The sequence below is a fragment of the Balaenoptera ricei genome, chromosome 12 (assembly GCF_028023285.1).
Source record: "Balaenoptera ricei isolate mBalRic1 chromosome 12, mBalRic1.hap2, whole genome shotgun sequence".
Classification (NCBI taxonomy): domain Eukaryota; kingdom Metazoa; phylum Chordata; class Mammalia; order Artiodactyla; family Balaenopteridae; genus Balaenoptera; species Balaenoptera ricei.
In genome coordinates, this window is record NC_082650.1 from 13,950,277 (window position 1) to 14,022,365 (window position 72,089).

At 36.1% G+C, this 72,089-nt stretch overlaps 2 protein-coding genes and 1 pseudogene across 3 annotated transcripts in view; all 3 read right to left on the reverse strand.

Annotated features, from left to right (window-relative positions):
• Positions 1–3,610, reverse strand: part of VIP (vasoactive intestinal peptide) — a 4,912-nt gene extending 1,302 nt beyond the window's left edge. The window contains exons 1-3 of the mRNA XM_059941882.1: positions 3,484–3,610; positions 1,529–1,651; positions 465–569 (exon numbers count right to left, since the gene is read on the reverse strand). Of these exons, the coding sequence (XP_059797865.1) occupies positions 465–569; positions 1,529–1,651; positions 3,484–3,590 (335 nt within the window). The 5' untranslated portion in view covers positions 3,591–3,610. The remainder of the gene's footprint in view (positions 1–464; positions 570–1,528; positions 1,652–3,483) is intronic.
• A 22,405-nt stretch (positions 3,611–26,015) lies between these two features.
• LOC132376415 (mitotic checkpoint protein BUB3-like) lies at positions 26,016–31,195 on the reverse strand (annotated as a pseudogene).
• A 5,310-nt stretch (positions 31,196–36,505) lies between these two features.
• Positions 36,506–53,572, reverse strand: MYCT1 (MYC target 1). Of its 2 annotated transcripts, none has more exons than XM_059941883.1 (2): positions 53,389–53,572; positions 36,506–39,024 (listed from the first exon to the last, which is right to left on the reverse strand). In XM_059941883.1, the coding sequence occupies exons 1-2, from the start codon at positions 53,570–53,572 to the stop codon at positions 38,513–38,515; spliced, it is 696 nt and encodes a 231-aa protein (XP_059797866.1). In that variant the 3' UTR covers positions 36,506–38,512. The 2 variants fall into 2 exon arrangements, with proteins under 2 accessions (XP_059797866.1, XP_059797867.1); XM_059941884.1 differs by having other exon boundaries at positions 36,506–38,933; positions 53,389–53,473.
• Positions 53,573–72,089: the final 18,517 nt, after the last annotated feature.

A 72,089-nucleotide genomic window follows, 5' to 3' on the forward strand; every position in this document is an offset into this window, starting at 1 on the left:
CTTTAAAAAAATAAATGCTTCTTTATGAAACTATGCCACTCTGAGTAGTACCTTCTACATATTCAGTTATTGGCCATTTAAAGACAGAATCTTCCAATGTTTGCTTTGAGCAGGAAGTAAAACACAAACACTAAGGTTAACCTTAAAATTTGCTTCAGTTTGTACTATGTCTTATTTATTTTTTACTGTGTCTAGTTCAGTTTGTTTGCAGATTTATAAATGATTATTATTTAAGAAAAACAAGTGTGTCTGGAGCCAATGAGTATGATATTACCAGGAAAACTTCTTTTCTTAATCCATGGGCCTGGTATATTTTATTGAAGATATAAATTATTTGATAACTAAATTAAACATTATCAAGAGTTATCGATTTCAAGTAAAGTAAATAAGTTGTTTACAGTGAAAATATAATTGTCAAATTTAATATCATAACATGTTTTTAAAAAATAATAAATTCTCTTTACCTAATTCGTTTTCCAATCAGGGACTCAAGGTACTTTTTGGCAGAAAGTTGACTTAAGAGTCTACTATAGTCACTGGTGAAAACTCCATCAGCATGTCTGACATTTCTGAAACAAGGAAGAAAGGATAGTCATTATTTTGTAAATAGTTTGCTAAAACATTATTTTGGCTCATTAGATATAAAAGAAACATCAACTTATTTGAAAGCTCCTCATGTAAACTTAAATCCAAAAGGAGGTTTTCTAACAACCCAATAAACAATATAATCTATCGACTTATTCTAATGACTTATATCTATATTTCCAGCCCAACAGTTTGAAAAATTAAAGAAATTAGCTTTTTTAGAAGCATATCTCAATATTAAAATAATATTCTCTGGTAGAACCTATAAAACTAATTCTCTTCTAAGAAATACTGGTGGGAAAATATATTTCGTTTCTATTTATTTATGGTGCTTTATTTCTTCTATTCTGAATAAAGATATATGCAAAAGGAAATTATCCTGATTTTAGCAAAAAATCCTCTTATGCCTTTTGCTATTTCTTCTGCCAAAATATTTGGAAACAAAATCTCTTAAGATAGAAAGGATCATAGAGCCTATCAAGCAAATTTTCCATCCAAATGAGAAATAGTTTTTGCTTTGTCTTATAGTTTTTGCTTTGTCTTTTGTATAGAGTTACCCTGTCTACACGGGAATGCTGCTCTGGACAAATGGTTCCGTGAAATGCATAGCTTTTATTATTAGACACCTTTTCTTTACATAGAGGTGAAACTCTTGAATGCTATAAATGCTATAGTTTTACAAGAATCGGCACATCTTCTGCTGTTAAAAATTTATGCAACAGAATATAAGTGGATGAGTTGCTCAGCCTGGCCTGTTACAACCTCTCTACATGAAAATCATGTACAGCCCCAAGAGCTTCAATAAATCAGGCTGAATGAAGCCATGACACATGGAAACTTGTAGTGCTATGCTATGAGAGTAGCTTCATGGTGACACAAAAACAAAATGTTTAGATTTCAAAAAAGCATTTTCTAAAATAAAACACAATAAAAATGAACTCACCTGGATACATCATAATAAGGTGTGTCATTTTCAGCTAATGCATTTTGTAAAACGTCAGTGTCTGCTTTTAATGAAATTTGATCAGGTTCATTTGCTCCTTCAAAAGGTATTCTGTCACCCACCCTGTTAGGAAAAAATACTGTAAAGTATAATACATTCCTTTCTCAGAAGCTAGTGCTTATGGTTTTACAAACATTTGAAATAAGTTATTCAAAATCTTAGGCTATATCACCCATTCACAATATATGGATAGCATAATTGATTTAATGGCTTCTATGGTTTACGAGAGTATAAATAGTGGAAGTTTTGTTTATCCCATAAAATACATGCCATACAACTTTTACAGGCTTTATGTACCAGAAGAGCTACTTAGTTCAGTCTTTCAGAGCATGAAGCAAAGTACACTTCCTTGGCAATAGCTTCACTTTGCAAAGTTCACAGGTAGAAAGATTTTATACAAAATAGAAACTTTGGAAAATTTTTTATATTCAATATGAAAATTGGGAGTAATTCATGTATTTGTTGATGGTCAGTATTACTTGTCTCAACATCTCTCAAGAGCTGAGTATTAACTATTTTTCTTTCTCTATGTCCCTAAACTTTGCTTCAAAGATTCACCTTGGTGTGATGTATTTCTATGTATTGACCAAGTCCGAAGACTTTCTCCATCTCTGAATAGCTACTCAAATTCAATGAATTTTGTCGAGCTTTTTTGTTTCAAATCTTATGTAGTAACACAATTTTAATAAGGGATATACAATGCTTTACTGGAAGACTAAGCATAGACATGCCTATACATGGAATATGACCATACTTGTGAATGCATGCACAATTTGAACACCAGCACACTGTTAAAATTGTGTGTGTGCATATTTTCACCGTTGGGGTAAACTTCTAAGGAGTGTGTCGCCTGCCGGGCACTTGTGTATATTTTGGTGAGGCAGTAGCTGGTAGACAGTAGCAAGCAGCCCTCTTTGAGTATGAAGCCTAGCAATCAATGCAAACTTCGGCATTCTTGAGATTATTCATCTCTTGTGATATAACCATTCAGATAGACTCATTCTATTTAATTATCAAAGCAACATATGATCTGGATTTAAACAGATTTCACAGAGAACCACTAACAGCTAAGAGATTATTTACTCTATCGAGCATAAGCCTACCTTGAACAAAGAATTAGGAATAAGAAAATAAGCAAAGAAGTGATTATTTGTCCTTAGATATAGTAGTCCCTGTAAACTGGAAGGAAACTAATGTAGTTTCCATTTACTGTTTCCTTCCTTAGCATAAACTTATTTCAGATAAAGCTTTAATGATGAGTTGTATTATACTGTATGAACTTGAAATATGAAACACAACATAGAGAGCAGTAAAACTAAGGAATTGTGATAAAAACCAAGTCCCTTAAAATTCATTCATTGGGGGAGCGTGTCTCAGTAGGTCAATTATCCCACAATTTTTAATATTGACAAATTGATTCTGCCTAGTCTGTCCAACATGATTTTATGCATATTCCACTAATCAACTACTCATCTTATGATTATTTGCTGACTGATCTTGAAAATGAACTAAAATGAGGTAGGCAACTAGACACCTGTTTTTCCAACAGAAACTGAACTGAACTGAGATGACAATGGAGAATAGCTCATTACTCATCTAAAACTAGTTTTGAATGAAAGGAAAGTCAAACCCTCCTTCTGCCTTGCTCGGAAGTGTGATCCACCCTACCCATAAAACTAGTCATTGACACTGTCTCTCTGGCCCTGAGAGTGAATTCCAAGACTCAGAATAATCATGTTGACCTGAAGTTGAAAAAACTTGCTTAACATGTCAACCAATAGATTTAAATAACTAATACATAATTTTTTAAATTGAGCTGTCCAAAATAACACATAGGAAATTCCCATTTACATGGAGAAGGAATGTTCAACTGTCTGAATTGAAAGAGAACCTACCTTAGAGCAGATGGTGCTCCAAAAAGAGGCCATGCCAAGGTCTGCGAGAAAAGCACGCTGAAAAGTGTCAGGAACACGAGGAGCTGGGGCTTGCTTCTCGTTTCCATCTCTGTACCTCAAAAGGGAGAGAATCACATCAGCTTTTCCAACCACAGATGTTCCAGCAAGGTAATTCTGAGTGTCTAGCAGTAATATCTTAAGGTTCTTGCAGAGTTTAGAAAAAGTAATTTTCATCAGAAAGAGTTAAACTGCAATATGATTACTTTTTAAATCAAAAAGGTTTTTGTGTGTGTGAATGGTGTTTGAATAAAAATTAGGATCTTTTTCAACTGCTGCCTCTCACTAGGCACAAGCATATATTGAATGCAATACTTTTATAGTACTGGAAGTAACTATAGGGACAATTTTCTTATAACAGAGTTGTAACATCCATGTTTAGTATTTTTTCTAACTAAGGAAACAACTTCAAGAAACTAAAGTTTCTTCTTTCACTCTAAGTTTTTAGTATCTGATTAATATAAAACTGGAGCGTCATCTATTTAATAATGTATGTATATATGTATATACATATCCTTACAAAATTATTTTGTATATACATTTTTTCCTCTTTCAATTGTAGATGTTACAATTAACATGGAGCTTAATCTCCTTAAAGAGTTTGGTTTTGAACAAACTAACTCAATTAGTAGTGAAAACTAATACCAAAAAAATCATTGAACCACATATTACCACTGAAATAATTTTTGCCATAAAAGGAAAAATATATTAAATACAAAGCCTGTATATTTTTACATCTAATACACTTACACATTTCATTTCTAAATGGTTTCTAAATAGAAATTTAGGAGTTTGATGTCTGTTTCTTGTGCTGTCTGTAAAACTCACAGCATTTAAATTTAAAGAGGAAAATAAATGCTTTTTAAGTTCACATAACTAACATATGAAATAGAAAGAACAGCACTAAAAAACAAGTTGAAACTTCCAAAACAAATGTACCCACTCAACCTTCAGTCAAAAATTTATATACAAGCCAAAAAAAAAAACAAAACAAAACCCTACTTTAACACATTATTTTTAAAGGGGCATTGAGTAAAAGAAAAAGCAGGGTAAAGCATTTTCCGACTAAAGAATTCAGAAAACCCATTCATATGTGGGAAGTTGAGGCATTTCTATACTTACCAGGTGACTTAGAAACCTGTATTTTTGTTGTTGTAAAGGAGGAACACTGTAAAATTCTTTTTCAAGAGAAAGAAAAACTCAGTATATCCTGAGAAAAGTTCCAGAGGCAGGGGGAGAAAAAAAAGAAGAAAGGTAAAGTTTTCACTTACCTTGTTGAGTAGTGTTCCTTGGGAGCTTTCTGTTCCAAGGAGAATATTAGAGCTGTCTCAGGTGCTGAAGTCCCGTGAGGCCGACAAAGTCTCCACCGGTGCTCTTGCCCTTAGAGCTGAACCAGAACTTGGTACTGGCTGAGGGTTGGCTACTGTTGCCAGCAACTGCTTTTCACTCTACCCTGACCAGCATTTCAAAGCCCATCATTTTATAGGGCTTAGGCGTAGGGCTGAGCAATCACAAAGCTCTCTGAAAGACGTCACAGTAGTACTCTCATGGGATGAATAGGACTTGAAGTTCTTATTAAATTGTCATTATGCCTGATTTTTATAAATTTATAGTGAGTAACTTCAAGATGTAAGCTATAAAGAGGAAATTTACTTTTCTTTAAACAAAAAAAGGTACCAAACTTAATGTGAAATATTTTAATCTCTAATGAGTAGCAATGAAATAAAAGACTGATTAGTGTTATGGCCAAGGCCACTGGAATTCCTTCAGAAAATAAGAATTTTATGTGCAGGAACAGATGCAGAAAGCAACAAATACTTAGGCTCATATGCTTACAGACATACTATAATTCTCCTTTATTATAAGGCATCAATTGCCCTAAAGCCTTTTTATTTTTATACTATTCATGTATTTCCTGACTTAATCTTTCTTGAGATCTATCCTAATTTTAAAAGCATCCAGAAATAATTTTCCATATTCTTTCTATTACTACTTTTTCTTTATATTGAAACAAGTCCCTGGATAAATTTTCAAAAAGCCTCTAAGATACTGTAATATACACACTGTTGCTTAGAATAGTAGCAGTACTGCTGTTTCACATTAGCATAAAAATGTCATAATTCCTAATGCATTTTCACATACATGACCTCAAATGATCCAAAAAAAAAAAATTATCGTACTGGATAGTCCCAAAGGTTCATTTTCTTCTTTATTTTTGAACATTAAATTCATCAGTTTTTTAAAGTCTTGCACTGTGTGAAATTATATATATCCCTGAACACACACCACACATATACCAGCTTTTAACATTTCCAGCTCAGTCACCTGACAGGTGATTACAAAGAACTAGTTGGCAAGCATTTATGGAGTACTTTGATAAACACTTAATTTCTATTTGTGGGTTTTTAATTCAAAGTAGCCTAGCATCAGAGTTTAAGGTAAAAATGCAGCTACCTGAACAACTTCATGGACAACAAAGTAAAATGTTACCCTCCCTTTTGTTTAAAAAAAAAAATGGCCAGGGTGTGTATTCTTTTATATTTTTCTTTGTAAGTCCCTCAAGGGGTAACAGCTCTAAAGCCCCCTTTCTTTCTTCTGCTTTAAGATTTCAGTATCTATTTCCTTCATTCAAAGTCAGACTGATCCAGCAAAAGAATATCCTGCTTTGCTTAATCATATTTTCTAATCCAGTTACAAGAAAAATTCAATGAACTAAATTTCAAAACGTCTGGAAATTTGTTTCCCAGTTGACAGCTCTGACTTAAGCCAGAGTTCCTGTGGCTTAATTCCAGGAAATCTTTTTTTACCTGATAATTACAAACTAGAGGTTGAAATCATTCTCATATGGAATTTTTTTTTATCCTTAGTTCTTCATCACCTAATTCCCAGTGAAGCAATTTTATCTGAGAACAGCAACAGCAAAATAAGTTGATTGAGAGTCACAGGGAACCCAGTGCTGAAGGTAAGCAGAAAAATCTAAAAGAAAAAAGACATGAAGTTGATTATTATTTGGTCTAAGCAAGTACTTAGCAGTCACACAGAGTAACTACAGTAGGTTTTCCAATGGTGAAGACAGTTTCTCCCATTATAATAATAAAACACAAAAATAAAGAGAAATAATTCAAACTTATTACCTCTGAATAAAAATAAACTAAATCAAAGAACTGCGTTTTTTCCTATGAATTTAAATTAGAAATCAAAACTGAATTTCAAAATGGGATCATAGCACCATCTTCAGGTTGAAAAGCCTTAATTCAGAAATTTTTTAAAAAATGTGTTTCTTCTCTTTTCTATCAAGGAAATGGATGTAAACCAGAGGCTCTTTATCCAGATAAATTATGGAATCTTCCAGAGAAAGAAACATGTTAAAAACTACTATAGCTGAGTTTATTCTGAATACTTTGTTACTATAAAACTCAGTAAATACAAAAATACAAATGTGAATTTACTGTTTAAATCTGCTTTTTCCCCTACTTTGGCATATCTTTCCATAATGTTCCCACATCTCTAGCAGAACTTATTTCCTACCTTAAGCCTTCTCATTAAAATGATATTTATAAAAAGAAGAACCAGTTGTTCATACAACTAGAGCAGATCTCCAAGACCCTTCTTTTACAAGTAAGTAAACTGATGTCCAGAGAGTTTAAGTAATTTTCAGGTGGTAGTTACAAATAGGGGATGAAACCTAGGTCTTCTGATCTTGATTAAGCTTTCTTTCCATGAAGGACCGGTGGTTTTCTGTAACTGTTGTTACCACTATTACTGATGCTAACAGGTCAGATAAGGAAAAAAAAAACAAAAAACCTCATAAAAACATTGGCATCTTTTTCTCCTTTTTTCACCAACTGGACCAAAGGCAGAGAAAGAAAATTCACATTCTAAACTAAAACATACTGAATGTAGGAAAATCAGATGGAAGGGGCTTTCAGGCTCAGAAAATAGGCAGAAAGCCAGAGTCACCCTTTTTTCCTTAGTGAAAAGAGCTAATAGAGGGTCCTTATTAAAGATGATAAGCTAAAGCTGTGCTCTTCTGCTTCTTGATGTGACAGCTTTGCCTGCCTAACTCAGTCAAACTCACACTCAGCCCTGAGACCTGTCCACTATTTGCCAGGGTCATCCTGAGGGTCTACATGAGAGTTTTGCAACCCACTGGCTGTGAGCCGCATCTGGCTCAACTTTCTGGGTTTTGTCACTCAAGCTAGGAATGATGTTTACATTTTTAAAAGGTTGAAAAATGTTAATAGAAGGAGAATACTTTGTTTGCAAGTTATATGAAATGTAAAGTTTCAGGGCTCATAAATGAAGTTTTATTGGACCATGAAAATGCTTACTACATATGTATTGTCTATGGCTGCTTTTGTGCTACAATGGCCAAGCTGAGTAGTTGTGACAGAGACCGTAGAGCCTGCAAAACCTAAAATGTTTATTATTTGGTCCTTCACAGAAAGGAAGGGCCACAGAAAAGCTGTAGACATCTGGTCTAGAGCTTCCCATTTAGGAAGATATTTAAGAAGTCATGTTTATCTTAATATTCTTAAGTCTTTAGTTTTCAACAACTTGTATTAAGAAATATATATGTGTGTATATATATTTATGTGTATATATATATATACACATATACTTTTAGTATATACTATGTATAATATCCATGTATGTATATACATATGTGTAATATACATAATGTATACATATATCTAAAACACCCCTTCATTGTAACATTGTTCATAATAGCCAAGATATGGAAACAACCTAAGTGTCCATAGATGGATGAATGAATAAAGAAGATGTAAGGGCTTCCCTGGTGGCGCAGTGGTTGAGAATCTGCCTGCCAATGCAGGGGACACGGGTTCGAGCCCTGGTCTGGGAAGATCCCACATGCCACGGAGCAACTGGGCCCGTGAGCCACAATTACTGAGCCTGCGCGTCTGGAGCCTGTGCTCCGCAGCAAGAGAGGCCGCGATAGTGAGAGGCCCGCGCACCGTGATGAAGAGTGGCCCCCGCTTGCCACAACTAGAGAAAGCCCTCGCACAGAAACGAAGACACAACACAGCCATAAATAAATTAAAAAAAACAAAACAAAACTTGACCTTTAAAAAAAAAAAAAAAAAAAGAAGATGTAGTACATACATACACAGTGGAATACTATTCACCCATACAAAAGAATGAAATCCTTTTTTGAAATGAAATTCATTTGTGACAACATGGATGAAACTTGAAGATATCATGTGAACTGAAATAAGTCAGATGGAGAAAGACAAACACTGTATGATTTCACTCATATGTGGAATTGTAAAAAAATGAAACTAATAAACAAAATAACACAAAAACAGACTCATAGATCCAGAGATCAGGTTAGTAGTTGCCAGAGGGTAAGGGGGTTGGGAGGGTAGGTGAAACGGGTGAAGGGGGTCAACTGTATGGTAATAGATGGTAACTAGACCTGTGCTGGTGATCACTTTGTAGTGTACCCAGTAGTTGAATTATAATGCTGTACACCTGTAACTTATATCATAAAATACATAAACGTATTAAAGATTTGAGAACAAATTTCATCTACTTCACAATGTCATGATCATACATATGCCCCTCCCTCTACCATACACACATTCCATGTAACCAGCCTTTAACTCAGTGACCCCCCCCCCCCACCTTGACTTAGAGATCAGACTATATGAGTCCACAAAGAGAGGAGGTGTTACCAGTGGAGGGAATGGGAAACAATGATGTCTAACCCCTGGCTCTTGACTTTAAGAACTCTGAAGTCTATATGTTAGAATGAAAGATTTGGCAAGAATATTTACTGAGTGAGTTCGCACAGTCTCTGCACCACAATACCCATTCTCCCCAGACCAGGAAAGAGCCTCTGAGATGGGGAAGAGAAGAAATGATTAGAGATGGAGAGGCAACCTTCCGCCCCTTGTTGGTAGTAGTAGGTTTATGGTAGGAGTGAAGGGATGCATGACAGAGCCCTGCCCTATTAAGCTTGGGGACTAAGTAGTAGAGGCCAACTTGGCTTCATTTCTCATCTGATTGCCACCGCAAACAACGGAGAAACACTCCGCAATGGTAGAGGAAGCAGATAGACCTGTAAGACAAAGAAAGTCCCCCACTTCCTGCTTGGGAAGACCCTAAGTGCCTTCCAGGTGGTAAAAAGTGGAAAGGGCCTACCAATCTTTAACCAAGGGCCAGACCATACCCAGAGACCAGAGGGGACCGCACATCTCAGTGGACAACAGCGAGGCACAGAGCATCCCCCAAGGACCCAGAGGCAGCCTCCTGGAATCTCATGTTGTTATGTACACACGCTCACAAACTTAGATGCTACTGTGAGGAAAAAGAGAGAGAGAGCAAATCCTGAATTGACAGAATGTTAAATCTTAAAATTACTGTGTTTACCCAGAAATGACTAAGAATACATTTTCTGTGGACTGGAGAAATAGAATAGAAGTTGAGTTAGAGAAAACATTTTAGAGCTAAAGTTTTTGCACATGATGCTGTGTGGCCTGTGAATATTGGTAGTTGCTATTACTCTAAGAATGATTTTGAGTTTGTATGATCACGCTTTGACTAGGAGAAGACTGCACGGGGCCCTTTATCCTACTTAGTATCAACATTAACTTTAAAAAGACTATGATTGCCTTGGCTAGGACTTCCAAAACTATGTTGAATAATAGTGGCGAAAGTGGACATCTTTGTCTTGTTCCTGATCTTCAAGGAAATGCTTTCAGTTTTTCACCATTAAGAATGGTGTTTGCTGTGGGTTTGTCATATATGGCCTTTATTATGTTGAGGTAGGTTCCCTCTACACCCACTTTCTGGAGGGTTTTTATCATAAATGGGTGTTGAATTTTGTCAAAAGCTTTTTCTGCATCTCTTGAGATGATCATATGGTTTTTATTCTCCAACTTGTTAATATGGTGTATCACATTGATTGAAGATGTGATACATATATACAATGAAATATTACTCAGCCATAAAAAGGAATGAAATTGGGTCATATGTAGAGACATGGATGGACCTAGAGACTGTCAAACAGAGTGAAGTAAGCCAGAAAGAGAAAAACAAATATTGTATATTAATGCATATATGTGGAATCTAGAAAAATGGTACAGATGGGGGTGGGATGAATTGGGAGATTGGGATTGACATATATACACCACTAGGTATAAAATAGATAACTAATGAGGACCTGCTGTATAGCACGGGGAACTCTACTCGGTGCTCTGTGGTGACCTAAATAGGAAGGAAATCCAAAAAGGAGGGGATATGTGTGTACATATGGCTGGTTCACTTCACTGTGCAGCAGGAGCTAGCACAACATTGTAAAGCAACTGTACCCCAATAAAAATAAATAAATAAAATAAAGAATAAAAAGACTATGAGACAGAAGCCTGGCAATGTTGAGACCCATCCTGGAGTAATGAGCCCTTCCCTCGGGTCTTCCTCCAACCCCTTGTCCTTCAGTCGTTCTGGCTGGTCCCCAGCTTTGACATCTGGTTCCCTTTCTAGGCTTCCCCAGCCCACTTCTTGGCCTTCACGCTCTCAGTCTGTTTCTTTCATTTTGCCTCAGTCCTATATGACCCCCTGGGAAGCCTGAGTTTTGACTGCTCTCAGGACAGATCTGATCCCACAGGTTACAAAGCCAGGTACCCCCCTCTGCTGAATATTCTCCAGTTGCTGCTTTGGATCTGCTCTCTGCTCCTCTCCACTCTGCTTTTTTGTGCCCTTGAAGGTAGACCTCCAGATTCATCCATGGTCTGTGGCCCTCTGGTCTCTGGTTGGGTTTAGCCAAAGTTGAGTCACTGGTAGGAAACTAAAGGGACAAAAGATTAGAAGAAAAAATGTTCTGAATATTTATTCTCCATAGGCCATGGTTTGGAAGAGACTACATTCCTCCCCCAAGACCCAGAATATGTACGGTGGCCCCTCTCCTGCAGCCCTAGAGATGCTGAAAGCTTAGGTGCTGAGGTTATTGCATGAGTCCTTTGCCACCTCATTGGCTCTCAACATATTTATTAAACTCCCCTCAATCCTTATTAAACTCTCCTATATCTTTATTAAACTCTGCTCAATTAATGTCTGGAGAGAGCCATGTGTGTCCTGCCCAGACCATACCTCATGCACTCCCACTCCCAAACCCAACCTCACACTTCTAAGAATAACTGGAGACATTTAATTTTAGGATTCAATAGCTTTAGAAGGCATGCTCATTTTTAAAGTTTTAATATTTTAAATTTAAGTTGAGAGAATCCTTAGAATAATCAACGTGGAATCTTGTAGGAAGGTCACTCTGGCTCTGAGCACATCTGTTGGATTGGTGAGCAATTGGTTTTTAAAGGTTGTAAAACACAAATAAATGAGAAGCCCTTTCAGACCCTTGTTGTTACTCAAGTCCCCCCAGGAAAAGAGGCTGGATCTATTGTAACACATGTCAGGAGGAAAGGTCAGTGTACTACCAGCAGCCAAACACCAAACCCTGATGGGGGTCTCTGTGGGGAGCAGCACAATGGCCCTGGGAAGGAGATCTGAGGCCAACATGGCCTCCACCTCTCCAGGGCTCCTGGCGCCTCATCCTCAGGAAATAAACTCTCACTGTCTAGGAAGCAGGAGATGTGGCTATTTGATAAATTTGGTTCTTTAGTTAATCATCATTCTAATATCATGTATCTGTAGTCATTTCTCTGTACTTCCCAGGCTGAGCGACTAATGTTCTAATTTCTGACTCATAAAACCATAATTTTTAGCTAGAAAGATAATGTAGTCCTGCCTCTTTGTTTTGAGAGATTATAGGGATTCAATATCCAAAAGAGGCATCGTTTTCTATTTCATTTAAGGACACAGAGTTGAAAAGCCAAACACTGTCTCAGCTCTCAAGGAGAGTAAAATCAGTACAGACATTGAATTCAAATTATAAGGTGAATTGGCCTAAGAAGTATGGTGTATTATGAGAGGTAGAGCAGGTATTTCTGGGGAAGTTATAGCAAAGTTGAGATTTATTGAGTGCATGAACCTTGGCTTAAAAAATAAAAGAGAGAAAGAGGGAAGAACATTCTAGGTATAACAAAAAAATATTTTAGAAGACCTGGAAGTATGGCATAAATGAGAAATTAATATGGAACTTTATCTTAAGGGAAAGGAGAGCCAATAAGTAGGGGTATGATATGAGCTTGTGTTTGTTTTTCAGAAAGATCACTCTGGCTGCTATATGGAGAACAGGTGAAGTACTGGGTGCAGAAAACCCAGAATGTCAGTCTGACAAGACTAGTGTTCTAGTTCCAGAGGATACGAAAGCAGATTTTGTCTCTCAGAATGTCTATCTTTTATAGACACTTTGATTTACAGAATATGAGGGAAATACAAGCAAACAATGCTACCTCAAAAATACACAGAAGGAATAAAAGGAGACACAGTTTAGTCAAAAAGGGGATTAAGATGCAGGCTGAGTTCAAAAAAAAAAGATGCAGGCTGAGTTCAGTATGCGGTAAGGGTACAGCGACAGGGCAGAGTTGAGTGGGTGGGCACTCTCTTAATAACCAGAAAATTGGGTCCTTTGTCTGATGGAAAACACTTTTAAGATGTACAACAGAATCTGCTGAGGCTTTGTGTGTGTGTTGGAAAGCTGATTGATTTGAAGGTGATTGGACATTAAGTGGTTAGACTGGCCAGGAGTTCAGGGTCTGGAACACCAGGGCAAGAACAATTCACCATCCTGTAGCACATGTCTACCATGTCAGTCAACATGCTCACATTCCAAAGCCATGGCACTGGTGCCCACATTCAAGCTGCTCTCTTTCAGTCAAACTATGTTAGTAGCTTTTATAGCGAATGATTGTAGGATTTGAATACTTTATCCACCAGTCTTATAAAATCATGAAAGAACATTTCAAGACAACAGTATTCAGTGGTTGTATGTGTGGATGGGGGTTGCTTAAAAGGGCATAGACCCCAAGGTGAGTTTTTTCCCAGCAATTTCTATCAAAGCAATGAGTTAGGAGGTAGTACAAGCGAAAATATAAAAGTGGCTTGGTTTAGGTGGTAGCAGTGGATGGGCTACTTGGGGACTGTTGAGGTATGAGGTATGTGGGAGAAAAGTCAAGGAAGTTTTCCAGATTTCTAGCTTGAACGAGGTGGGTGCTTGTAGCCTCTAGCAGAATAGGAGATAAAGAAGAAACAGACTGACTCTTCATCAGGTTGGGTGAAGAGGATGAGGATAAGTTAAATCTTGGACACGTTGAGTTGAAGGAGCTATGTCAGCCACCCAGAATAACGGAGGGTAGTTAGAGGGATGTGTGACTTGGGAGTTCAAAAGAAACGTATGGGTAGGAGATAGATTTATCAACTTGAGTAAGGTAAAGGAAACCATAGGACTAGGTTGGATTGTCTAACAAGGTAGTGTAGAGAGAGAAGAAGGGTCAGAACAGAACCCTAAGGCACTTCATGATTTACAACTAGGTAGAGAAAGACAAGTGAAAAGAAGCCTGGACAAAAACCAAAGAATATGGGTTTTAAAAGTAAATGGAAGCTACTTTTTTTCAAGGTGCTCAGTAGTGCTGAATCCTTCTGAGTCCAAATAAGAGGCTAATTGAAAGCTTTACACAAAAAAATTTTTTACATGGGACTTTCAGCAAAAGCAATAGTGGTAAGATGGTGAAGAAAACAATCCAGATCCAAACATGTTGGTGTTTCAGCAGAAAGTAAATAAAGGAAGCCAGAAACTCCACTGAAAATTCTGACTGTGAAGAAGGAGAAAGAAGACAATACAGCAACTGGAAAGAAGAGGCTTTCCATGATGAAAGGGGCTTCAGCATGTTTTAGTGAAGATGGAAAGAAACCAGTGGAAAGATGTTGAAGATGCAAGACCCAGAAAGTGGATTAATCAATGGTGCAAGTTTTCTGAGTAGTCAGTAAGGCCTATTAACTCCATGGCACCTGGAGAAAGAAGAAAAGATTTGATACAGATGCAAGTAGATATGAGAATTTATTGGTAGGAAACCAAGCAAATTCCATCTTATGGCTTTTATGGAAAATAAAAGGTGAGATCTTGTTAGGGGGCAGGCAGAAGTATAATATTTTTATGCCAAAGAAACAGTTTTATGGCAAAGGAGGGTTGAAACTAATCATTACAATAATGATGATGGTGATGATGATGATGTAACTAGAGATACACAGTTGAATATTTAGACAATGTTGAGAAGCTCAATGGATTAGTTTTTTAATCATTTGTTCTTCAGTGAGTTAGTTTTCAGTAGTGAGAATGGTGACTGAGAATACTAGAAAACAGAAAATATTTTGAGTCGGTTGATGCTATTTGCCCAAATGAGAAACGAGAAATCCAGGATGGGGAACAGATTTTAAAAGGATGATGATTCAGTCTGTTTTGGAGAGATTGAATTTGCGTTATGTATGAGCCATTCTGATGTAGATATTGAAAAGACAGTTATTTATGGGGGCCTGAAGTCCAGGGATATAATCTGGGGTGGAGATAATGAGTCACTAGCATAGATATTACAGTCAATGTCAGAGGAGTAGATGAGCTTGCCCAGGAAGAGAGAGTGTAGAGAGACAAGAAAGGGCCGAGCAGACCTTTGAAGGGAAAACCAATATTTGAGGAATGGACAGAGGACAAGTCCTTGAATGCGATTGCGAAAGAACAGCACAGAAGCAGAAGAGCAGGGTGGTCATGCGAAAGCAAAGGGGAGAAATTAAGGGAGGGGAGAAATTCCAGTCAGGTCTCTGGGGCAACAGAAAGAACAGGACTGAAAAGTTCCCCCTGGATTTGACAAATATGGAGTGTCTTTGCCAAGAGTCATTTCACTGGGGAATAGGGGCAGAAGGTCAGAACACAGTAGCTTGTGGGAGGTGAGGAAGGGGGGCAATTGAAAACAGAAGGAAAAGGGGAGGATTTCAAGGAGCTCAGTTTTGTCCTGAAGAAGCGATTTGTGACAACAGCTCAAGAGAAATGAGAATAAAGAGTTTATTTCTTAACATGGGGAAATCTGAGCATTTTTCACAGCGGTTTTAAATGGACAGTCCCAAACTCAGGTGGGAAGGAATGTAACTTTGTTTCTGTAAAATTTCAGTTAGCTCTAGGAGTCCTTATTTCTGCTGATAATGAATAGTCCAAACCTGCCAATTCTAGCTAACAAACAAACATTTCTAGGTTACAAAACAAACAAACAAACATATTGGATGAATATGTAGTTACCTTGGGGTTTAGGCTCTTCCACTACCTGGTTCTCCTCTTTTCCCTGGACGTCGTCAAACCTTCTGAGGGGCATTGGGGAGGTCAGAGGTGGGGACCTAAATGTGACCTGTCCACTGTCCTCACTGATTCCATTGAAGACAGCTGGCCCCTCCCTGCTTGATAAGTAAGAACGTTGGCCTAATCTTGTTAATGCAAAGGGTCAAGTCCTCAGAAGAATTATTTATCCTCTAGGACCTTTTGCATGGCCACTGAGTGACAGAACCACATGTGCCTTCAGGAATAAAGTTTCTAGGAGTTAAATAAAAGAAGCCAAATTGAAGAGAAGCTAGGAGAAATTTGCCTTAAAGAATTATGATTAGTGAATGAAAACAAAATTATAAGTTGTTCCTAGATGACAGTAGTTGTACCAAAATATTATAAGAAATGAACTGTGTTTTCTGTTATTTATTTCTGCTCAACACAAGTTACTGAAAAAAAATCAATAAATAAACAGTCCTTACATCTTTTTAGCTACCATCTAGGGATACTGCAGGAGTTCCTTTCACGTTGAAGTCATGCTATCTTTTGGTGCTCTATCTTCCACTCTGTATAATAAGAGAAATACAGAAGTCACATCTGGTGGCCAGAAACTCAGATGTCTTATGGATGAGGGTCTATGCCATCTTACCCTACAAGTGTGCTATAGAGGCGTTCCGGTGTGCTCCTCCAGACTGAGGGAAATCTAGACTGGGCAGTAGTACAGAATATGAGTATCAGTCTCAATTGTGAATTATAGACCACCAGCAGCAGGGGTGGTATTTTGTTCCACTATCCTTTTATAAATTTCCTTGGGAAAAGAGACCCATCAAATTCCTGGAAGAGCTCCTTCCAGAATGTACTACATAAGCATAAGGAGAGGACTGTAGTGAATGTTGTGATGTGTCGAGCAGATTCCTCCACTGCCCCAAGACCGAAGCCCTCAGGTACTGGGCGTTTTGGTAGTTTACCCCAGCCCTTGTCTGACGGGCTTGGCAGTTGCCCTTTGCTGAAGAGATTGACCTTGTGCAAGGCCGTGCTGCTTTCGCAGCGGGTAGCCCACCCACTTCCAACGACTGACCGATGTGGGGTATGAGTTCCCTGTGGCCTCAGCTGAGACCTTTGGGAGAACGGCACTGTGGTTCACCTTCTCCTGCTGTTCAGTCCCGTTCTCTTCACTTCTCCACAGGTTTTGTCTCTTAGTACACTTCTCAATAAACTTCCTGCACTCGAATCTTCATCTCAGAGTCAGTTTTCCCCGGATCCTGACCTTCAACATAGAGACCACCCCAAGTTTCAAAGGGAAGAGAGAAACAGCTGCCATTCCTTAATCGGAAAGCCCATCTTCACTAATTCTGAGGGGAAGTCTTGTGCACTTAAAAAAAAAAAAAATGCAGACACCGCCAATTAGAGAGCTAGACAGCCTCTTGCTTTCATTACATTTACTGGAAGGAAGGAGTGGAGGGGGGAAATTGTGCACACTGGGCTTGCACTTGGGTACTAGCAGGACAGCTATGGGCTGCTCAATCCTTATGAGGCACTTATGTCACTTGCTGCATGACATAGTCAGAGCTGATTAGCTTGGCCATAGGAGGCTTTGTCCACTGCGCTGATTCGAGACAGGTGGAAGTGGCAAGGACAGCCCCCCTTACCCAGATGAGATCACTATATTTGCACTTGACTAAGTGATGTTACAGAGTGAAACCCCGCCCCATGTTTTTGCACAAAAGGAAATTAAAATAGAGAAAAATCATTAAAACATAGGAGAGGTTCTTATGTTTAATATATAATATATAAAGTTATTGCAGATTTCTTTTCTAAAAATGAAATGAACCCACCAATAAAAAAAACAATCAAGAAGCATACTTCTATAGGTAATTTATATGAAAAAGTAATACACAAGGCTAATGAACACATGAAAAACTACTCAGTTTTAATAGGTGAAAAAGCAATTCACGCTAAAATATTGAGATAAAATTTGGTCTAGCAATATGTCACAAATTTTAAAATTATGGTACTTTTATTGAAGATGGTTTAGCAAATGGAACTATAAATTATGTAGATATTCTGGAGGTCAATTTGGAAAAATATGTACAATATATTACAGATGTTAGAAATATTTAAACATGTGCTTTATTATTGACACAAAAATTCTAATTCTAGGAATTTGGGCTGGATGAATAACTAATTAGGAGCCCAACTGTTTTTCTGAAGAAAGCAATGACTGGTAGCAAAATATGGAAATAACCTACAGGTCTTTTTCCCTCAGCAGAATATAAGTTCCCCCCAAAAAAGGGCTGTGCCTGTTTTGTTTTCATCGCTCTTTCCCCAGCATCTACTACCGTGTCTACCATGCACTATGTGGCCAATAAGAATTTTTTGAATATACATTTGGTAAAATAAGTTATGGTATATGCATAAACGGAGTACTGTGTACTCCAAAAAAGTTTGTTTATTGAAATAGAGATTTGTTAACACCAGTTAATTAAAAAAAAAAAAACCTGACAAAATGTTCTGTAGAATATGATCCCCACTACAAATAGATAGCTAGTGGGAAGCAGGTGCATAGCACAGGGAGATCAGCTCGGTGCTTTGTGACCACCTAGAGGGGTGGGATAGGGAGGGTGGGAGGGAGACGCAAGAGGGAGGAGATATAGGGATATATGTATATGTATAGCTGATTCACTTCGTTATATAGCAGAAACTAACACACCATTGTAAAGCAATTATACTCCAATAAAGATGTTAAAATAAAAGAATATGATCCCCATTTGGGGTATATATTGTAAATGTACACATAAATGTTCTTTAAGGATACAAATCGATACATAATAGTAATTATCTCTGTGAGTTGGGGCAGGAGGAAGTGTTACTAACCACTTTCTCTTCAACCTGCTTTTAATATACCTGCAATTAATATGGACTATTTTTAAGAGATACAAAAAATTGTAAAGAGGTATCCATGAATAGTTGAATAGTACTATATATAGATATATTTTCAACATTTAAAAACTCTTATAGTGAGGGTGGGAGGGAGGCTCAAGAGGGAGAGGATATGGGGATATATGTATACGTATAGCTGATTCACTTTGTTGTACAGCAGAAACTAACACAACATTGTAAAACAGTTATACTCCAATACAGGTGTTTGTTTTTTTTTTAAAAGAAAGAAATAGCAGGTTTCAAATGCATGAGGATTTTTGTGTCTTTACAAAAAAATCCCCCTAAGTCAATTCATCTATGAATTGTGATTTAGAGTGTAAAGGATCAAGATTATTCCAGGATCTAAAGTCTTCCATAGTGGGGGTCTATTTAAACTAAGGGTTTTCCTTAGGATAAGTGAGCGTATTGAATGTCAAAACTACTTAGTCACTTTACCTAAATTAGAAACACTACCAGTGCTGGGATTTTTTTTTTCTTTGCCCTCTGATATAGCTTCAAGTTAATGCACCAAACTAGGAAAATATTATTTAATTTGGGCTTCAGAATTGGTATACTTATTCTACCCATTTCCATTTCCACTCCTGATATACATTTATCACAGCAAGAAAAAATGGCCAGGGTGTTCCTAAAACCTCCCTCTCAACTTTGTTAACCCAAGAGTCATCAGGTAAATAGCTGACTTCTTAAGGTACTAAACTAACACAGACATGGAGAAGCCATATGCTTTATAAAGCCTAACTGAGAAAAATATATCTTAGCTGTCCCTAAATAGTTTTAATTTTGAATATTTTCCCTCATTCTTAGAAACCATTTGAAGGACCTAGAGAATGTCAATAGCTTGAAAAATAGTAAATAAATGAATAACAGGATAAATAATTATAATAGATTAAACAAGATAGTCACTAAATATGGAGAATCATAAACTGTATCACAAAAGCTACACCATATTGGATAGTCTAAAGCTAGTGCCTCAGAGTTGTAGGATGATTGCCTGCTTGCTAGTCTCCTTTTCTGGGGTAGGTGAGACGAAGATGAAGGTGGCAGATGCCTTGTCAGAATGGAAAGATCTAGAAAAGAGAAAACTTTTTTTTAACCTGTCCTTACAATCTGAACCTATAAAGATCTTTCAAAATTAACTTTGTATCCCTAAAACTATTCTTCTAAAGAATGTGCTTATAGCTAAAGGAAAAATATATCTATAAATCAGATATGACTAAATATCCTTTTATTTTTATATACAATATTCATTTTTCAAATGTGAAGAATATTCATCTTTTTGTTCTTCCTTCCCAGCAAGACACCTCAATCCAAAAATGATTTCCTCTGAGAGAAGCCCACTTGTTTAAAATGACTAAACTTCAGCCTCTTTTGGAGCAGAGTAATTTACTAAAATGAAATCAATTTATTATGCATTTACTTCAAATTTGTACTTACAAATTTTACATCATTTCGTAAAAGTTAGAATTGCAAGCATACTTCAGAGATATTGTGGGTTCAGTTCTAGACCACTACAATAAAGCAAATATCACAATAAAGTGAGTCACAAAGATTTTTTGGTTTCCTAATGCATATAAAAGCTATGTTTACACCATACTATAGTCTACTAAATGTGCAATAGCACTATATCTTTTAAAAAGTGTACACATTAATTAAATAATACAAAACAAAAAAACTTACAACAGTAATATCCAAGATCACTGATCACAGATCACCATAAAAATATAATAATAATGAAAAAGTTAAAAATACTTTGAGAAGTTCCAAAATATGACACAGAGACACAAAGTGAGCAAATTAAATGCTGTTGGAAAAATGGCACCAGTAGATTTGGTCAACACAAGTTTGCCACAAACCTTCAATTTATAAAGGACACAATACCTGCAAACTACAGTAAAATGAGGTATGTTTGTACTTAATTTCTTTTTGTTTATTTTTCAAGTTTAATTTTCTATTTCCATATTACATCTACTTTTGATTATTTAGAGCTCTTTTGTCAGTTTGCCTAAGATTCCTTCTGACTAAACAGTAAGAAAAGAAGCAAATTTTTAAGCATTTATCAGAAAATAAGGACATTTGAGAACTTTCTCCCAGTTACTCAAATGAAAGGGTTTTTTTTAATAAAAGATAAGGGAAATAATAATTATAACATTTCAGAATGAGTCATTTCTTCTTTACTTTTTTTTTCTTTTTACTTTTAGGAAGTCAAGAATTCTAAAGGGAAAAGAACTTAGAAGTGAAAACAGGACTTCCCTGGTGGCTCAGTGTTTAAGTATCCTCCTGCCAATACAGGGGACACGGGTTTGAGGCCTGATCGGGAAGATCCCACATGTCGCGGAGCACCTAAGCCCGTGCGCCACAACTACTGAAACCTGCATGCCTAGAGCCCATGCTCCGCAACAAGAGAAGCCACCACAATGAGAAGCCCGCGCACCACAACGAAGAGTAGCCCCTGCTCGCTGCAACTAGAGAAAGCCCGCATGCAACAGCAAAGACCCAACGCAGCCATAAATAAATAAATAAATAAATAAATAAATAAATAAATAAATAAATAAATAAATAAATTTATTAAAAAAGTGAAAACACCTTCCTCTGATAGGAGATGAACATGAAGAAGCAACTGAATTCAGTTTTCACCAAAATAGAGACAAATAAAAGAAACTGAATGATGGTGTAACATTTTAAAAAATATAGAATTGAATATTTATCAAGTTTATAACATTGAAAGATGTAAAATTTGAAGCGAAATTTAAAAATTACAGAAGAAGTCATAGACACTTTTGAAAACATACATTTAAAATTTTTGTTTGTTTAAAAATGTCGAATTTAAAATGGAAAGACACTGGAAAAATACTTGAAGAAAGCATGCTAAAAGGTAATAATTTTCTAAATGTAAGCATTCATATAAATTGGTAATGAAATAGGAAGTGCCTAAAAATAAGTGTGTAAGCAATATGAATAGATAATCCACACAGAAAAACTAAAATGATCAATAAATACAGTAAAAAATTCTATCATATGGTTATGGAAGATAAAAGAGACAAGTTTAAATAATAGACACTCTCATTTTCCAAAATATCTAGTTTTTGTTTTTTTGTCTTATTCTTTATTCATTCTTTGCCAGCAATGTAGTGTATCATTCTATTTCAAAATCATTACAAATATTCATGATTTAAACCAATATTCTACCTCTAGAAAACTATTCTAAAATAATAATGAAATAATCCTAAAAACCAAAAAAGGTTTATGCAAAAAAAGTTCATTATAGCTTTATTTTTTAATAGTGAAAAACAAGGTACACTATTGTAAAACATTTTGATAAATTATACTACCCGATCAATATAATATTATGTTGTCATTTTACTATTCTGTTTAAAGAAACTATCTAGCAACAAAGAAAACCATTTCTAGTGGAAAGAGAAATACAAAATTGCAAATGTAACTGTATTACTTTTGGAAAAATATCCTACGTATAGGAAACAAAAAGCTGAGAATAAACCCTCCCCATCCCCAAATGTCAATAGGAGCTATATTTTTGGAGGGAGCCATAAAACCATGTTTTATCTCTTTCCTCTTTTTCTCAATTTTTCAAATTTTTATTCATGAGTTTTAGCTTCTTTTAACTGAAATAACTTTTTTTCCTTAAAAGATAAGAAAAAAAAATGAAGCTGTGTCGGATACTTGGTATTTTATGATTCATTATTTATCCCAAGACAGGGTTAAGAACAGAGTAACTTTCATTCTGACCTATTAATGATGTTCTTTCTCTCACCATAAAATGGTAATGTCCCACACATTAGTGTGAAATTCTGAACACTCAACAAAATGGTAGCTGAGTTTCCTTATCCATTTGGGCTCTTTTTGTTTTTTAAAGCACATACTATGTAGTAGGAAACACTGTATTAAACACCATCTCATTTGACATAAACAATCCTATGAGCTGTGTTATTTTCTCCATCTTCAGCAGGGGAAAAAATAATGCAGTCTAGAGAAGTTAATTAATTGGCACAATCTTGTCCACTAATGAGTGGAGGAGCCGGTATTTAAAAGGGAGGAAGTCCATTAATGACTAATGAAATCCTGAAAAACTCTAATGAAAATGCAGGAACTTGTCAATGAATTTTTGAAATATTTATGAAATAAAAATCACAAGATTAAGGAAAGAATGACAAATGTTTATAATTCCAACACAGTATGACTATTTCCATTTCTTTCACATTTCCTTTTACAAGTACATAATTTTAGTTGTTGAAATTATAACGGTTGTTAAGTAATGTTTATAAATTAGTATTTTGCTATCCTTTCTTGATGTTTAGCCAGACGTTTTCCATGATTTTACAAATTTTTATAATTATACATAATATTTTTATAATATTGCATTGTGTTGATATAGCTGTCTTTATCCCCCTTAATATAAGGTCTCTGGGGTGTTTTCTTCCCAATATTTTCTTATATTCTCTTACAAATAAAGACATACTGGATATCTTCATGAATATAGCTTTTTTGCTCTCCCTAAGTAATTTCATTGGGATAAACCCCTAGAGTAGAACTGCTGTGTCAATTCTGGTGTAAACAGTCATAAAGCTGGCTGGATAAATTTGAAAGAATGAAGAATAAACCATTTTAGTGGACGCTCTTAATTCATACAAATGAAACAATACTTCCTACACTTAAACAGTAGCTGCCTAAAAGGAAACATCCAGCTATTGTATTAGCTGCTCCAGACTTCTCTCAGCTGTGAAACCTTCAATAAAATATTCACTATACAAATGCTCTTGACAGAGCAGTTAGTTGTTTCCAGGTGAAAATAATAGGGATAGATACTCCTTCTTTCATATTAACTTGTTCTTTAATAATTGAATAGCATTTTGAGTGCAATAGATGCATCGCTCCTAGACCAGACACAAACAGTGGAAAGGCATATTCTTTTATAGGCAAATAGCATGACTGTATTATTGCACATGGAGGGTCTAGCTTAATGGCCAAAGTGTACACTCTGGAGATATACTGCCTTGGTTTGAATCCCACTGCACCATTTACATACAGTGTAAAACCTTAAGCAAGTTATTCAATCTCTCTGGGATAGCTATAGGTATAGATATATAGATACATAAATACATAGACATATTTTGTATATTTTATATATTAAGAATATATATACATATGTATGTATATATGTACATATGTATGTATAAATTAAGATTTCATACAGTATATATTTTATATATTAAGAAAAATATATTAAGGCTATATATGTAAATATAATATATATATAGTCAATATATATTTTCTTAATATATAAAATATATATGAAATCTTAATTTGTACTCACACACACAAGATGCATAATAAATTTTTATACTTATGATCTAGCCAAGACCTCAAGAAACTTCTGGCCTGACTCATTACTGCCAGAAAGAAAACTTTTAATTTATTTACAGCTAAAACACCATTCGGCAAGGTATCTCATTCAGTTACAGAGGAATACATTTTGCGAAGCAATTTATGTTAGTATATTGTTCCAGGAAATTGCATCACTCAAAGCCAGACTGTCTATGGGTGATTTATTCAACTTTTATTTTGTAATGTTTAAGATAAGCTTCTGATTACACCAGCTTTAAAAATATTCATGTTAAACTTATCAATGCAGTACATGAATTTTTTTTCATTTCATTTGGAGTATACATAAAATTATTTTTTATAAAAACCTTCATCTTTCCTGAAAATACACACTGGCCTTACCTCCAAGCATATATGAAGCAGGTTTCTCTACCAATCAGTCCTAAATCAGTGCCTCAGCTTTTATAGGTGGTCCAGCCTGCTCTGGTGAGCTGACTCATGGGATATATGTTTTCCTTTTTTAGTGGACATGCAGAATTTGTTCATTCTGAGAAGCAGGCAGAGAGCACAATCTCAAAACTCATTATCATATATATTTTTGAAAAACTCATCAAGAAAAAGATATCCCTAATGGATGCGTGGCCTCTTTATTTCTATAAATCAGTGGTTCTCAATCTTTTCTGAAGCAAAGATCCTTCTGATAAAAGCTAAAAAACCTGTCCTCAGAAAAATGTGTTCATGCCCATTCATGCCCACTAACAGACACAACTTACAGGTTCCCTAAAACTCTTTTAATGTTTATCTAGCAATTCCCTTTGGGTTTTTGAAACTGGTGAAGAAGATTAGTTCAAGATACTCCAAAAATCTCTCAAGACCTCTGAGTTGCTGCTTACCTGAATGATACCATGGTATTTGCCCCGATAGGTTTATTTGCAGTGATTATTTTTTTGTCATAATGACAACTGCCTACATTAAGACACATCCCCAAAAAACTCCTTGCTGTAGTTATCCTAAGCATATTGTTCAGGGCTTTGTTCATTATATCACACAGATCCTATTTAGGATAAACATCAAATCAGAAATTTTTGTGCTTCTCCTGGGTGAATAATTTGCCTTTATTTTATGAGCACTCTCAATGATATAACTGTTCATATTCCTGTTTTTAAACTTATAGCTAGAAAGCTAAGAACCAAATCTGGGGCCCTTTGCTGGTAAATGTTTAGGATGTAAGACTCTCTTTTTCGAGCACTAGTCTCATTACTGGCTCTACTGGCTCTACTTTACTTCTTCGCGGCCCTGACTTTACTGTTTACTTCTTATTTATGTTATCTTGTTTAGAAACCTTTTATAGAAATTGTATCACATTGCAAACAAGGAGGAAAAAAAGAATAAAGAAAAAGATGAAAAACAGTTTTTAGATGAACTGTTATATTCCTTTATATTCAATTTCTTTCAAAGCAAGCAATTAATCAAATATTTGATTCTGATTTATATTTTAAAGTTTTATAAGGCTTTAGAAAATTTAGAAACAGAAAACAGAAAAAGGTAATAAAAATTTTGCTAATCCACATGTTGCAAAATCTCAGTTGCCAAAACATTTTTTTTAGCTACAAAACATTTTAAAAATTGTTTATTATTGAAACTTTCAAATATATAGAAGAGTTGAGAAAAGGGTATCATGAACACTCCTTTATGTATCCATCTCCTAGATTTTAAAATTTTGCTATATTTGCTTCTTTTAGTTTTCTTCTGTCAAAGTATTTTAGAGTAAATAACAAATACAAAAGACACAAAGAATCCTCATTCTACACAAAGTCAGTATGAAAAGGCACACAGACAAGGTTTTCCTAAGACAGAAAACAGAGAAATCCATACTAAATAATGTAACAACAATGGCTCTAACACATCCAGGGGGTAAGTATGATTTGTAGGAAGCAGAAAAACTTTCCGTAGAGGAACTACTCTCAGGAGATGATTAGGTGGACTTAGGTTTTTTTTCTGCATCTGTCACTTGGCAAATGAGAAGATGCCATCTTCAGGATGTCCCATGTCATCCGTTTTATACGTATATAATGATGCTATTGCAAGTGTAGTCCCATCATTACTGAAGACAAGTGATGTGATGCTGGTGGGGTATCTATAGAACCAGTGTCGTCGCTTCTTGTTAACTGGACCCCAAATATTTACAAATCCTTCAGAACCACCCATAGTGAACGTACCGTAGATGTTGTTAAAAGAAATGGCATTGACAGGATAAATCTGCTCAATATTATTTTCTTTGACACTTGAAAGACATGCTTCTTCTGTACCTCAGGGCTTGGGAGCGAGTACTCAACTGCCACTTGGCCTTCAACCGAGCTTAATACATAACTGCTTGTATGAAAATGTTCAAAGGCAGCGAGCCTGGTACTTCAAGTTGGACACCCGGCACTGCTGCACGTAACCCATGTTCTGTAATTCCCACATTAACACTTTACTGCCCACCTTGCCCACAATCAGCTGATCTCCAGACAGAGAGGGTATTACTCACAGACAGAAGGTCCCAGCCTTACAAGGCGTTCTGGGATGCCACAATTTAACTGTCTGATCCCAAGGCCCAGTAACTACCACATTCACTTCTGGACAGTATTCAACACATCTGATAGGGGCATCATGGGTTCCAACCAGATCTTCCTGATCAGTGTTGGAATCATGTGTTTTCAGTCGAGGGTTTGATCCCCCACTCCAGGCATGTGTTGGACCGTTAGACGCACATCCAAGACAGCGCTGGATGCTGGTACTTGAGCTGAATGGCCGGCACATGGTACAGATGCACCGCCACATCTCAGGAGGAGACCAGCAGGAACTGGGAGGTGTTGGGGCTGATTTTCGCCAAGGAGACATAATCCTCAGTGGGTGGTTCAGCTTGAACTCGTTAGAACCGAACGTATCGGGCTCCACTCAGAAGTCACTTCACCACCTCCTCCCCTTCGCTTCCCTCAGATGTTACAATATCTCACCTCTGTATATTTTAGTGTGCACCCCTGAAAAGTAAACATCTATTTCTACATAATCACAGCGACATTTTCACACCTGACAAAATTTATAATAATCTCCTAATGTCACCTAATGCTTAGTCTATATTCATATTTCACAGGTATCCTACCCCCTAAAAAAAACCTTTTATAACTGCCCAAAATTCTTAACCTTAGAATATATGAGGTAAGTATACTCTAAGTTCCTCTTCACCTCCACTTAGCCATTTTGTTTACCTCTAAATGCCAACATGCCTGGGTATTTCTAAATGGTTAAGAAAAATAAAGTGATGGAATTGATCATATTGTGATCCCATTCAGCAGCAAGAAATAACTCTAGACTCTTTAAGTCACTGATAAAAATTATCCTCCAGGAAAATTTCAATATTACTGGAGTCATTTATTATGAATTATGCAAAGGTTCTATTAATAAAAACCATTATGCACTGATTTTCAAATATAGGCTCACTATGCCAAAAATCTTACTTATTTATAATATTTATAACTTTGAAATAAAGAGAAACTTCCCGGTCAGTTCTTTTAACAATGCTAAACATCGTCACTTTTAACATTTGACTATGCTCTCTGCCTCCCTTTTATTTTTTTATTTTTTTGGCCACCCCACACGGTTTGTGGGATCTCAGTTCCCCAATCTAGGACTGAACCCGGGCCATGGCAGTGAAAGCTCGGAATCCTAACCACTAGGCCACCAGGGAACCCCTCCCCCCCACCTTTTAAACAACTAGATTCCATCCTAATAATTTACACTATTGCTTGTATATTTTCTGCTCCTATTGAACACAGTCTTACACTTTTATGTGCTTTAAAAACAGATATAAATTTCTTTTTAAAAATTTCTTTCAGAAGCATTATCTCATAAGCATTGCCTAATTTTATAATGCATCTGTAGATCAGGGATCTGGCCTATGTTGTTTTATTTTTAAAAACAAATTTCCAGTAAATGCAGTTTTCAGTTTACACTTATGAAGTCAAAATGTCAAGATGACTCAGAAACAATACGTTAAATTACAAGTGAACTTTACAGATTTGATTTGGTAAAGATAGCACAAGATTCAATGAGACCAGACCCTGCGTCTACAATACGCCTGAGTGAGCAGTCAGAGAACATTCAGGAAGATAACGTCAAAGGCCAGACCCACACCACTTATGCAAATACTTTAGGGTGGAATTAACCTAATAGAATGAAGCATTTTCCTCAAAAAAAAAAAAAATTTCAAAGCATGTGGGAAATGTTGCTAAAGTGTCTCCTCTGATGAGAATTTCAGTGTGGAAAAAACTATGGAAAAGCACACACTTAGAGGTAGAGCCGAGGACAAAAAGTCCCTGCACACAAGTCTCATCACCTATTTCTACCACTTATGGCTGTATTTCCCTCCAGTGAGGTGAACGGAAGTGTCTAAACAAAGATTGGGACTTCCCTGGTGGCGCAGTGGTTAAGAATCTGCCTGCCAATGCAGGGGACACGGGTTCGAGCCCTGGTCCGGGAAGATCCCACATGCCGCAGAGCAACTAAGCCTGCAAGCCACAACTACTGAAGCCTGTGTGCAGAGCCTGTGCTCCACAACAAGAGAAGCCACCGCAACAAGAAGCCTGCGTACCGCAACGAAGAGCAGCCCCTGCAATCCGCAACTAGAGAAAGCCTGAGCAACACGGCCAAAGATAAATAAATAAAATAAATAAATTAAAAAAAAAACAAACAGAGATTGAAATTATCTCAAGCAACACCTTTGATCTTGATGTTTATCACACATGAGCATCTCTTCATTCCACGACCTTTGGGGAAGGGATTTGAACTATAAAATTCTCCAGTTGTCCAGAAGAAATAGGTTAAATGAAATTGTGGAATTAACAGGAGAGTTGGAGGACTGAAAGGCTTGGAAAAATGGTCCAGTTCTGAAACTGAGATACAACGTAGCAGTCTTTTAGCCAACAGTAGGCATTCCACACTCTGTTTTAACTCACAAGAGATTCATGGTGGAGAGGAGGGCTATGCTGTTAAAGTCAGCCAGCTCCTCCCAAAGGATGGTTAACTCTCACCTGTCATTTCATATCATAAGAAAAGCAGAGCCAGGGGGAATCACTACAGTACATCTCTGTTTCTAATTTTTAGAACCTATGCACTTTATGCCAGTAGGTTTTTACAGCACGATTGTCTAAATTCCAAGATAAGCAGAAGCACTTCTGGAGTGATGGAATGAGGACCTCTGAAAACTTTCTTCTTCATAAAAACAATGAGGACATTGGCCAAAATTATGAACTTTTTCAGTACTCTGGAAATTAACCAAAGACTTGCAACAACTCAAGGAGCATTTATTCAAAAAAAAAACCACAGTCTTGGTAAGAACAGTGAGCTAAGTGGCATTTTTAACTTGCCTATTCCCAGCTCCTTCTTGCCAGTTCCATCGTAGCTTGAAAATCAGCAGCCTTGCAAACACAGTACCAATGAAAACCAACAGCCTAACAGTCACTGGAGAAGTCAAAGTAGGTTTTGTTAAAGAATATACAGAGCTGGACAGTAAAGTGGTAAAAACAGATTTTATTCAGAAAAACTATTAACATAGGGGAAAAGAGACCTCAGTATAGAGAACTGGGCTCAATTCTGAATACAATAAGGAAAATTCACAATTTACAGTCAGGGAGCAAGGTGGGGGTCAGTGGACGGAAAATTACTAAAAGGAAACATCACAGTGAAGAGGGGATTCTGGCTAAATTGGCCTAATGAGACTCTTACCAAAGGCAGGCCAGGGTGACCAGACTAGCTCCCTGAAAACCCCATTTATTGGGCATGTCTTCATGTTGCCTCATTCAGAGCTCACTCAACTCTAACCCTAACCCTAAGCCTAACCATTGTCCAGCCCTTTGCTTTAATTAGGGACAACTCTGAAGGACCATGCTATATCTGCACAGGACTGGCTGAGACCTCTATTGGAAAAGCCACTCATTTTCCTTCTGCCAAGTCCTGTTTCCCTTGCTCATCTATAGATATTCTTCCTGAGACTGCCCCGGCCCCCGTCTATATTTTTCACACACATCACTGTTTCAGAGTCTGTTTCCAATGATCTCAATTTAAGATGGAAGTATTGTTAATACCAGAGAGAGAAGGGGTATGTGAAACAGTAAGATCATTAAGAAGGAAAGAAGGAATGAAGCTAAAAGCACTAGTGGAATATTGATTGAAAGAGGGATGTTTTCTCCATTCTGATAAGCAGGGTGGTAAGCATAGGGACAGGTGCGAAATGGTGGCTGAGAGTTACTGTAAGATCGTGTCGAATGGAAGAATAGTTTCCCTGAGAAAATTAAGTAAGCAAAAATGGACAGGTGTGCTGGACAAGCAAATGAAATGCTTGTCCTCTACAAGTGGAACTCAGGAGCACAAAATAAATCTCAGAAAAGGCTGGAAACCAGAGAGCTAGGTAACTGTGGGGAAAGCAGGGAAGATTCTCTCTTTCTCTGTCTTCCCACTCCAGTAATCTTTCTCTGATAATCTGCTTCTCTTTCTCTCCTCCTGCTTTGTTTATTCACACCCTGGCTAAATTTGTACTACGCATTTCATCTTTTATGTCTCCACGACTTCTGGTTCTAGCTCCTGCCATTTACTTGTAACTCCTGCTTAATACCTACTTTGTTGTAGGCCACCAGACTTTTCTACTTGAGCATTTGCAGAATGTGACAGTTGTCTGAGATCAGAGAGTTTGGGTTATTTTGTGTGGAGTACAGTGAGACCTTTAAATTTGCACTCATCCCCTCTCCGACTCTAAATTCAAATCCCAGCTCATCTCATCAATCAGATGATGACTGAGCAACCTCTAAGTCAAGAGTGCATTCTTAGTCCAGTGGAGATGTAAGTGGGTTTGGGTTTGGGTTTGGGGAAGAGGATTGTTTTGTACGCTGTCTATTCAGTGGAGGCTTTGGTTTAATAGTCATCAGGCACCTGAGGAAGTAAGTTATAATATAAAATTTAAAACAGCTAGCTAGAATTACTTTCCCAGAGCAAATGCTTGTAATCCTCAAGGAGTATTTATATTTTACATTTATATGGCCAAAGTACACTTCAGGAAAGTAACTGTCAAGGCCATACTGGCCATTTTTATATTTTTACTTTGCAAATTACCTGATCCATTGTGCATCTTCTATTGAGATATTTTTCTATATTAAACAGTAGAACATTTAATCCATACTAAGGTTGTTAACTTATTGACATGTATATGGCAAATATTACCCACAGTTCATAATTTGTCTTTTAATAGGGTTTAATAGCATCCCCTGCCCAGGCAATGTTTAATAATTTTCTTTATTCTTAAAAAATAGCTTTTCAGAGACTTCCACCTCCAGCCACAATAGATAAAAGGGACAAGATTTACCTTCTGACCACAAACAAACTGTAAAACTGAGCATATTAGGCAACAGGCAACACATGAGTTTGATTCCTGAAAGAATGAAAGCAAATGAGGTAAGCTCTACAATCACATCACATTTCATTTTTGGGAGACACATCACAGAGCAGGGAGAGGGATCCCAAACACAGCACATTGGTCTTACCAAGTTGAGGAAGGAGTTCACAGTTCAGGAGGACTGAGGTAGCTACAAGTTGCTACACAGTTATTATACATCAGGAACAAACTAGTTCCAAAATCCTTCTGACTCTGGGGCAGATAGATATCATAAAACAACATTAAAATTGATAAAATTGATTTCATCAAAATTAAGAACTTGTGTTCTTTGAAATACACATTAACAACATAAAAGGCAAGCCAAACTTGGGAGAAAACATTTTTTAATACACATATCTGATAAAGGACTTTTACCTAACTACATAAAGAACTCTCAGATCTTCACAAGAAGACAATTCAGTTTTTTTTAAAGGGGCACAATATCTGAGACAGTACTTCACAAAAGAAACTATACAAATGGAAAATAAGCACAATAAAAGTTGCTATGATCTTTAGTCATCAGAAAAATGCAAATTAAGACTATATTGAGGTAACATTATATACCTACTAGAATGGTTAAAACTAAACAAACAAAGGAAAACAGAAAATAAGAAGTGTTGATGAGAATATGGAATACATGAAACTCATTTATTGCTAGTGAAAACTGAAAATGGTGCAGCCATTTTGGAAAAGAATTTAGTGGTTTCTTATCAAGTTAAACATATACTTACTACACAATCTAGCAATGATATTCCTAGGTATTTACCTGATAAAAATCAAAATTAAAAAAAAAGAAAACTCAAAATGTAGTTCTTGTGTTTGTTAGTTTCCTATGGCTGCTGTAAAAAATTACCACAAATATGGTAGTTTGCTATAACAGAAATGTATTCTCCCACAGATCAGGAGACCAAAAGTTTGAAATCTTAGCACAAGGTGTTGGCAGGCCTGCTTTTCCTTCAGGAGTCCTAGGGGAGAATCTGTTCCTTGTCTCTTCCAGGTGCTGGTGGCTGAGGACATTCCTTGGCTTGTGACAGCATTACCCCAATATTCACAGCCAGCATCTTCAAATCTCTCTCTGCTCTGTCTTCACATCACCTTCTCTCCCCTGTGTGTCTAGTCTCCCTCTGCCTGTCTTCTAAGGACACTTGTGATGGCGTTTACAACCCACCTGCATAATTCAGGCTAATCTCCCCATCTCAAAATGTTTAACTTAATCATATCTGTGTAAACCCTTTTCCCATAAAAGGTAACATTTATGGGTTCCAGGGATTAGGACCTGATTTTTTTGGAGGCTATTCCTCAGCTTACTATAGATCCATACAAAGATTTGGACACAGATGTTCACAGAAATTTTATTCATAATAGCCAAAAACTGGGAAAGAAATGCCCAACAAATAAAGAAGTCATCATATATGCACTCGATGGAATATTATTTGTCTGTTAAAAAAATGAATCCTTGAAACATGCAACAACATGGATGAATTTCAAATACTTATCTTGAGGGAAAGAAGGCAGACACAAAATAGCATACATTGTGTGGTTTCATTTGTACAGGACTCCAGGATGAATAAACCTAATCTATAATGATAGGAAGTACATCCATGTTTGCTTCAACCTGGAGGTAGAAAATGAGGTTTGACTGGGAAAGGAGTATAAGAGAACATTTTGTGGTGATGCAAGTGTTATGTATCTTGAATATGGTGATGGTAACATGGGTGTGTACCTATGTCAAAATGGATCAAATTCAACACTTAAAATGCTCTGCATCTAATTGCGTATGAATTAAGTCTCATAAAGTTGGTTTCAAATATAGATTTTAAATAGTAAGATTTATTCATTAAAAAAAATTAACCTTCAGAGTTAAAAAAATCTGATCTCCCACCATCCAAACTCACTTAGAAAAGTTATTTCTAAGTATATATTTTAAAAATATTTTTCTATTTTTATGATATGCCTTTATTTTATTTTAATGTTTTATTTTTCTTATTCATTTTGAACTTATTTTAAGATAAGTGAGAGGTTTTTCTCTATGGCCATCCAGTTTTCCCCAAAACATTTGTTAATCAATTTTTTCATTCATTAGAAATTCTACCCTCATCATAACTAATTTTCCATACATACTTTGTTCTATTTCTATGTTGTTTATTCTGTTCGGTTGATTTGTACATTATTTTCTTTTGATTTTTTTTGTTGAATGACTACTTTAGCTTTAAGAATATTTTGATATCTAATAGGCCAAGTCTCTTCTTATTACTCTTCTTTCTCAGAATTTTGATGACTTTGTCTCTTAAGTTTTATTTCCAACACGACTTTCTATCTTCATCTAAGTTAAAAGACGGAAAAAAAACAGATACAAAAACAAAACATAAGCCTTTATGGAAGGATTCTGACTGAAATAGATTGAATGTATAAATTAATTTAGGTATAAAATGTCTTAAAATATTGAGGCAAGGGATGTATACACCCAGCCTTCAGGAGCTGCAAGGGCTAAGAATTTCAAATCCACTGGCAATTCCATTTCTTTTTTCTATTTCTCAATAGAATTAATATACTAAATTAATTATGTATATCTTCAAATAATGTATAAATTAATTTAGGCATAAAATATCTTAAAAATTAAGGCATGTCCCCCATATATACTCAAATATTTCTTTATATCCCTCACTGTGTCTGTAGTTTGTTTTATGAAGACGTTTCTGGGGACTCCCCTGGTGGCGCAGTGGTTAAGAATCTGCCTGCCAAGGCAGGGAATATGGATTCAAGCCCTGGTCCCGGAAGATCCCACATGCCGCGGAGCAACTAAGCCTGTGAGCCACAACTACTGAGCCCATGTGACACAACTACTGAAGCCCGCACGCCTAGAGCACGTGATCCACAAGAGAAGCCACCGCAATGATGCACTGCAACGAAGAGTAGCCCCCGCTAGCAGCAACTAGAGAAAGCTCGCACGCAGCAACGAAGACCCAACACAGCCAAAAAATAAATAAATAAAAGAAATTAATTTTTTTTAAAAAGACATTTCTTGTGCTTTGCTACTTGCTACCTAAGACTCAAGATAATTTATATTTTCATTGGGATTATGGTCTTTAATATTATAAAGCAATACTCTTTGTTCTATTCACATATTTCGTCTTGAATTCAACTTTTTCTGATATTCATAATAGGTATACTTTAATATATCTTTGCCTATACTTTCAACTTTTCTGAATCACTTCACTTTAGGCAAGATTTACAATTGGCTTGCAGCTGGAATATTTTTCATCCAATAGAAGCTGTTATTTTCTGTTGTGTTTATCTCATCTGAATTAATTTTGTAAAGAATGTAATTGATTTTATTTTAATTCTGATCTTATGCTTTCACTTTTTAGTTTTCATTATTTCCTTTCTTTTCTACCATTTGCTATATAATCTGTTTTTTGTCTACATACCTAATTTCCAAAGATAGATACTCTAATTTTACTAGCAGTTGCCATTATAATTTCTCATAATATGCTTATGCCCATATTTGGCAATTTATCAGCTTCAGAGAGAAAGCAGTATATATTAAATATCTGTTTAGTTAGAAACCTTTTTGGCCAGTTATTGTAGTCTAACCCAATTTGGTTTATAGAAAAATGAGAATTTGCTAGAAAGCTGTTGTGATATTCAGTCGAATCCAAGAAAGATTTCATTAGCCATGCCTTAGGAAGGCAAGGGATGTATACAGCCAGCCTTCAGGAGCTACAGGGACTAAGAATTTCAAATCCATTGGCAATTCCATTTTTTTTTTTCTATTTCTCTCTGTGGATCAGTTTGCTTTCTTTCCTACCATGTGGCAGAAAAAACGCTTTAAAATTTTACTTCTTACAGTTTTAAGCATCTGAGAGATATTGGCCTCTCTTGGGATCCCTACCACAAAATCCTTTGCAAAGGTCCACTGGATTTGCTTGGTCAGATGCCTTTTCCTAGACCAATTAATGAGGTTACATTTGATGCAGTGATTGTTCCTGCCATAATCATGTGGATAGTCAGGGAAAGGAATATGGTTTTCAGACTAGCAGAGGGTTTGGCAGACAAAAGAGTGTGTCCTGTACTCTCACACTATGAAAGATAAGCAAACTGTCCGTCTTTTACTCCTGTTACCCAGAAGCTAATTAATTTTGGAAATTTCTGGCTTGATTTTTTTCTTCCTTATCTGTAAATCAGCCACCACTTGCAATAAAACTAGACACTTCTATAGCTCTTCAGCTTTTGCTTGTGGTTTTCATGTATTACTAGGGTTCTTTTTCTTAGTTTCAAAAAGTTTATTCCTAGTTGCTTCAAGACATGAATATATTAGGCAAAATTCCAAATGAATAAATGGGACTTTCTACTGATATCAGAGAACAGATTGCCAGACATGGGAGGCAGGGGAAGGGAGAGGAGATCAAATGGGTGAAGGTCATCAAAAAAGGTATAAACTTCCAGTTCTGAAATAAATAAACCCCAGAGATGTAATGTACAGCATGGTGACTATAGTTAATAATACCATATTGTATATTTAAAAGTTTCTGAGGGTAGATCTTCAAAGTTCTCATCACAAGTAACCATGTGTGGTTATGGATGTTAATTAGATTGGACTGTGGTGATCATTTTGCAATATATAAGTATATCAAATCTTTATGTTGTACACTTCAAACCAATATAATGTTATATGCCAACTATATCTCGATAAAAAAGTTTATTCTCTAAAATAGTTAAATAATTTTGGAATTGTTTATCTAGCGAGGTAAGAATCTAATGCTTTTAACAAATAATTTTTACATCTGTATTAATACATTGAAAATTCTGTTTCTTTTATTTGTGATGTTACCCTTTTTCTGTTATACGTTATTAGAAAAAGTAAGGTTTGTGTCTCTGGAATAGTTTATAGAGAATGGTCTTAACTGAGTTAAAATACCAAATAAATAGGAAATAGTCACAGGCTATTCAATAAATAAACTCTGAATCAAAATTGACACCAGTTTAATTTTATTCTGTAATCAACTAAATATTTCAAATAAAACAAATACAACTAAAAAAATGTCTCCAATTTTTGCTTTAATTTCACATTTCATACATTGCACAATTTTTACAAGATACCCATTTTGATTGTTTCATAACTTGGGGAGAGAGGAGGCAATAATTCTGCCAGATGGTTAAATATCCAGGGGATTTCTGCTCTCATTTTCCTCATTTGAGAGACATAAAGCAGTTTTTACTCCCAACATAAATTCTAGACAAAAACCATACACTTTGCTTACTTCTCATGTTAAACATTAAGGATGACTCACAAGCAAAAGATAGACTTGTTACTAAATTAATGATCTCTTAAAACCTTACGTGGCTATATGGTAACTGCCAAGTTTGTCCAAAAACAACTTACAACAAATCCGTTATCCTGCGAGCTTTTTTTTCTTTTCTTCCTTCCTTCCGCCCTTCCTTCCTTCCCTCCTTCTTTCTTTCTTCTTTCAGGTATATTGCATTAGAGAGCATCTATTTATAGACATTTACTATAGACATCTTTTAGCATAATTGTCCTTGAAGAACAATGGAAAATGTAAGCTAAATAAAAAACAAGAAAGAAAATGCTATACAGAATCTTTTATTAAGTAAAAATTATTCCATTCTTGAGCCATATTCAGACACTATTAGCTGGGACAGCTGCATTGCAGAAACTAAAATGAGAGTACATTTTTCTTCACGGAAAATTCCAATGTTCAAAGAAACAAACAGCAACATAAGCTAAATATTCATTATATCAGAAACAAACCACAGGTCTTTTGAGTAATAATCCTGTGAACTCGTGTCCTTAAATGAAAAAGGGCAGCCACAGGCATCTGGCCACTGAAGGTCTCTTCCTTTAGGAGGGTGGCTACCTGTGGAGGTGGACTCCTTAAATAACTATCTGCACCAAGGACCATTTGACATAGTTTAACTTTTGTGCAAAGACTCTTCACAGAAGCTGAAGTTGAAATTCATAGAGAAGCAAATAAAAGATGATGACCAATGAGTCCATCCAGGAAGGAGGATTCTTCATGGTTGTAACACCTATTTGGCTGAAAGACTTTCTCCCCACTAACGCTTCCTTATTTGTCTGTGAAGTTGCAGAAGATCCCTAGATAACGTGCTTTCCCAGTTGCTAGCTTTAAATGTAAGAAATAAAATTTATTCCTTAAAAAAAAAATGTAAGCTCAGTGTTAAAGTTTGTTTTTAGATCAAATGAATTGGATTTGCTGTTGTTGTTTTTATAACAATATAACCACAACAGTAAAGAAATGTTAAATCACCGTGTGAGTAAAAACAAGGATTTTGCCTCAGTGATGTGGACAACTATTCTTGGGGAAAGCACAAAAGGAGTCTGGGGGAAAAATAAGTGTCAGAATTATCATAGTATTATGCAACACCCACTGAGTTCAGCTTCCTTTGCTTGATTCCCTCACTTCTCATAAATGAGTGGAATCAAGGAACTTTAGAATCTCCTATGTTCTGTCATTTTGTGTCCATATAATCCATTAAAAATCCAAGATGGTAATGTGGTTCACTTGTCTTTCTAAAGAAAATTAAATTAAAATTCCTTAGGATAGAAATTTTTTTTTAAAAAGTTATTACACTTTTAAGTGATTTTTTCCCCTTTATAGTCACATTGGACAGCAAAAAGGGATTGTAAACCACAAATATCTAAAGTTTTTATTTTAGTCTAAAATATATATACTGTATCCAGCTGATTCTTAGATAAGAATCACTATCTTTAATAATTCTCACATCGAATACAAAATACATAAATATACAACTATTTGGAAAAATATTATTCTTTTGTGAGACAAAGAAAAAAGATGTGTTCAAAGAAAATGTGTTTTACATTGTAATGTCCAACTTGTGTGTGCTCGTTTCAGGTTAGAAACTCATTAGGCATTTGGGCCATGTCCTCAAAATTCTGTTTAGCCTATTTGTCATTTCCTTTCAATAAAAGACAAGAAAAGAGAGAAACAGAAACAAAAGCACCCTACTCAGGAATCCGGGAAAGCCTTTATGATTGACTCATAGGCAGGTGGGGCTGGTGTTGAAAGGCCAATCCGAAGACTGTGATTGGACCAGTGGAAATCAGGACGGCCCAGACTGTGGGAAGTGTTGATGGTGGAGGAGGTATTGGATGAAGGGAAAGTCACCAGCTGACTCTCAGTTTCCACGGGAAGTGGCGGACTTTGCAGAAACGGATGGAAAGTTGAGCCCCTGAAGCTTGATTTTCTTGGAAAGGAATTGGCTTGTTCCAGGGAAGCTTGGCGCTGGAAAGTGAGGCTCGCCAGGCTGAGGTTGCTTCGACGTTCGCAGCCACTGTGGCGGTAAAATCCAGTTCTGTTGAGGCCATGGGTGTAAGAAGATCTAGATCTCCGGCTTGAACTCCACTGTGAGATGGGGGCACTGGCTCTTCTTCGAGACAAACAAACAAACAAAGCCCAAATAAATCCTCCAATTACAAGTACAGTTGCCATGGACACTGTGAAGGACATTATAACACCCTCTGAAACAAAGAAAACAAAGAGGCAATTTGCTTTGTAAACAGGTGTCCGACTAAATACACAGGCAAAATACAAATGGTTACTATGGATTACATGATTAACTTAGATTTTTTTGGATTTGGGAAATAGAAGATGGTGCTAGGTGGATATGAATAAATGAAGCTGATATGCTTTCGTTTATCAAAGCAAAAGAATAAAGGATACAAAATGAGATTTTTTAACTGTAGCGTTCCACATTGCTTATGCTATTTTATTATCTTTAAGAAATTAGTAATTAAAAAGTCTCATTTTTTAAAAAAGCCTGTTCTTTAGCTCATAAATTTTATAGAGTTGCAAATATAGTCCAGAGGTTATTTCCTTTAGAGTTACAGTAGCAACTAATGTGCCAAAAGTTGATAAAAAATTTCATAGTCACATTGACTTTGCCTTTTCCTCTGTCTGCTTTCATCATCCCCACCAATGTCTTCCACCTGCAGGCTGCATGATGCCTCACTTCCTGTTCTCATTCTGAGACAGGAAGTGCTGGGCTAGAACCACCTGGGGGGCTGACTGATTTATGTCATATTTCCAGAACTCCTGGACTGTCACCTATATCTTTGACTCATTGATGACATGACCTATGCAGACTACTGTGCTCTTTCTTGGTTCCCAACCTGGTTCATGCTGTTATCATGCCCTTGTGATATGAAATTCCTGTCCCCTGATTCCCCAGGGAATCTCTGCTATAATGCCAGTATCCTCCAACTCACAGAACTTGTATTTGTCCAGATTTCCTGTTGCTAGGAAGGAAACATGCCATTCCCAAATGGAAATTCTACCTTATCGCTTCTTCTTGTGAACTAAAAACATATTCTTGAATAAAACTGGGTAGCAGAGACCCTGCATTGAATCGAAAGACATGCTGGATATTAGAAGACACTTCTGGCCTTATCACCCACCACACTTACCGACCCTCTACCCCATGATCTAACCCACAAGCCATGTTGATTTTCCCACTATCCCAAAGCCTGTCTTTCTCTCTCAAATTCTGTGCATTTCAACATATTTTTCCTGATACCTGGATATAATTTTAAAATTTCTGTTTGGAAAACTCAGTATGCATTGAATTTTAAATACAGTCAACCCAAAAACTGAGTGTGGTCCATGAAAGAAGACCAGCAGAAAATCCATCAAGCTGACCCCAGCCCAAGTTGCCAGCCCACAGAATTGTGAGCTAAGTAAATGGTTGTTTTAAGTCACTATGTTTTGGGGTGGATTGTTACACAGCAAAAGATGACCGATTTAGGGTGCCAAACTCAGCTCTATTCCTAACATACTGTGTGATTTTTATAAAATTTATTTAGACTCACTTATTTTATTACTTTCTTCAAATGAAGGGGTTAGATTTTATGATTGCCAAAGTTCTCTCCAGTTTATCGTTCCAATCTATGATGGTATACACAAAATCTATGATGCAGAAATAACAAAACAAACCAATATTAACAAATACAAAAGAATAATCATTGCTCCTTAATTTTTGGATATATTTTAGTGTCTTTCCACCTTATATTCACATTTATCTCCCGTGGTAAGACTATATTTGTTATGTCCTATTTTCACAATTATCACAAATGCTTATATCAAAATCCTCCAGAACAACTATTTAAGTCAAATCTAAGCAATAAATTCTTTATACTAAGAAGATGACTTCTGAAATACAAGATGATTTATGACAGATCTTCTAGACCCAGTATTGTTCTTCAAAAATGTCTCTCATCAAAATAATATTGAGTCATAGCCTTAAAGTGCAATCTCTTGAGACTGGGATTTCATAGAGTTAGGCTTGCTCTGGAAAAAGCAATAAATACAGTCAGAACCTAAAATTAGCCTTATTGATAATACAGTAAAATTCCACATTAACTTGTACTTATCAGTGCCCCAAGATTTGGAACCTAAAAAAGGAATTATAGAAAATCTGGGCTGCCAAGGCAGTGAAACCATGTAAATCAGAATTTTCCAAAATTTCTTCTAAAAAACAATAGAGAAAAACAAGATGACCAAATAAAGTTATACAAAACCATGCCTTCAGCATAATTAGAAGATGGAAAAAAAATTCAAACTTCAATTTACCTAAAAAATAAACAGTGGGGGACTTCCCTGGTGGCACAGTGGTTAAGAATCTGCCTGCCAATGCAGCGGACACAGTTTCGAGCCCTGGTCCGGGAAGATCCCACATGCCTCGGAGCAACTAAGCCTGTGCGCCACAACTACTGAGCCTGCATTCTAGGGCCTGCGAGCCACAACTACTGAAGCCTGTGCACCAAGAGCCTGTGCTCCGCAACAAGAGAAGCCACCAAAATGAGAAGCCCGGGGCTTCCCTGGTGGCGCAGTGGTTGGGAGTCCGCCTGCCGGTGCAGGGAACACGGGTTCGAGCCCTGGTCTGGGAAGATCCCATATGCCGCGGAGCAACTAGGCCCGTGAGCCACAATTACTGAGCCTGCACGTCTGGAGCCTGTGCTCCGCAACAAGAGAGGCCGCGATAATGAGAGGCCCGCGCACCGCGATGAAGAGTGGCCCCCACTTGCCGCAACTAGAGAAAACCCTTGCACAGAAACGAAGACCCAACACAGCCATAAATAATAAATAAATAAATTTTAAAAAAAATCTTAATTGGTTAAAAAAAAAAAAAATGAGAAGCCCGCGCACCACAAGAAGAGTAGCCCACGCTCTCCACAATTAGAGAAAGTCCGTGGGCAGCAATGAAGACCCAATGCAGCCAAAAATTTAAAAGTTAATTAATTAATTAATTAATTTAAAAAATAAAATAAGCAATGGAAAATAGAAACCAGTAAATTAAAAATAAATGATGGAAAACAGAAACCAGTGAATTATCTCCCATACTTCTACCATAAGCTATCATGGAGAAGAAGGGCAATTCTGGAAATACTGTAAAAATAATGAAAAGGTGAACTGGTCCATGAGCACGCTGACTATAGGAAACAGACTTACAAGTGAATATAGGTATGGGAAGAGGCAGTCTTGGAAAGTAACCTTCCTGTAGGGAAGAAAAGAATCCAAGCACAAAAGATCACATATTTTATATTCTACTTACATGAAATGTCCAGAACACACAAACTATATAGACGGAGAGTAGCTTAGTGATGGTCTAGGGCAAGGGGGTGAGATGGAAAGGAATGGGAGGGACCTCTAATGGGGACAGGTTTCTTTTTGAAGGATAAAATGTTCTTAAATCAGATTGTGGTGGCAGTCACACAACTCTGTAACTATAAAAAAAATCATTTAATTGTATACTTTAAGTGGGTGAATTACATAGCCTGTGAAATATATCTCAATAAAGCTGTTTAAAAAAAGAAAGAAAGAAAAGGATAGGTGCTTTTGGGGAGCCACACAATGAAGGAGAAAGGAGGCAAGATTGAGGGGAAACTTGGGGATCCTTCAAAACAAAAGAAAATTTAAAACAAAGGACATACAATCCCTCCCCACCTTCATCTTCTAAAAATAAAAATCAACCAGTAAAAACCAACCAAACACACACATACACGCACACACACACACACACACACACAAGTCAACCAGTAAAAAAACCACACTTTGCTACACTGAGGAAAGGATGAATCTAGAATGACTCTCAGGTTCTGGTGTGGGCAGGTGAGGGTGGATAGGTTGATACTAGTATCATTCATCCAAACGTGGAAGAAATGTGAGAATGTAGAACTGGGGCTGAAGCTGATATTAGAAAGATGTTGAATTTGTGTGTCCCTGGGATATATATTTGGAATTCAGGGTTAAATAAATATGGAGTTAAAGAGAAGCAAAACTGGGAATCTTCATGCTACAAGAGTTCAACCATCCATGGAAAGCATTTCTACTAAAGGAAAGGAATATGTTTATAGAAGCGAGTTAAGAACAAACTTCCAGGAAAACCAGAATTTAACCGGTGGTGGAAGTCAACACCAGGGAAACAAAGAAGGGCTAATTAGGGTGGTCCACGGAGACAAGAGAGATTACTAGCACTGAATCAAAGTGAGGAGAGAATTTTAGGTAGTATCATTAGCAACCAGATGCCGCAGAGATATTTACTATTCATTTGTTAGCACATAAAGCACCCACTAGACACCAAGTACTGCTAAGTGCAGAGAGAGCAGGGAAGAAAATAAAGTCTCAGCCCTAGTAGAGTTAACATTCTAGAAGACTTAAAATAAGAAAAATGTCCTTTAGATGTGGCAGTGAGTGGGTCATTGGCCACTTTACCTGCAATAAGTTGGGGGTCAGATGATGGAAGACCATGAGTACTTCTCCAAGAAGTTCAACCTCTCCACTGTGGGCAAAGAAGAGGCTTGAGCAAAATTACCCATTAGGAAGGATGAAGATGGAGCAGGTAGTGATATCTGTGGTAGACTGAAAGCAGAGAAACAGGGAGGATAGTGAAGCAATGGTTCCAACATGCAGTAATAATGGTTTAATCTGGGAAGTTGTAGTAAGAATGGGAAAGAACCTGGTCATGAGAGACCCAAAGTGAAAAGAATGTAAAAATTATTCCAAAGTATCATACCACCTAATGTCCTAGAAATAAGACATTGAGGGGGGTAGTGGTGATAAACTGAGGCTTAGATACTCTTGCTCCCATGATGTAAATGATGATGTTATTTTCTAGCAGTAATTTAATAATCAGATTAAATTATGTTTTAGAAATTTTAGCATCTGCTTACTTTATTATACTTACTTGTCTTTGCCATTTTATGCCATAATAGTTTATCAGAGAATAGATTTGCTGGATCAAATTTTAATTATTAGTTTAATCATTATAAAGTTCCTTTAAGTTTTGTGTTGCTTATAATGGCTACCTAAATTCTGGATTTCACTGAAAAAAATGTTTTAGTTGCTCTTAGAAAAGAGCTAAATAAAAATCATGAACTGCTCAAATACTTCATAAAACCCAGTCCTTTTGTCTTCTTTCCAAATAAGTACATGAGTCCAGGCATTTTGCTAAATTTGGTTCTTTGGTTAAGAAAAATACCTAATTTTACCTTATTTCAGTGAGTTTTTGGCAATCTTTGTTTTCATGTGGCATATTGCACATATTTGAATAATTTATTACTGTACATTATCATCAGTTGCCCCTGAAAGAGTTTATTCATTAGTTTATACTCCAGAGAACCCATGAGTTGATTACCGTGAGAAACTTTAATCAAAGAATATGAATAAACTCACTCAGATTTTCTGTCTTCCTACTTAGAATAGATGAATGAAAGATATATTATGATCCATCTTAATGTTATTATGCCCTTGAGTAGGAAAATAATGCATTAGGTAGACACTTCATTGGTAAACTGTAAGCTCCTTTTAAATTTGAACTTTTATTATTCTAAGCCAGAAAGGTTTCATTCACTAAAACTGTGATTAAGAAAATTTTGATGTTTGGAGGAATATAGTTTATAAAATGCAAACCTATTTTTATTTTATTATTGTGGTAAACAGTAATATCCATTTCTAATTTGATTAATTTAATTTATAGGTCTCGGACACTATTTTAAGTGTACTATATCACTTAACTGTCAAACGACCCAATTAGGGAAATGCTTTATTTCTTTGGTGTGTTCTAAGAAAATATTAATCTAAAATGAAAGTGAAAATGCATAAAAATTGTATCAGTTTAATACCAGATTTAGTAACCTGTTACAGACAGAGATACTTGGGGAAAATATGGTAAGGCAGTATTATGTACTCTACAGTTATACTTCCCTAAATCAACAGCCTCCACTGGAGAATTTTAAGTATCAACAACTTCAGATATAGAATCAGAGATACAAGGTTTCAATTAAAACAAACTCTTAAAAATGTTTCAGCTCACACTCCTAATTTTATTTTTTATTTCTTACTGTTTTTTTGGCTGCACTGAATGGTGGGCAGGATATTAGTTCCCCGACCAGGGATCGAACCCGTGCCCCCTGCAGTGGAAGTGTGGGGTCTTAACCACTGGACCGCCAGGGAAGTCCCACAGTCTCCTAATTTTATTGATGTTGAAACAGAGTCTAAGGTTTATGTTGTAGAACTAACACAATTTATTTTAATAATTGAATATTGACAACTAGCACTGGTCAGGGGGGCTTTCACTCAGGTATGACATAAAATGAAAAGACAAATACTCAAGTTTGAAAAGTACATGTCCTTGCTTTTGTGTATAAACCAATGTAACCACTAGGGTCTGATGGAAGATTCTAAATATCTCAGGATATAAGCAGGTATAATAGATAAGATTAAAGAGACATATTTACTTTATTTTGACCATTTCGATTTAAAGTTTACAGTGTTCCTATACATGGTCTCAGTGTACATGCCCTTTGAGTCTCTCTACCACAGTCTCTTCTGACAAATAAAATATTCCAAAATGTTAATCTATAGAGAAAAGTACATAAGGTTCATTTCAAGAAAAAAAAGAAAATAGAAACTTTTAAAATGTAGAATCAAGGGGAAATAATTTTACTTCATGTAATTACAATAAAATGCAACTAAAAAGACCAAATGATTGCCTTAGAAAAGGTAGATCTCCCTTTAAAGGAAAAAAGGAACAAACTCTAACATTAGCAGGGCATAGCATATAAATTAAGTGTTGTTATCCTATTTTGTAACCTGTGTCTATACAACTACGAAGGGGCTGGCACCTAAGTCCTCAATAAATGACAGCTATTATTACTAATGGTTATATAACTTTCCCAAGTCATTTGACCCTTCCTGGCCTAATGATAATGGTCACTATAGTCCCTTCCAATTCTAAGATTCTAATATTGAACCTGGTTTTCAATAAATCTTACCCATACCTAGAATTCTGTCCATTAGTGTCAAAATTTAGTAGAGGTCACCATCTAGTGGCCTTGAGTTGAATCGTTCTGATATCTGAAAAGTGATTTTATCTTTGACAACAGAACAGTCACAAAATCTTTTCCAATTGCAAGAATCATTAAGCTTAGCTATTACTGAAGTAGGCTATGCTGTTCTTGGTACCCTAGAGTATATAGGAGGATGGTTCAGACAATAAGACTTTCGCAAAAATCGTTTTTAGGAAGAATTATATTTAAGGTTCAGAAAACTTTTAATTACAATCCTTTAAACAAAGAGTAAGTATTTCCTATGTGTATCTCATCTCCCGGAAAATCCTATTGGGTCTGTTTTCAGAATATATCCACAATTCAACTTCTCATTATCTACTCTGCTACCCCCTGATCCAAGTCAGCATCATCTGTGACCTGGACTCTTACTATAGCCTTCTCTCTGGTTCCTGCTTCTCTCCTTGCTCAATTCTCAATACAGTAGCCAGAGTGAACCTTTGAAAGTATTAGTCAAATCACATCACTCTTCTGTTCTAAACCCTTCATTTCTCCCAGAGTAAATGTAAACTCTCCCAAATGGCCTTGAAGCTCCAATTTGATCTGTTCTCAATTATCTGTGCTCATCACTACTCTTCCCCTGGCTCATTCAGCTCCAACCACACTGCCCTGTTTGCCATTCCTTAAACACATCAGCTGTGCTCCCAATTTAGGGCCTCGTGCTTGCGGTAACCTATTCCTGAAACTCTTTTATCAGCCATCTACAAGGGTGACTTCAGGTCTTTGCTCACATGTCACCTTCTCATTGAGGCTTACCCTGACCACCCTATGTAAATTTTATCCTGTCCCACTTCTGATGCCTAACTGCCACCCTTGATTTTCTTTTTTCTTTCTGGCTTACTGGAAACTAGACTCAATTGTAGGACAAGTAAGGAAAAATCTGGGAGATCTGGAAGTAGTTTTGACCAAAGTCACAAGGCATAAGTCATACTCTGAATATAATTAGTCAACAGTATTGTTAGAGTAGAAGGTAAGTTAAATTATGTTCAGAAGGAACAGGGTAGACCATCACTTTCTGTGTGTGATAAACTAACATGTATCAAACCACTGGGACCAATTATAAAATACAGATCAAAAATATTTTTTTAAATCTGGTTGAAGCCATCAGAGACCTACCCAAACTGCTGACTTGAGGGAGCAAATTCTAAGAGAAAAGAAAATCTCTCGTACAGTAATCTGTAAAGCGAGGCAAAAGAGGCAAAAAATCTGAGTAGAACTCTGTGCGATCTCAGTAGGCTTAGAAAACAAAGACTGGATTTCAGGTGATACCAAGGAGGATAGACTCTGGGAAATATTCTAGACTCTGAGTTGGGCTTCCAAAGAGCTATTCCCTAAGAGTAATAGCAAACAGGAAAAAAAGTAGACCTCACAAAGATAGAAACACAGCTGACCCTTGAACAACACAGGTTTGAACTGCACAGGTCCACTTATACACGGATTTTTTTTCAATAAATACATATTAGTGGTTACCTCTGGGGATGATGTAGACAGGGATTGACTAGAAAGTGTCATTAGGGAACTTTTCGGTTGGAGATAATGTTCTGTATCTTGATCGGGGTTTGGGTTACTCAGGTGTGTATGTATTTGTCAAAATTCAGCAAATGTTCAGTTATGATCTGTGCACTTCATTTTTGATCAGTTTACACATTTTATTGTATGTACATTTGACCTTAAAAAGAAAAAAAACTTAAAAATATTGAATTCCTGTTAATAATATACATGCTGAATTAATTAGGGGGAAGTGTACGGATATCTGCAATTTACTTGGAAATATAAACTAATAGATTGGTAGATAGAATGAATATTATAAAAATGTTAATAGTAGAATCCAGGCGGTAGGTATATGGATATTCCCTGTAAAATTCTTCAAATTTTTCTGTATATTTGAACACTTTCATAATCAATTTTAGAAAAACGTATGAGAGAAGACCATGAACAACTTTAAGTTAACACATTTAGAAATTACTTCAAACAGGCAAATTCCTAGAAAATACGATTCCTGCCCTAAAGCAATCAAAGAAGCAGTAGAATATCTGAGTAGTCCAATATTGTTAAACAAATTGACTTTTCATTTAAAACCTTCCTATTAAAAATACTACCGATAATTACACTGGTGAACTTTTTCAAACATTTAAACAATAAACAATGCCACTCTTACACAAATGTTTCCAGATAATAGAAAACAATTCCTATCCTGTTTTAGGAAACCTGCATAACACTGATACCAAAACCTGACAAGGCTATTATAAGAAAAGACTACTATAGGCAAATTTCTCTCATTAACATAGATGCAGAAGTTCTAAAGTCAGGAACCTATCAAAAAATACATTCTTCTAGGCTCTGCTCCATACCTACTGAATCGTAATCTCTGAGCATGGAGTTCAGTGAGAGATGAATCTTCAAACTTCTCTCTATGGAACTGAGATACAGCAGTTTTAAAGAAAAGCATTTGTTATTCAAACTTCCTAGGTAACTGATATAAAGGAAGTAATTAGAAGGCTGTTAATATGAAATGTCCAAGAGTTTTTAAAGTGGAAATTAAAGATATGAATTTGAAATATAGTCAGTATTTGTTTACTATTTGGGAAGAGGGAATATAAAGAACATCATTGGGATGCGTGCCCAGCAAAACTTTCTCCCTCCTCAACCTCTCTGGAAACAACCTACTCCCATCTGCTGAGGTAGGTCTCTAAGTGACATATTTTTCCACAAGTTAAGGAATAAAATTTTCAGCTATTAACCAAGGTTTTCTGCCCTTGACTGCACTTGAGTGCCCAACAAATCAACTAACAATCCTCCATCTCAATTATCTGGTAGAGGATTAGGGCTGTTATCAAGGATACCCAGAATAAAGAAAAAGTTAATGTTTAGAATTGGTAATAGGATTATTAAATACATAGAATAGATGATAGTCTTGAAAACCAATTGTTTTACTGCAATCACTAGACAATGTGAGACAGAGAAAAGTGTTTTGGTTTTTTTTGTTTGTTTGTTGCAGTTTCAAAACGCTAAGAGCCTAAAGGACTCAAGAACATACCTTTTTACTATAATGAACTGTACTGGGAAAAATAAACCATGGTCTACGAGTCATGCCCTTGTCAGTTTGGGCTGCCCTTTAAATACCATAGACTGGGTGGCTTAAACAACAGATGTTTATTTCTCACAGTTCTGGGGTCTAGGAAATCCAAGATCCAGGTGCCAGCATGATCAGGTTCTGGAGAGAGCCCACGTCCTTGCCTCAGTGCATACACGCAGACAGAGAGAGAAAGAGCACCATCTCTTCCTCTTCTTTTAAGGCCATTAGCCCCATCATGGCGTCCCCACCCTCTAATTTAACCCAAATTACACCCAAAGGTCCTACCTCCAGATAACACTGCTTTGGGGGTTAAGGCTTCAACATATGAACGGTGGAGGAGACATAAACATTCAATCCATAACAAGTAAATTTTCAGAAGCAGTGTAAAGAGGAGATGTTTTGGAGAGAGAAGAAGGGCTATAAACTATGTGATCAGTAAGAGTTCTGGAGAAGGGGCCATCACTCCATCTCTGCCTGTGATGAGCTACATATTGATTTAGGGAGTGACAGAGAAATTGGTATCCATTCCCAGCTTCTTAGAGGGATCCAGATGGGAAAGATGACAATCCCCTCTGAGAAACTCTGGGTCCCTGAAAAGCAGAGGAGCAATGAGGAAGTGTGGACATTAGTGTATCCAGGTCTAGGGGTCTGATATACAGTCCAAATTCCCACAGCTCCAGGGTTATGGGAGAGCATTCAACATTGTTCTGTGCCACTGAGACAGAAGGAAAAGTACCTGAATAAGAGCCAGTAGACCAGAAAGGAAAAATTATGACATTAGCAAATATTGCACAGACCATACGAGTCAAATTTTATGGTAAGAGCCCTCAGCAGAGGAGGCAAGAAAAAAGGGCAATTCCCCTAAAGCAGATGAGAAATACACATCAGTAGTCAGCAGAGGCCAGAACTTGATCAAGAACCAATGGCCCTCTCCTTCCAATAACCTTGAGAGTGTATAGCTACCACCACTGTCCCTTTCCAACTTTAGAGAAAAGTCCTAAGGAAGAGGAAAATGGGGAGACTTGAAGTAAGTAAATTGAAAATAATTATGTTAAATCAGGTCAAACTTTTACAGTGACTTTCAAAACTACACAAATCTTTCTCAAGTCATTCACACTTCTCCACAAATACGGCTTGTGTGTTTTTACTTCTGCATATTTGCTGATAACACTTCTCCTGAACTCCCTGAAATTTCCAACTATGCCTTATTTATCTCACTAACACCTGACATATTGACTAATATATAAGGAGTGGTCAGTCAATGCTTCTGAGTAAACTAATGAACTGGATAGATAAACGGATGAAAGGATGAGTTAATAAGTTAATGTAGGAAAAATGAATGACTACAATGTTCTTCCTACAATTGTCTCCCTATTTGAAACTCATCTGATTTATAGGAACAGATAAAGCCTCATTTTTTTTTTCTAAGGAGGATTTAGGGACCATTTCTGCCATATTTGTCTTTCTAACTCATAACAATCATTGCCATTTTAATGTACATTATCTTGTATTATTCCATGACAGTATAGGCATATATTTGCATATTTATGGACACATAATCTCCTCCAAGAGTGTAATCTTCTTGAGGACAGACATTATAGTTTTGGTGAGGATTAAATGAGGTGAATAAATACAAGTTCTTAAACCAATAAATTCCCCAATTTTTCACAATGCTAGCCAAAAGGGAAAAACACAAGTGGTAAGGCAAGAAGTATAACCAAACGGTCTTCTTTAAGACTCTGAATACCAAAAAACTAACCAAGTTTAACAACACTTGTCTATTTCATTAAAGCAGAGCGCAGCAAACTTTCACAGGTTATGTTTCCTGCTGCCTTCATGGGGGATGTTTGTAGGGAAGGGAAATGCATCAAAGAAAGCAAAAGTGAGAAATGCAAGGTGGTGGTCTTCAGCTGTGTTGTCACTCTCAGGCCAACTTTATTGCCCACCTTTGCACTAATTACTGTAATGTTTGCACAACATTTAATAAGTTTTAATGGGTGATCACCAAAAAAATTCAAGCTATCACTATTGGTAATAACCTGGTATCATTATCTTATTTTTCAACATTCATTAAAGTAAATCAGGAAAATTATATTTGGAAAACAACTTTTATGCAGCCTAAGTTTGGGAAATTCATATGGTTAAATGTACAAGTTTTGCTTCTCTAAACTGTTCTTTCTCTATTCTCTGAATTCAAAGTGCCAAGCAGACAATTGATTTTGGAAGCAATAGGCAATGTATTGCACTGTACTTTATAAGATTTTCAAATAATATTTTTGCAGAGACAGTGATGTAGATATCAATTTAGAATCAAAAAGGAAATAAAAATTTAAAAGATCAACATTTATATTTTAGGAAATTTTTACATTTCATATATTCACATTTACATTTTTGCATTTTACACTTGATATTTTCTTGAACCCCAGAGGAATTAATGTGATCTTTTATATATTTTCCCCATATCATCAAACATTATAACATTGTATCTACTCAACATATTTCTTTGGCTTTGTTAATGCTTATCAAGGTAACACTCCCCTTCCTGGTTTTCATTATTTCCATCTATTTTCTGTTGTATTCACAAAGTAAGATAAAGAAACACTAGGAACTATCTTTGGAACAATAAGTTTGAATTCTTTCTTAAGCATAGATTTCTTTTTTTTTTTTTTTTTAATTATCTCATTTATTTTTTTTTTTTCACACCCACACACTGTATTTTATTTTTACAAGAGATAAATAGACTGACACCAAGCATTGTACATGGATGACCACAACAAAAGCAACAATGATTGCAATTACCAAACATGAAAAGATTTCTATATTAAAAAAAATTTTCAGGATTGGTAAATAGACTCCAATTAAACATTCTGTTTTTAATTGAGGTTTATTTTATGATTATTATCCATGTTTTAACCAGTAGATAATGATTTTTTTTCCTTAAGTCTTTAAGTAAACCTGAAATTAACTTTGGCCTGAAAAAAATTGATTTGGCTTTTATAGATTATTTTTTGCAGTAAGAATTACTTTACTTTTGAATAATCTATTTAGTTACTTATTTTTGCAATGATGAATTTAGGGCAAACACACTCTAGCTATTTTTTAGCATGTATTTAGCACATTCACTTTCTCTGTAAAGGAGGACAGCAAACTGTATTGTAAGAAACCTATATAAGTAAGACTCCCACAATTCAAAGATTTATTGTCTATTGGTTTCTACATAGAATAACTTATTACCAAAGCCATTCTCTACAATATGCAAGTATAATTTACTTTCTTTTTCTTAATTTTTTAATAATTACATTATGATGTTTATTAATATCCCTCATTTTCAGATGAAACAAACATAAATGTTGATGGTAAAAAAGAATTAATTAATTCCTTCCATGCAGATTGCTGTGATGGGGACGACCAGGTAGGTTGTTAGGAGAAGGCAGCATCGCTGCTCATTTTTCACCTGATAGTTCCCAAAACGTACCTTGGAATCACAACGGAAAGTCTGAAATAGTTCTCTGTGGAGATGAAACATTTGTTCTGGGCCAATAAATAGGGCTATCGATCTCTTCATAAACTCCATTATCTCCTTTAAAGTTTTTTTCTGGATTTAACTCAACTTGCTCCCTTTATTTTTTAAATTTCCCTGAACCCAAGCATCAGTGTCAATTTCATGTCTCAGCCCTTCTCCCTGTGTCTCCAGCCTTGGAAGACTCGTGGTTTTGACCTCAGCTCCGTCCTGCTGCTGCTAACTGACTAGAAGCTGTGTCTGAACCCAGCCAAAAGCTACTTTGTATTGTTCCTTTTTTCCCCTTGATAGGCTTTCTTTATAATGTTATTTGTGGTGTTATTTACACTTGTTCTGTTACAGTTTTTTCGTCTAATTTCATATGATTTCTTATTTAATCATGTCATCACACTCCTTCAGTACAGATTTATTATTTAGATTCACTTTGGAAATTAAAGAATATAACATTGACAATGTAAGTTAAAATAATCTCTATAGAAATTCTCAGTTTCATTAAACAAGGTACATAATCTATATAACCATAAGACAAATAAAACTTAATTTTCCAACAAATCAATTATCAATTTCCAAACAGCAATGACTTACAAATTTTTTCTCAGTTTTATTCTTACTGTTTTCTAATTAGCATTTCCTATTATTTTCTTATTATTTTGTAACACCAGCCATAATCTATACGTGTTGCCCAGATTCTCCTTGAATGACTTCATAGGCCACTTTATGGACATTTTATATGAACAAATTTTTTGTAATAAATCTATGAAAACTTTAGGTAATCAATTTACCATAAAAAAAATGGCTCAGAGACTTCCAATGTTTCAATAACTTTCAGGCAGTACATTTCTCTGCATCCTAATTTTAAATTAAAAACAGTTAAAGAAAATCTTACCCCAAAAGTTTTCTGGCCATGGACTCCCTAAACTTGTTGTGTTATTAGCCATAATATCCACAAGGAAGAGAAGAGCGAGAAGAAAAACCAGTATGTCCAAAAGAAGCACTTTGATTTTATGTCTTTGTGGTTCAGCAGGAGAAAAATAATTTTCACACAACCCCTCATATACTTGTGTTTGCATAAAAGGAAATAAGTATATCATGTTTCCTGCTTTTATACTCAAATTAGCAACTGTTTTTCTTATCTTGGAATTCCACACGGTTCCTGAGACACAAAACAATTTCCTTCTCGTCATTTCCTCAGCTGAATTGCTAAGTACCCTCCTTTCCACCATCTCCAAACTGCTTTGGGGATAAGAGGCTCCTTTTCTTGTTCTTTCCTCTTCTCCTACTGATACAGAGGAAGATTCCAAACTCTCAGCTACAGCTGAGATATAAATCTAACTGGGGTTAAACTTATATCAGGTAAAGAAATAGACTGCTTTCCAATGTTTGAAAGCTATACTTAGGTAGTAAGTCGGGGGGGAAGCTCTTCAGAAATCCATATTCTGTTCCAGTACAATTAATTTTATCTAATACCTGTTCTATAACTCAGTTACTTACTAAAATTCTTAATGTCTTTTGCTCTATTTGGGATGTTGATTTTGAAAAGTCATTTCTTTATTTCATTAATACCTCTAAAATGTTATTTATATTTAATTTTTTATGAAAATTGGTAGGTAAATATGAGAAAAAACAGTTTCTACACTGAAGGGCCCTACTTAAAACTAATTAGGGGCAACCTAAATGCAAATATTCAATTACAACAGAATGGTAAGCCTTATAGTAAGCAGTACAATGATAACAGTATGTTCTTCTTCATGGAGGAGTGATGACTTTGGTACTGTGTATGACAGTATGAAAATAATTTTACCAACTGGAGAAAGAGTAATAAGGTAGAAAGAACAACATCACCAAATGTAGAGAATGGACTTGAGGACACAGGGAAGGGGAAGGGTAAGCTGGAACAAAGTGAGAGAGCGGCAGAGACATATATACACTACCAAATGTAAAATAGATAGCTAGTGGGAAGCAGCTGCATAGCACAGGGAGATCAGCTCAGTGCTTTGTGACCACGTAGAGGGGTGGGATAGGGAGGGTGGGAGGGAGATGCAAGAGGGAGGAGATATGGGGATATATGTATATGTATAGCTGATTCACTATGTTATACAGCAGAAACTAACACACCATTGTAAAGCAATTATACTCCAATAAAGACGTTAAAAAAAAAAAGAGGAATCACGGCAATTCATATTGTGGGTATTCTGGATGAATATAGTGGAAAGTGCGCTATGGGAAAGAATTACATGAGATTCTCAGGAGACATAGATTAGTTAAAATTTCAAGAGTCTTTGTCTGCAAGCTTAACAAGCTTAGCCTGGATCCTCTGAGCATTGGGAAGCCATTGGAAGTAGGAGTAACAGTGGCCACCCGTACTTAATAAATGCACTAAACTGCATTCAAGAATCTGGTTTCCTCCATCTTTGATTAACTCTAGCATTAACTCTTGTGTAACTTGCATTCATCCTAATTGTCATCACAATACGATTTAGTGTGAAGCAGTAATCATCTTCATGAAGTCTGTAATATATTCCTGAGTAGATCTAGGAAAATCTGAAAAAAAGCATAATATGAAGTTGATCACATATAAATTTTTTGCCTTCCTAATTCTCTAAAAATTAGGTTGTTTCTGCTCATTTTCTTAATTTTGATATATTTACATTAACTTTAAATTCATTGGAAATTAGAATAGAGACACCTAAAGGAGAATAGTGGAATATTATAAAAAATTTAGAGATTTCACTGAGCACATATGAAAACTTATCTCTATAATATTCTTGCTAAGGTTTATTTCCATGTAATTGAGTAAATAAAATATTTACCTTTTTGCTTAAGAAAAACAAAAAAAGGGACTCATATTTTAATAGTTATCTTTACTTTTCAATATTTTTGACAGAATTTATAAAAATAGAAAATTAAAAGACTATCTTATTTCTGGAAAAACATAATCTGGATGAAAATATATTGTCATACTTCTAAATTCTTGTGGGATTTGTCAATTATTACATGTATTTTTAAGTACACATTTTGTACTATAGGCTACCTAATCCAATAAACACTAATTTCAAAAATGGATATATTTTTATAAAGAGGTATATAGAGTGCATTTGGCCTAAAACCACAAACCAGATGAGTGGAGTGGATGAGTCTAGTTTGGTGGAAATGCCTTCTGTGCAGAACCAGGGCTCACTCCATCTCAGGGCTGGGATACAGGCTGAGACTTCCTTTCATTGTTTAGTGTTTAATCATGCAGATTTTCTCCCAGTTTTCACTTTTGCAGATGTCCAGAAGCCTGTCAAAACCTTGAAGAAAATTTGTTTTCTACCACTTTGTGACCTAGGAATATTTTTCTTTTCTGTGAACAGCTTGTTGGTAGCATTCGCTCTTATCTGTGTATGTCATTTGCTTGGTAAAGGATTCATATTTTTCCTGGCAGAGAGCCATAGAAGAGGGTGTTTATGTCTATGGGATTTTCAAATCCCATGATTTGTAATGCCAAAACAGGAAGTTGATTTTTATCTTTCAAAAATGTTAGGTGTGCTCTTCTACTGTTGGTTAGGTCTTTAGATCTGGATTCTGCAGTAGTCATAAAATACTTCTGGAGGTTTGTTCTTCCCTGTAGAGGCAATCACACGGCTCACTCCCTCCCTTCATTCAGGTCTCTGCATCTTCGCCCGGCATTCCCTACTCACCTTGTCTAAAGCGTTTCCACTTGAGCCACTCTCTCCCTTGACTCGGCATCATCACTGTCTTCAGAGCACTTATCACTCCCTGACATTATGCTATGCATGCTTTTGCTTTTTTGGTTGTTTTGGTCTCTTCCACCAGAAGTTAAGTTCCATGAGGACAGGAACTTTATGGATCTTGCTCATATCAGTCAATCCTGTGGCCAATATAGTGCTCTTAATAACGTTTGCTAATGTTACTAATAATAATGCTACAGGCTCTTAATAACAGGCTCATAATAAATATTTATTTAATAAGGGAATGAAATAATTCTAAGGGATCTGAAGGTGAAAGTGTTACTGAACCAGGCTTGTTTGACCTGCAGCAAGCCAAATGCTGACATCTGCAGCAGAGAAAAGGCTTATTCATGAAGCAGCCAAGCAAGTAGATGGGAGAACAAATCTCAAATCCACCTCCCTGAAGGTGACGAGCTCCGGATATTTATGGGTGAAGAGTATAGGTCAGGGGTACAGGGGAAGGTGATTGGAGGCAGGAAAAAGGTGAGATCATTGCTGCTTTGTGCAAGCATATCTGAGTTACATGCTTCTTCACGGGACACATGTCCAGAAAATAGCAGCATTAGCGTGATCTGAGGGTGGAGATTTTGGTCAAAGTTTACGTGGAAAGGTCATCCATTGAAACTCAGTGTGGGTCCACTATCAGAGGTGTAATCTAAATGAGTAGTTAAAGGAGTCTAGTGATATGTCTAAGCTTGGAGGGTATGCAGTTTGCAAGAACAATTAAAGTGAGCTTGATCAGTGAAGGCAAGTTACAATTTACTCTTGATTAGACAAGCAAGGTATAGTTTAATGGATCTAATCCCCAGTTTCAGAAGTATTTTGGACATCCCAAGTCAGGTTAATAAAAATGTCACTGCTCAAAAACCCAAATTAGAAATCTTTATTAATGGGCATTCAGTATATTGAAGTTTGACTTATAACTTGATACAGAGTCAAGTGCTACAAAGAAAATTGTCACATTACATAAAACACATTTGACTCTAAATACACATTTGACTTTAAACTTCCTTTTTTAGCTTTATCTTTTAAAACTATCATGGGTTTTGCCTTCTCCATATTAAATTGATCCAAACAATTTAGCTAAATTGAGAGTACTTTCAGAACATACATGAATTACCCACAAAAACTGAAATTTTATATCTATCGAAAAAAAATCAAGTTTTTAAAAAGTAGCTTGAAAAAAAAATAAATAAAAAATAAAATAAAATAAAAAGTAGCTTGGAGGATAAATTAAGATTATCTTGGATCATGTGAGTGGGCCCCATGTGATCACATAAACTCTTATAAGCAGAGAACTTTCTCTGCCTAGAGTCAGAGAGATGTGATGGAAAAGAGGCAGTAGAGATGCAGCCAAGAGGAAGTCAGAGAGATCCCAGACTAATACGGATTTATCACGCTGCTGCTCGTTCTAAAATGTAGGCGTCAGGAACCAGAGAGGCTTCTAGGAGACAAGGGCAGTGCTCCGCTGACAGCCAGCAAAGAAATGGTGAGCTCAGTCCTACAATCTCAAAGGACTGAATTCAGCCAACAACCTGAATGAGCTTGAAAGGAGATTCTCCCCCAAAGCCTCCTGTTAGGGATGCAGGTCTTCTGACATCTTGATTTTAGTCTTATAAGACCTGGAGCAGAGAAATCAGCTAAACCACACTGTGGCCAGATTTCCGACCCAAGAAAACAGATTATTTCCAAAGTAAGTCAATTCCTCTAAAAGCTGAACTGCAGTGGTAACAGTGGAAACCAGAGACAATGCAATCATATCTTCAAAGTTCTGAGAGAAAAAATTAACCTGTCTACCTAGGCAACTGAGAATACAATGAAGCCATTTTTCAAAGATAAAAGTAAAATACACACATTTCCAGGAAAACAATAATTGAGTGATTTTTATTATCCTAAGAATTACCAAAGACTTAAGGTCAGAAAGAAGGAAAATTATTTTAGAGAGCAAATTGGATGTAAAAAAACTGGCAAGTGTGTGGGTCAATCCAAAAGTTTATATTATGAAAACGATAACAATAAATTCTAAATTGTTGGACTAAAAAGATCAAGACAGAACTAAAATCCTGTAGGAAAGTACAGCCTATAAGTAAAAGGTACAAAATGAGCTAAAATATTCAGGTGCCTTAATTGTCCAAAAAAAGGGATAAAGATACTGATGATTAATTATAGTCTAAAGAAAAGAATGAAACTTTCTTAACCTGAAATGTAGTATGAATTAAAAACAAATTCAGTAAACATTATAAACATGAAGAAATATTAAACCATTCCCTTTATAATTCCTTTAAAACATTCCCTTAAGAAACAAGACAAATCTGACCACTATTATAATTTCCATTCAACATGGGACTGCACAGCCTTGCCAGTACAATAAGAAAAAGAAATAAATATACAATGGGAAGATAGAAATGAAATTATAATTTTTCTTACAATCTATGTATGATTATCTATATTACCACAAACAATACAAAACATACAAAAGAAAAAAAGAAGTTATTAATAGCAACAAAATACAGAAAAGAAGAAAAATATAACAAATTGTGCAAGATTCATATGGAAAATGATAACATTTTATTGAAGGATGTGAAGGAAGAATTTTAAAATGTGATATAATATATTCATGGATAGGAACACTCAATACTGAGAAGATATCAATTCTTTTCAACATACATATATTTTTCAGACATATTGTTTTTTAATTCCTAAAAAAATCCTAAGAGCATTCTTCAATAAATTTAGCAAGCTGATTCTAAAATATATATGAAAGACCAAAGGGCCAAAAATAGCCACGACACTTAAGAAGAAGAATTAGCTTAGGAGACTTATAAACATACTGTGACTTATTATAATGTATTGTACCCAGTACAGTATAGTTTTGACTCAGGGGTAAAATAGCAGACCAATTATGCAGCATAGAGAATCCAGAAACAGATTCGGGATAAATAGAGAATCCATAAATGGATCCCAGGTACATAGAGAATCCAGAAGTGGATCCTTGATGTATGACAGCAACAATGGAGAAAGATGGTTTGTTCAGAAAACTGCACTGTCGTACAATTGAATAACCACATAGGAAGAAAATGAATCCCAAATTTGTACCATACAAAAATAAGAGTTCCAGATAGATACTTTTAGAAAACAAAGTAGGACTTGTTAAACAAAACGTACCAAAAACACAAACCTAAGAGAAAAGGTTGACTAAATGGAATATGTTAGAATCAAGAATTTATGTCCGTTAAAAAAAGTCAGAAAGAAAATGAAAATACAAACCACAAACTGGTGTAGAAACTTAATCGATTTTGTATATTTGTATATTTTGTATATTGATCCAGCAAACTTTTGTAAGGTTCTTATTATTTCTAATAATTTGTCAATAGATTTCAGAATTTTGCAAATAGACAATCACTCTATCTACAAATAATTATAGTTTTATTTTTTATTTCCAAAGACATTGTAGTATATAATAGAATGTTACATGTCAGGTGCAAGATGCAATAACTCTTCCTATCCCTTCGAAGGAATATCCCAGCCATAGGTCACTCTGTGGGAAGACTGAAAGAAATTGCTGCTGTGTAACTCTTCCCATGGCATTATAGTTTCTATCCTCAAGAGGTCATAGACTCCACTGTATTTGATAGACTCTGGGTCTAACACTGGCTCAGGTCTGGAATCTGAGAGAGGGATTGTGATTTTTCAATAGCAGGTATCAGCCAAGAGAATTAACTGCTAAACTATGAAAAGCAATAAGAGTTTGGTAATTTTACTGAATAAAACACCAACATACTAACAATCAGTGATTTTCTTATATATCTTAAATAAACAATAGAAAATGTAGTAGAATATAGTCATCTTAATGAGAAAAGCTGTAAAATAGTTAAGGATACACTAACAGGAAATGTACAATATCTATATCAAGAAAACTATAAAATCAAATTTGTTCATAAAAGAAATATTTGGAAAGAAACACCATACTCTTGGAGTAGGAAGACCATGAAACGTAAAGATATCAGCATCTTCCAGTACATTCTATACTATACCAAAGATTCATTTGCAATATCTACTTTAAAAGATCTTATTAACAAGATTTATTTTATTGCCTTTATTTTATTGGATTTGGATCCAATAAAATAAATGGAATTATTTAACTGATCTTATTAAGGACATTTAGGCTGTTCCCAAGTTTTTTGCTAATTCAAAAATTTTTTCAACAAAAAGATTGCATTTTATGGTCACAATCTATGCTGCAGTGAACTGTAGATATATTTCTAGGAAGTGGATTTTAAAGAGAAGTTCATGTGTCTATATATGTATTCATTTGTACATTCTTATATATTTACTCTTCTGTGTATTATTTTATTGGGTGAAATAAAGTCCCAGTATGCTATGTAACTGGGTATGTGTAGGTGATTAAGTGCTGACCAATTAGGTGTGAATGGAAGTGAGAAGGGTCACTTCTCAAACCTGTTGTTAGAGGTAAGTGCCCTCTGTTTCCCCATTTTTCCTTTCTTCTTGCTGGAATGCAGAGGATATGGAGGTTGCTGGAGCAGACACCCAGGACCAGGAGATGAACAACACAGTCAGGAATGTGAACCCAAGAAAAGGACCTGCAACTCTCATAACTGGAGCTACCATACAGCCTGCATCACCTACCTGCATTTTTACATGAAAAGCACACTCAAATCTCTGCATGCCTGTCACGTTGAGAAGAAACCCAGTAGGGTCTGAAGGATGCAGTACAGCTGAGTCAGTGATGCTTCACTGATTTTATCTCACCCACAGGAATAGTTCACTTTGTTTGATACGATCATTGTTAATAGTGAGGGTCCTACAGCCTAGACATATTTTAATAAGAAAACTAATTTCACATGGCATGACTTGCTTTTATCGCAATAATACAGGCTCCTCCAATGATCAGTGTTCATTCTTGAGCACTCCCCAAGTCACTCATTCAAAAACTCATTCTAAAACCTATTAGGAGTGATGGCATATATTTAAAAATTTTGGAACCAATTTCTTTCTTTTTAAAAATAAAAACTTTCATATTCTCTATGGCTCTCTAAAGCTACATTTGATAAGTTGATATTCAAATTCCCATTATGCTAGAATCCAGCAAAAAGGTGGAACAAATCATTGTTACCTGCAAGTTGGATGAATCTTGAGGGAATTGCAAGGACATAAGCACACACACACACACACGAATGCATGTAAAACTGGGGACATCTAAATAAGATCAATGGATTGTACCAATGTCAGTATCCTGGTGGTGATGTTGTACCATAGCTTTGCAAGATGTTTCCATTGGCAGATACTTGGTAAAGAGTACAAGGGATCCCTCTTTATGATTTCTTACAACTGCATGTGAGTCTACAATGATACCAAAATGAAAATTTTTAAAAAAAGGAAAGAAGGAAAAGGAAGGGAGTATAGGAAAAGGAATGGAGCATACATACAACAAAGAGGAATACACAGTTGGATTTAGAAAAAACTTTGTGAAAGATTGAAATGAGCTATGGAGTGGTGACTAATGAAATAGGACAGGAGACACAGGACGAGGTCTCTAGGGATCAAGTCTATCCCGCCAAACCTCAGAGAATCTTGGGACATGAAAATGCCAGGTTTGAGTAAAAGTATGAGAGATGTGGGAATGAAAATAAGTTGATTGACTGTAAATACGTTTATTGTGCAGTCCACTGCCCATTTCCCCCCAAATGACACCTGACAGCCAGATAACCAGGTATTCTCCATAGCACCTCCCAACTCCCACTCCTCCATCACCACTCCCCCCTCCTCCCTTCTGCAAAAAGTGGTTTTCTTTCTAAAGAGATTCTATGAAGTTTCTGGGGAAAACTAGAGCACTTAGTCTAGTAGTTCATGTTCCAGAGCAAAGCACGTGAACTCTAGCATTTACAGGATGTCACAGAACTACAGCCATCCTGTTACCCGAAAACAGGGTTCGCCTCTTGTGGGTGTCAGGCAAAAAGACACAACCAAGCCAAAGAGCAGGAGAAGGAAGGATTTATTACTTGCAGCAAGTAAAGAGAACACCGGGGATCTTTCCCAAAGCAGTGTCTCCCCAAACAGCAAAATTGGGGAAGTTTTAAGCTGAGTACATACATATTCATGAAAGGGTTTGGGCCGTGGACAGAGTCCAAGCTTTAGTTGAAGTCATGAGGGTCAGAAAAGGTCAACAACATCATCCCTTAGGTTCCAGTTGATCTGGTGGTTGAGCGCTTCAGGCTAATCATTACCACTGAAACAGAACTGGGAGCCTTTACAACTGATATATTATCTTTGCTATAGTTACTTCTCTTGCCTGATATTAGTCATTTGATTCTGCATTCTTTTGATCCCTTAAGATCATTAATTACTGAGATCTGTTCAAGGGCAAGGACTGTGGCCAGGCTGAGATCACAAAACGGCTTAGGCTGAAACTGGCTTCTACTTCCGTCAGGAAGACCATATCTGTTTCTCTTTCTCCGGGGACCCCCTACCCTGTCTGCTTACAATCTCCCCATCTACTCATAGTCAAGCAAAGGCCCTATCTGTAAAATGGAGATTCTAATATCAGGCACGTCCAGTTATGGTAAAAATTAAATAAGAGAATGGATATGAACATAACTTCACAAAATGTGATAGGCTACACAAAGTTGGGTTAATAAAAAAAAAAAAGCATAACTTTACAAAGTGTGATAGACTATGCAAGTTTTGGCAAATAAAAATTTGGCAAGGGGGCTTCCCTGGTGGCGCAGTGGTTGAGAGTCTGCCTGCCGATGCAGGGGACACGGGTTCGAGCCCTGGTCTGGGAAGATCCCACATGCCGCGGAGCAACTAAGCCCGTGCGCCACAACTACTGAGCCTGCGCGTCTAGAGCCTGTGCTCCACAACAAGAGAGGCCGCGATAGTGAGAGGCCCGCGCACCGCGATGAAGAGTGGCCCCCGCTCGCCGCAACTGGAGAAGGCCCTCGCGCAGAAACGAAGAACCAACACAGTCAAAAATAAATAAATAAATAAGTAAATAAATTTATTTAAAAAAAAAATTTGGCAAGGTTTGGTTAATAATAATAGTGTTAAATCTGTTAAATTAACTTAACAAGGACGCCATTAGACTGAGGGGCCTTTAATGCCTTAGTAACCTATACAAGCAAACCAAAACCTAATGTTGAAATGTCTCAAGGTTAAGAAATCAGAACCTAAGAACAGCCAATCACGAACAGCCAAATAAGGTAAATGCTTAAGCTTAGCCAATGGAATAATCTCCTTGCTTGGTTTCCGCCTCTTCTCGGTAAAATCTTTCCCCTAGCCCTTATGGGTGGGGCGGAGGTCTTCCAACCTCTCTGGTTTGGCCCCGCCCAATTCCAACAGATTTTTCCTCAACTAGCTCTTAAAAAGTTTAATATGCGTCAGTTTCTCTTTTAACAAATCTAAGGAGGAAAGAACAAAATGGAGAGCAAGGCTGAAGACTGTGGTGGGAGTGGGGTGTGGTGTAGAGATAATTAACACACTACTTGCTGCAGGTTCGTCTTCTCAGCCAAGCCCCACCCTCTGCCCCTTCTGCCCTGGTTCAAGTTTTAGCTTAGTCACAAAGCATTCGGTGGTTTACATTCCACTGGGATCCACAGTCAGAAGATCAGCTGCCCAAATTCCTTCTGTTCCTGTCTGCCATGACATCAAGGTAGTTGCTAACGTTACTGCCAGGAAGCTCATTCCTACTCTCAAATAATTGGAACATGGAAAATGGCTCTATGGAGGGAAGGAGGTAAGAATTCCCTTTTCTTTTCCCCTTCTATAATCTCCTCCTCCCAGCCCCCAGGCCCTGGTCTAGACTTTTTGTCAACATTCAGGTACTTAAAGGAATCACTTTATGACCTTGGCCAAGTCATTTAACTACAATGAGGTTTTTCCTTAACGTGTAAAATGAGATTCAACAATTTAACCCGGAAGTGCACATACTTAAACTCTGTTTGCCCTAAAAGCTTATTTTACATGACAGTCAGTCGTCCGAGGCCGAAAGGGTTGTACAATGGAGTACTCAGAAAACAAGAGAGCTTCAATTTTATCTTTCAAATCATTTCTAACTTGATAGATTAGAAATTTAATTTCCTCTTTCCTATCATGTATAGCAGGTGTTTTACCTCTTCGGTTGTTTGACTATTGATTTCTTTCTTTCATTTCTTCCACTCTTTCCTAGGTCTCTGAACTTAAATTTTTTCATGTGTTAATTGAGGTGATTATAATACTCATCCCAAAACTAACAAATGAGTTAATGAAAGGACTCTTATAAAGCATTTAGATCCCGAGGTCAATCCATGGTAACTATAGTGCCTGACGTATACAAACCCTATTCCTAATGTCTTAAAAAATGACTTGGATTAGAAAATCTCTAAGAGCTATTCTAGGTTTTATTTTAGCTAATTTTATGGTGATAATTTCCTAATTATAGTGACATTATTATAAGTTCTCATTTTTTTAATATAAATTTATTTATTTATTTATATTTATTTTTTGGCTGTGTTGGGTCTTCGTTTCTGTGCGAGGGCTTTCTCTAGTTGCGGTGAGCAGGGGCCACTCTTCATCGCGGTGCGCGGGCCTGTCACTGTCGCGGCCTCTCTTGTTGTAGAGCACAGGCTCCAGACACGCAGGCTCAGTGGTTGTGGCTCACGGGCTTAGTCGCTCCGCGGCATGTGGGATCCTCCCAGACCAGGGCTCGAACCTGTGTCCCCTGCATTGGCAGGCAGATTCTCAACCACTGCGCCACCAGGGAAGCCCAAGTTCTCATTTTTTAAATGTCATGCTATTAATCGAGAAGATATAAAATAAAGTTAAACTGAAACAGTAGTAGTGGACTTCGACAGGACTAAAATGGGTCTATTCAGTATCTAAATATATATTTTAGTAGAAATTATATTTATATAAAATAACAAAAAATAAATGACTAGTAGAAATGGAAAAGGAAAACAGGAAAACAGTGGTAGTATTTTTTGGTGAATATTAAATCTTGAACATAATTTATTGTTGTTTCTTACATGTAACAGCATGATTTTATGATTTTGAATAACTTAAAATAAATTTAACCTTGAAGAAGTGTACTTAAACAATAAATGAGAAAGATAGTTTGTGTTATCCCATAGATGGAAAAAATACCTCTGTCACATTTATTTGTTTCAAGGGAATTCATGACACAGAAGCTTATGGCTAACCAGCTCAAATGAATTGTCCAGATATAAAAATATTCTCAACAGTGTTCTCCACCAAAAGTACTTTTTGGTTATAAATAAAATGTGTCTAAGCTTTGAAATGGTGTTATTATATTAAGAGAAATACAATACTCTAACTAATTTTTTTTTTCTCTAACTTTTGTTTCCACCAGCTTTTTTCCTTATCTCTTACAGGTCTTTAAAATTTTGAAAACAAAAAGCAGGCTAACACTGGAGTAGTTGTTTTTAAGTTTTATTAAACGCTCATTTCCTCTTACTTAGTTCACACCCTAACAGAAGAATTCCAGGGGAAGAGACAGTAGAGAAATGTCCTTGAAAATCTATGTATAGTCTGTGGAATTGTATTCCCCTGTGAATGATTTTTTTTTTTTAATCACACACAGTTTACACTAGTGGATACCAAATGCCTATACATTCAAAGTTCTCAATGCCCAAATACTTTCATTTTGTAACTGAGATTGTGTTATACACTACAAAGTACAAACGTTTCCTTGAAACAACTCTGGTTTATTCATTACTATAACCTGAATTGGACCTTATCAAAATAATTTTAGATGTATTATATATAGGCAATAGATATACTCCCCAAAAGATAATTATAATCTCTTTTTAATAAAAGAGTTCATTTATTAAAGGAACCTTTAGAGGATTATTTTTGGTAAAATGGTGATTCATTTTATAATACAAAAGAATCAAACAATAAATGATATTTTAAAAACAAGGTAGATATGTATTATGTGGGTCCACATTTTATCTTTACATAATTTTGTTTTTATTTATTTCAAACAGATTTCATTGTATGTTTTAGTTTGTTAAAAAGATATACTTTGTGAAGAATATCTTTAAAAAAATTTATGTGAATAACATCCCCAGTTCATTTTGAGAGGTTTTTTTTTTAATGTTTTGATACATAAATTATATGACACATAAATTATATGACACATTATATTAACATCCCCAGTTCATTTTGAGGGTTTTTTTTTAATGTTTTGATACATAAATTATATGACATAAATTATATGACACAGGGATGATACCCGCAATGTAGAGTATGTAACCTCATCCTCTTTGTATCTTGAATACTAAATGCACGCGTACAAGGCATATAGAGAGCAATAAATCATGCTGTGGAGTAAAGAAAAAAAATATGCTGTGAATTAGTGGTGTTAAAAGAAAACCTTTACATTACACATGGAAGCTAATTAAGTCCCAATTAAAGAAAAAAGTGTTAAGTTTTTAACATTCATTGAAAAGAAGCTAAGCAAGAGCAAAGATATATGGTGATGCCATAATATTGCTCTTAGAAATTAATATTTAAAAATAATTTCCACTGACACCCATTACCATGATCATAATCAAAGACTCAGATAATTTATTTCGCCCTTCTCACAGTGATTTCAGAGTGGCTAAATGGAACAGAAAGACCTAAAAGTAGGCAAGCAATGCTGTAAAACTACCACAATAGGAAAAAATTGGAGGAATGCTTGTACATTCTATAGCCACCCTATCCAATGTGGTAGCCACATTTGTCTATTTAAAACCAAAAATAAATGAACTAAGATTAAATTTAATTATAAGTTCAGTTTATCAGTCACACTAGCCACATTTCATGTGATCAAGCTACATGTGGCTAGTAGCTGCCATATTAGGCACCACAGACACAGATTTCCATCATCACAGAAAGCTTTATTGGACTGTGCTGTCCTACAATTACCAGATTTGGAAAAAGCTTCCATTAAATTTGGATTATTTTTAAATGTCTTTGGGGTTATTCAAATTTTATAAAGTAGTGATGAGATAGTAGAAATATGCTCCTACTCTTTAGGTTTCTACTAAACCTAGTTTTAAAAGGTTATATAACCTCATGAGAAGAACATAAAATTTGGTCTCAGATAATTCTGGGTTCTAATCCTACCTCTGCTGAGTGACCTTGGATGTATTATTTTTAGTTTCTGAGACTTTGTTCATTTATTTGCATAATGTAACGCTTACCTCCTAAGAAGTTTATAAATATTAGAAATAATGTATGGAAAGTGATTCCTACAGTACCTGAGACATAGTAGGTATTCAATTATGGTAGTTATCATTTTTGTCAATTAACAAGTGGGAAGAGAGTAAAGCTGTTAATGGTTATACACAAAAACCATGCCTTTGAAAAAGGTGTGAGGTTTTATTTGCTAGAAAAAGTGTCTTATAAGTGCCTCAGTTTATTTCAGAAGCTTAACACCAAAAATGTTTGGAATCGTGGTAATCACAGGACAGGGAGGAAATGACCATGCCAGGACAGGAAAATATATAAGCACAAAGGAATCAGTGAGTCAGGAAGAGGATAATGAGAAAATGAACTGGTATGAAGGGGAAAAGGAGAGATGATAAAAGAAGAAAGATACAGATATACAGGGCAGGAAAGGAAAAACTAATCTCAGATGAAGTTCCTCCTGGAAATGTACCAGAGAGGAGTGAGAAGCATAATGACCTAATCAAATAAGGAAGGAAAAATCATTTCTCACTACAAGACTATGAGGAAACAGCTTTCCTATAAAATTATTTTTCTTGTGCTAGAGAGGCAAATATGGCTAAAAGATTCAAGAGAAAAAAGGTGGCAAAACTGCTGAAGAACATCTATTCCTGGTGTGCTTTACAACCTTAAACAAGTCACTCTAAACTGATATGCCACTGTTTTGTGATACACAAAATCCATTCGGTGGACTAGTTGATATTTATCCCCTCCAGATTCAGTATGTAATACGTATGGTGAGTACTTTGGCTCTGACAACCAAAATGTGCATTCTCTGAGATCGTCGTTCATCAGAAAGAGGCATCCCAGTAAAGACGCAAGGTCCATCTGCCAGAGGAGCATGCGTGAAGGATAACACAGTAATGGAGAACAGAATTGTTACAAGTCAATGTGGCCAAACCTTCCATAGTAGAGAAGAAAGGAGTCAACAAGATAAAATTTCATCCCTAGGGAAAGATCTGGGGCATTGTTTGTATATTCCATGGGGAAAATATCAAGTGCTTGAAACTAACCAGGACATTGGAAGAGACAGGATGTTTGGAAGAGGAAGCAAATCACCTCTTTCATAGAAAACTGGGGCTTTTTAACACCCAGAAGTAATAGAAATATGTTGGATAAAACAAGAAGCAAGGCGAGGAGCTTAGAAAATTGTGAGATAGCCCTGAGGCCTCAGACTCAGGAATCAATTTCCATTTGATTCAAAAAGCAAAGTCAGACAATATAAAGACAATAACAAAACCTATTATTATTATTCAACATACATATCTGAATACCTAGATTGACCCTAAATAGTGTTAGGTACTAGGGATGCAATGATGAACAAAACAATCATAATCCCAGCCCTTTGAAACTTAAAAACAGTCTATGTCTAGGAGTCAGTAGTTCAATGGGACTTCCCTGGCGGTCCGGTGGTTAGGACTTCCACTGCCAGGGGCCACATTGGATCCCTGGTGGGGGAACTAAGATCCCACATGCCGCGTGGCACGGCCAGAATAAAAGAAGAAAAAACAAAAATAAAAATAGGTAATTCTTTTTCAGGCGTAATTTACACTGTTAATTTAATAAATACATATATTCATATTGATAAGGGCATTCATTTAGGAAAGTCAGCTATGTTAAGGGTCTATTGTGAAACCTTATCCGCCATCTGATTAAGTACTGCCAGGAGCAGATGAAACTCACCAGAAGATGGCAATACATAACTCCGTATCTCTCTGCCATTAAATTTGCTGCAGCCAAAAGATTAGAGATTGCTTGTAGTCAGCCTAAAACACCTCCATTGCAAATAATCCTTTTCATGTTAGTCATGTGCATTAGGCATGCTATGTATATTTTGCTTTTTGCTTTTTGTTTTTTGGTTGTTTTTTTTTTTTTTTAATTGGGTTGTTTGCTTGTTTCGTTGAGTTTTGAGATACAAGTCCTTTTTTAAAAAAATTATTTATTTATTTATTTGGTTGCACCGGGTCTTAGCTGCAGCAGGCGGACTCCTTAGTTGTGGCATGTGAACTCTTAGTTGCGTCCAGAATGTGAGATCTAGTTCCCTGACCAGGGATCAAACCCAGGCCCCCTGCATTGGGAGCTCAGAGTCTTATCCACTGCGCCACCAGGGCACCATCCACTGGGCCACCCCCACTATGTATATTTTGATCACCGGGCAGTATGAGCATTGTCAGATTTATAGGTTTTATTGATGACCAGGTAGCTAAAAAGTCCAGTGCTATAAAAATCTCAGATCTGAGGCCCATAGGAAGACATCTCTTTCATGTCCTGGTCCTCCTTATCCTTTTCTATTTTCAACAATGTACATAGCAAGATTTATGAACATAAAGTAGAATCATCTTATCAAAATTAGCTGTATTTTACATTTGCATTTTTTTTTAATTTTTTAAAAATTAAAAAAAACCATGCTGGCATGTGGGATCTTAGTTCCCAGACCAGGGATTGGACCCATGCCCCCTGCAGTGGAAGTGTGTAGTCTTAACCACTGGACCACCAGGGAAGTCCCTCTAATTTTACATTTGAATCAATATGTAATCAATATAAAAATTATTAATTAAATATATTACATTTTTGGACTGTCTTTAAATACAGTTTGTATTTTACACTTAAAGGGCATATCAGTTCAGATTAGGCATATTTCAAATGCTCAATAGCAACATGTAGCTAGTAGCTACTGTGTTGGACAGAAAAGCTCTAAACATGCCAATTAAAAGGCTGAGATCCACAGAGTGGTTAAAAAAGAACTTACTGGCTGACAGTTTCCTTAAAAAGTTAAAAATATACCTACAAAATGACAAAAAAAAAAAAAATTCTGTTCTTAGGTATTTACCCAAGAGTAAAGGAAATATCCATCCACTCAAAGACTTATACAAGAATATTCACAGCAGCTTTATTTGTAATTACTCAAACTGGAAACAACCCAGATGTCTATCAGTGGCTGAATGGATAAACAAATTGTTTCATATTCATATAATAGCATGCTACTCAACAATAAAAAGGAAAAACTTATTGATATAAGCGACAATATGAATGAATCTCAAAATCACTATGCTTTGTAAAAGAAGCCAAGCAATAAAAAGGATACATATTATATGATTCCATTTCTACAAAATTCTATAAAATGCAAACTAATCCATCATGACTGAAAGTAGAACAATGGTTGCCTAGAGAGGGAAAGATGGATTACCAAGGGGCACAAGGAATTTCTGCAGGGTAGTGAAAATATTTTTTTACCTTGATTGTTAAGAAGAATATACATAGACATATGTCAAAACTGATAAAAATGAACACTTTAAATGTGATGTTTATCATATTTCGAGGAAGTTTTAAAAAAACAGTAAGTAATAAAACTAGAAATAAACAACATACCAGAAATCAAAGTACCCTTCCATGTGACTATTTGAATACTCTCTTAAACAATGATTCTGTTAGAGAAAAAAATCTGTGTGACAATTGCAGAAATTGAGAGAACAATAGTTTTTACAGAAACAATAACTACCACTGGACTTAACCAGAGCATGAAGTTCTTACTCTAAAAATTGGAAACTGAGAGAAAATAACTTAAGTGTTTGTTCTGTCTTTCCTGAACAAACTGTATGTCTGGGTAACTCCAACTGAGGAAGCAAAGGCTTTCTTACAGAAGATTCCCAACTGCTAAATGTAGAAGAAATGATCAAGTTTTTTTCTTCTTTTTTTTTTAATCACCATTTTGCAATGCTTAGTGAAATAATTAATCAAACGACGGTCATCATTGAGTAAACCCATCAAAATATAGGTTAAAAGGGAACATTACAATAAAAGTATCAGGTTTTGTCATCTGAGCCCACCAGTCATTTTGAACTTCACAGAAAGAATAGCCAGACATCATGTGTCTCCTTATATGAGGTGACGTCAAGCACTCAACAGCACAGATGAAAAATTTGTAACATGAAGGTGTTCCTGAACTTAATCAGAACTTTGGACCCAATTTCCATTTGCATGAACTAAGACTATGAAGAAGCAAAGAGATAAATCCAGAATGACAGGCATTATGCAAGACAATTGACCCAGTTTCAGTAAGAAGTAAACAGCAGGAGAAATCAAGAGCAAGAAGCAGGGCAATTGCTCCAGATATAAATATACTTAAGAAATTCAACAATTAAATGCATTGTGTGGACCCTGTTTGAAGCCTGAGTTTAAAAAAAAAGAAAAGAAAATCACTGTAAAAAAAAAAAGCATTTCAGGGCTTCCCTGGTGGCGCAGTGGTTGAGAGTCTGCCTGCCAATGCAGTGGACACGGGTTCAAGCCCTGGTCTGGGAGGATCCCACATGCCGCGGAGCAACTAAGCCCGTGAGCCACAACTACTGAGCCTGTGCGTCTGGAGCCTGTGCTCCGCAACAAGAGAGGCCGCGACAGTAAGAGGCCCGCGCACCGCGATGAAGAGTGGCCCCCGCTCGCTGCAACTAGAGAAAGCCCTCGCACAGAAACGAAGACCCAACACAGCCAAAAAAAAATAATAATAAATAAATAAATAAATAATAATGTTCTGAAGCATTAAAAAAAAAAAAGCATTTCACAACCAATTATGAACATTTAATTACAGATTGCATATTAGATGCATCAAAGAATTTTAATTTTGTCACTGATA

What these genes read in the sequence shown, in the direction of transcription:
- MYCT1 (XM_059941883.1), bottom strand. Translation starts at nt 53,572, where the DNA reads ATGCAAACACAAGTATATGAGGGGTTGTGTGAAAATTATTTTTCTCCT. An exon ending in ATGGCCAGAAAACTTTTGGG is followed by an intron (nt 39,025 to 53,388) that starts GTAAGATTTTCT and finishes TCTTTGTTTCAG; the next exon opens with AGGGTGTTATAATGTCCTTC.